Source organism: Gastrolobium bilobum, unplaced genomic scaffold (assembly GCF_033153095.1).
Source record: "Gastrolobium bilobum isolate Gb01-03AN ecotype WA unplaced genomic scaffold, APGP_CSIRO_Gbil_v1 utg2721, whole genome shotgun sequence".
Taxonomy (NCBI): Eukaryota; Viridiplantae; Streptophyta; class Magnoliopsida; order Fabales; family Fabaceae; genus Gastrolobium; species Gastrolobium bilobum.
Window position 1 is genome coordinate 30,987 of NW_026896314.1, and position 72,089 is coordinate 103,075.

General features: G+C 37.7%; 2 protein-coding genes across 2 annotated transcripts; one reads left to right on the forward strand and one right to left on the reverse strand.

The window, feature by feature from the left end:
• Window positions 1–23,552: 23,552 nt before the first annotated feature.
• LOC133298903 (receptor-like protein EIX2) lies at window positions 23,553–27,044 on the forward strand. The gene is made up of 4 exons (XM_061498291.1): window positions 23,553–23,640; window positions 23,903–24,534; window positions 24,598–25,095; window positions 25,327–27,044. The coding sequence occupies exons 1-4, from the start codon at window positions 23,553–23,555 to the stop codon at window positions 27,034–27,036; spliced, it is 2,928 nt and encodes a 975-aa protein (XP_061354275.1). The 3' UTR covers window positions 27,037–27,044.
• A 6,815-nt stretch (window positions 27,045–33,859) lies between these two features.
• On the reverse strand, window positions 33,860–37,844 carry LOC133298901 (oxalate--CoA ligase). The gene is made up of 4 exons (XM_061498289.1): window positions 37,582–37,844; window positions 36,397–37,465; window positions 35,393–35,496; window positions 33,860–34,262 (listed from the first exon to the last, which is right to left on the reverse strand). Exons 1-4 carry the CDS (start codon window positions 37,783–37,785, stop codon window positions 34,074–34,076), a joined length of 1,566 nt encoding a protein of 521 aa, XP_061354273.1. The 5' UTR covers window positions 37,786–37,844; the 3' UTR covers window positions 33,860–34,073.
• Between the last annotated feature and the right edge of the window lie 34,245 nt (window positions 37,845–72,089).

Sequence of the window (72,089 nt, forward strand, 5' to 3'; positions counted from 1 at the left end):
CTGGTCCGTTGTTGTTCGAACCCCTCCCTCCTCCTGAATTAGGATCATATTGATCCACCATATCAAAGTACGCCATAACTATTTCTCGGAGCTGACGCATCTCAGTGGTCATTTCCTCCATTCTTCCTTCAAATTGGGTCGTTCATCGTTCTATAGATTCCATCCTGGCCTCCATTCTGGTTAATACCATTCAATGCTCCAAGGAACGGGAGCTTTGATACCAAATGATGAAACTGAATTATAAGAAAAGGTATAAATCTGGAATTTAAACAACTATTTGTATTCAAACTTTCCCACAAGCTAAGACACTTTAGCTCATGGAAGATTACAGAGACACTACAATTATCACACGTAAATGGCTGCAACAGCCTTGAAATAACAAAGAAGAAAACCCAAAAGGGACTCCCTGAGTACCCTTTTTTCCCACTACTCCACTCACAAATTCAAGCTACCCTTACAACTTGAGTTTCCTTTCTTATAACTAATTCCATCACCACCTCTTTCTCTCTCCTCTAACTAACTTCTCTCTCCCAACCACTATTTTTTCCTTTCACTTTTTGTTACATTATTTTGGAACTGAATCTCCTTCCTTCAATTTGTCCATTAGCCCTCTTCTCATTTGCCTTCCCCTCTGATGAGTTTCTTCCATTTGGACCTCTTTCATGTTCTCCATTTGGGCCTCCTTCATGTCCATTACTTTCCCTTTGCTCAGGTCCACTTCTTCTCCTTCTATTATAAACCTTCAGTAGCCTCCCATCAGCTTGATGGACAAGATTATGCTGATTATCTCATTACTAAGGCTGAGTCCATTTCAGTAGATCAACACCCTAGATGGAAAAAGGTTGATGCTCAGTTATGTAGCATCATCAAGTCTACCATCCACCTGACATTGAAGCAGATCTTCCATGCTCATATCACTTGTAATCTGTTTGGCGTCAGGCCAAGTGACTTTATACTAATGACACTCAGTGACTCTATGGTGTTTGTCAAAATTTCATAACTATTATTGTTGTTCAACACATTGATGTCTCTATGTCTGCCTATTTGGGAAAAATTCAGGGTCTCCATCATGATTTCAATGAACTTTTGCCTCCTGCTGCAAACCCTGCTAAGGAACTTGAGCAACGCAGCATATTCTTCATGCTCATGGCTCTTTATGGCTTGCCCCCGAAGTACTCTGTCAATCGGGATCAGATCTTGGGCTCTACTATTGTTCCATCCCTGGACTCTATTTGGTCTACGTTGCTTCGACTTCCACCTAAGTCTGCTATGGAGCCTGCATTATCTGCTCCCTCTTCAATTGACCCTTCTGCCCTTGTCTCCAAGGGTTATGCACGTGGACGCAAACCCTCTAAGGGTCGCCCTGTCTGCACTCATTGCAATAAGTCGGGCCATACTATTGATCTTTGTTGGGATCTTCATGGTCGGCCTCCTCGCTCCGCTAATTTTGCTCATAGTGTTGTTCCTACCTCGGACTCTGCTTTGATTGCTACACCACAACCACCTCCGTCTATTCTCACTTACTTGTTGCAGTGGTATGAGGAGAAGCATCCTCCTGGTACCACTGCTTCTGGTGCACACACGGGTAATTCCTTTGCTGGTTTTTCTCACTCGCCCTCTCTTGGTCCATGGATTCTTGATTCTGGTGCATCTGACCATATTTCTGGTAATAAGTCTTTATTCACCTCTCTCTGTACGTTGGGTCCCCTGTCCAGTGTCACTATGGCTAATAGGTCACTGGTTCAGTCCCAAGGGATTGGCACTGTTCTTTTTTTTCTTTCTATTCCCATTAACAATGTGCTTTATGTTCCTAATTCTCCTTTCAACCTTATTTCCATTAGTCGTTTGACTCAATCCCTTTACTGTTTTATTTTCTTCACTAAAAAGTCTGTCATTTCGTAGGATCGGAGCTCGGAGAGGACACTTGGCATCGGATCTGAGTCCAACGACCTTTATCAGCTTTCCACTTTTGTCCCAGTGTGCTCTGTTGTGGATTCTCTGCTTTCTATCCACACTCAGTTGGGTAATCTGAGTCTTGCTAAGCTCCAGAAGATGGTCCCATGTTTCTCTACTTTATCTAGTTTGTCTTGTGAGTCATATCAGTTAGGGAAGCACACTCGTAGTTCATTTTCCGATCGTGTCGGTCGTCGGTCTTCGTCTCCTTTTGCTTTAGTTCATTCAGATATTTTGGGTCCTAGTCGTACCATTTCCACTATGGGGTACATATACTTTGTAAATTTTATTGATGATTATTCTCGATGTACTTGGTTATTTTTAATGAAAAATCGGTCTGAATTGTTTTCCATCTTTCGCCAGTTCTTTAATGAAATCCTTAATCAATTTGGTTTTTCCATTCGCAATTTTCGAAGTGATAATGCTCGTGAATATTTGTCTCATCAATTTCAAACCTTCTTTGCATCTCACGACATCCTTCACCAGACATCATGTTCATACACCCCTCAACAAAATGGGGTTGCTGAACACAAGAACCGTCACCTCATTGAAATTACTCGGCCCCTTTTGTTGCATGGCCATGTCCCCTTCCAGTATTGGGGCGATGCTGTCCTTACAGCTTGTTATCCTATTAATCGCATGCCTTCCTCCATACTTGATAACAAGGTACCACATTTTGTATTATTTTCCCATCAACTATTGTATCCACTGACTCCTCATGTCTTTGGTTTTACTTGTTTTCTCCATAATCTCAGTCCTGGTCTTGACAAGTTATCTGCTAAGTCACATAAATGTATTTTCCTTGGTTACCCTAGGTCACAAAAGGGATATCGTTGTTACTCTCCCAGTCTTCATCGTTACTTTGTCTCGACGGATGTTACCTTCTTTGAGTCTATCCCATTCTTTGGCTCATCCTCCTTCCCCAGTGACTCTGTTGCTACTCAGCTACCTTTACCCCCTGTTTCAGTTCAATATATCCCTTCACCACCTCATCCTTTAGATGTCCCTGACCCTATCCCCCACTCCAGGTTTATCATCGTCGGCAACGTCCACCCATTACCCAAGACCTTGCCCCTATTGTTACTGAGGCTCTTGTGGACTCACCTCCGTCGTCACCTCCTCCGGCAGCTCCGGTCCTTCCGTCTGATATTGATCTACCCATTGCATTCCGAAAAGGTACTCGTGATTCTCGTCCCCTTCCCAGTTATTTAATAAATCTGAGTTATCATCGTCTTTCACCATCCCATTTTGCTTGCCTCTCTTCTCTTTCTTCTGTATCTGTTCCTAAGAATACAAGAGAGGAGTTATCTCATTCTGGATGGCGACAGGCCATGATTGATGAGATGTGTGCACTTTAGAGCAGTGGTACCTGGGATCTGGTTCCCCTTCCCTCTGGGAAGTCTGTTGTTGGCTGTCGATGGATATACACGGTCAAAGTTGGTCTTGATGGTCAAGTGAACCGTCTCAAGGCCCGATTGGTGGCTAAAGGTTTTACTTAGGTATTTGGCCTCGATTATGGAGACTCGTTCTCTCTTGTGGCGAAAATGACTTCTGTTCGCCTCTTTCTTACTATGGCATCCATTCATCACTGGCCTATGTATCAGCTGGACATAAAGAATGCTTTCCTCCATGGTGATCTGCGGGAAGAGGTTTATATGGAGCAACCTCCTGGAGCAACCTTTTGTCGTCTCCGCAAATCCTTGCATGGTCTCAAGCAGTCTCCCGGGGCTTGATTTGGAAGGTTTAGCACTGTTGTGCAGCAGTTTGGCATGGCTCGGAGTGAGGCTAATCACTCAGTCTTTTATAGACACTCTGATTCAGGTTCTACTTATTTGGTGGTATATGTTGATGATATTGTCATTACAGGTAATGATCATCATGGCATAACTCAGATAAAACAACATCTCTGCCATCATTTTCAGACAAAGGACCTTGGAAGACTCCTATAATTCTTAGGGATAGAAGTGGCCCAATCCAAAGATGTCATTGTATTATCACAGAGAAAATATGCTATGGATATTCTTGAGGAGACAGCCCTGTTGAATGCTAAGCCCGTCGATACTCCTATGGATCCAAGTGTCAAACTTTTGCCAAATCAGGGGGAGCTATTTTCAGATTCAGAAAGGTATAGAAGATTAGTTGGGAAACTGAACTATCTCACAGTTACTCGACCAGACATTCAATGTAGCAAGTCAGTTCTTGAATTCTCCTTGTGAAGATCACTGCAATGCAGTAATTTGTATCCTCAAGTACATCAAGACTGCTCCAAGCAAAGGTCTCCTCTATGAAAACAAAGGTCATACTAGAGTTGTGGGATACTCAGATGCTGATTAGGCAGGATCTCCCATTGATAGAAGATCCACATCTGGGTATTGTGTATTCGTTGAAGATAACTTGATTTCCTAGAGAAGTAAGAAACAAAGTGTAGTTGCTAGATCAAGTGCTGAAGCAAAATATCGCTCCATGGCCACAACCACCTGTGAACTCATCTGGTTAAAACAACTACTGAAGGAACTCAAGTTTAGAGACACTGGCCCAACATCTCTCATTTGTGATAATCAAGCTGCTTTGCATATTGCTTCAAATCCAGTATTTCATGAAAGGACTAAGAACATTGAGATAGACTGTCATTTCATTAGAGAAAAGGTTCTCTCAGGAGATATAGTCACTCGTTTTGTCAACTTAAATGATCAATTAGACGATGTATTCACTAAGTGCAGATACCGGTTCTGCCTCATGGTATAAATGCGTACCGATGAAGTATACCGAAAAATTATGAAAAGTATGTATATGTCACTAGAATAATATATAGGACTAGCATAAAAGTTTTAAGTCAAAATAATGAGAATTGGTGCCAGAAATGATACTGGCTAAGTAAAAGCGCGTACCGAAAAAGTATTGCGAAAAATAAAATAAAAATATGACAAATCCTAGAAAAATGGCTAGGTTCAGAATACAAAGTTTGGGGTTAAAATGCTAAGCGCAGCTATTAGCGCTAATACAATACGATTAAACATAAACCGACTATAAATATGAAGTTACACACAACCCTAGGCTGATTTGATCAGCTCTATGTTTCTTGTGAGCCTCCATTTCTGACTTTGAGCTCCCTCACTTGCCACCACCCTCTCCACTCATGAAAAACACCAAGAGATCACATTTCTTCAAGTTTCTTCCCTCTAAATCATTGTAAACACTTAGTAGAGCGCATTGGGAGGTTGTGGGTACTTTTTGGGGAGGTGTAGAGTGTTGTCTCTGAGTTGTGTGAAGTGGGAACCTTTTTCCTTGGTGTCTGGAGCTTCAAGAAGCTTTCTTTGAAGAGAAAGGACCCATCTTGAAGTGTATTTTTGTGGTTATGACATATCTGATTTTTGGAGGTGCATTGTGAGCTCCAAGAGCATCCCTCTTTTGGTGTTTTTGAAGCTTTGGGTATAAACCTCAACTTTTCTCTTTGAGTTTCTTTGAAAAGAATGGATTTTTAACTTGCTAAATGAAAGGAATGAGTAACCTTGATGAAAACAAGCATGGATATATATGAAAATGGTAGCTTGGACTTCAGTTGTGGGTAAAAGTTAAATCTTGTAGGAAAAAGTCTCAAAAAATGCATTTTTGGCTTACTGTAGCAAAAATGCATTTTTGGGTATATCCCGATATTGATATTCGGATATTCCTCCAGAAATATCCGGATATTGATATCCCGATATGATATCCGGATATCGATATCCCGATATTCCTTTGACAATATCCCGATATTTTGGTCTGGACAGCAACGAACATGTTTTAGTAAAAACTCGATATCTTGAGCTACAGAGCTCCAAATTGAGTGTCGTTTGGACCTATGCGAAGATAACACATAGGGATACCAATCTGTAAAATGTAGTAGCTATTGGGTAACTGGTTTGATCTCAGTGTCAATTTTAAGTCGCGTTTTGGTTGCTATAATTTCCGTTTGCAGCAGTCACCTTGCGTAAAACATAACCGGAGTTATACAACTCCGATTGAGACATAAAATATATAGTTGGAAACCTTAAGATGTCTAGTTTGACATTGTAAAATATTAGAATATTAAGTGAAGAGATGAAATTGCAGTCTTGAAAATGGTAAAGACAGTTTAGTGCTTGTGGCTTCGGAAAGAGCCCGCAGTAAGTGAAACGAAAAATAAATAATGTTCGTATTAAATTTGAAAAACTATGATATGTTTATTAATAGTATGAATGTTATGAAAACAGATATGTGACCTTGTTGGACACTGTTATTACTTGTGACCTTTTGGACACCGAGTCGTGAAGGAGGGTTTAGCGTGACAGGTAAGCTTTCGTGTCCTCGGATTGATCTGTTTCTTGTTCCATCGACCTCCATGGGAGGGTGGTTTATATGCATGTATGCTTCTATGAAAACGATATATGCATTGATATACGTCTGAGACATGTTGATATAGTTGTTGATGTAATGTATGAATGTCATTTTGGTACTTGTAGAATCAGGCAGCCACCTTGGTGTGCAAGGCATATGTAATGTATGATTGTGATGTTAGTACTTGTACGATCAGGCAGCCACCCATGTGTGCAAGGCATGAGACAGTCTTTCTCATGTGGGTAGGTAACAGACGTGTATAAGCCCTCTCTTGTTCCCTGGCCAGTCGAACCGCACTTGCATACATCACATGATTAATAAGTTGGAGTACTTGGCTCGTTGAGCAGGTGATGATAATGTCATGATATAAATGCTTTAACATGAACATGCATGGAAAATTACTGTTTTTGAACTTATATTATACTTGTAAGTGAGCTTGGGGCGGAAGAGTCCTTGAGGACCCTTTGTCTTACTGAGATTTCTTTTTAGAGATCTCACCCCACGTTTGGGGCATATTTTCAGGTTCAAGTACCTCGGGGGTTGATACCTCTGGCGGTAGGAGGCCGGAGCTGAGTTGAATTATGCATGCTGTTGTGCTGATATTTCTGGATGATTATTATGCTATGATTTTGCTATATTGTTATTTGAGCTGAGACTATGTTGGGCTTTGTTGCCTGATTTGGTGAGCATGGGGATTGTCCATGCCACATTGATTATGCTTTGTTTATTTTAGATTTGAGTTGTATGATGGTATCAGGATATTGTCTGGGCTATGTGTTGTAGTTCCGTGATTAGATACACATCTATAATAATGAGGTTATTCAGTGTAGTTTGTTTTGTTGCGATTACATACAGGCAATGTTTTGAAAAAGGATTTAATAATTAACTTGGTTAATAATAATGACGCCATAATTGAAAAGAAAAAGTTAGCTTCCGCATTTAATTAGCTGCGCTACTGCCATATGTGTGTTTAATACGCCAGGTGCACACGGGGTGTTACATTTTATGGTATTAGAGAACTTTCTAGGGAAAAGCCTGTATGTATTGCATTAACTTATGATGTTTTGCTTTGTGTCTTGTCTTGTGAGTTTTCTCTGTCGAGTTTTGCTATGATGATGCACGTGTGACCACATTGCGTGAGCCTGATCAACTCATTCTTTGTGTAACTTGTGCAGAGTCATGGTAATGGCAAGGAGAAATCGTGAGACGACTGAGGGTCAAACCGACCTGGTCCTGACTGCATTAGCTGAATTGCAGGCGGCTAGACTATCCGATCAGGAGGCCGCTAGATTAGCCAACCTGGCGATGATGGACGCCGTTCGAGAGGCGAGCCGGAAGGCCATTGAAGATGTATTGGAGGCGAATCGACTGGTGTATATGACCATGGTACAGGTCGTATTGGAGGAGATGTGAATTGGTTGTCATGACAGCCAACATCCTCCGCTGCCACCACCTCCATCCCCACATCAGTGTGGGAGTGGAGTTAGGGGGATGTTAGTTGGGAATGAATCATGCCTCCCTAAATGCATCCCGTGTGGAAAGACTCATAAGGGTACTTGCTGGAAAGGACAAAAAGTATGTTTCAGATGTGGCCAGCCAAGTCACCTTATCAAAAGGCGCACTGACAAGGTGGAGCGAGCTGCAGGAATACAAAATGTTTCAGTATGCCGCATGGAGAGGATAGATGGATCCACATCTAAAGACTTCGTTACTTGCATTCAGCAGGGCAGTGATCTCGAGAAGATTCGTGTGAACCACGAGACAGAGAAAGTCAAAGAATCTGAGGCTAAGGGAAACAATGGTTCCACTTCCTGGAGGGACAGGAAGTTTGCTGGTAAGAAAAAGGGAAAGCAGTTAGCTGCTAGGCAGGCGCCTAGTCAGTTCAAGAGGACTTCTTCGTAGGGGAATTCAGTTAGATCTCCTACTCCCAAATGCTCGGGATGTGGGAAATTCCATGTGGGGCCGTGCGCTACCGGCCAGTTGATCTGCTTTCAGTGTGGCCAAGCAGGCTACTACTCCAGGAATTGTTCGTCATCGACTGCGAGAGCTACAGCAGTTCAGGCAGTTCCACTTCAGATGGTTCCCCCTCCACCTACAGCGGCACCTGCAGTGCCACCTGCTACCAGTCGTGTTTACACCTTGGATCGGTAGCAGTCGGACCGAGCTTCGAACCTTGCGATAGGTATAACTCATGTTGGAGATACTTTGGTGATGTATTATTTGGCTTAGGGACGACGCAATTATTTATTGCGAGTCCGATTGTTGTGGGGCTGAACTTGCCCATAATTGAGCTTTCTCCATTTCCGAGGGTTATTACCTCTACGGAAGAGAAATGATACTTCATCTATTTATTTGGATGTGGTATTTTAGTTGGATGGCCGAGACTGTGTAGCAGGTCTTAAGTGTCTACCTATGGTCAATCGTGGGATCATTTGGGTATGGACGAGCTGTTGAAAAATTGTGTGTTAGATTGTTGTGATTGCATAATATGATGTATGAATTATGTTTATACATTGAATGTTGTATTGAAGTGTTTGATAATATAACCTGAGGAACTAGGTTGATTGAGTGGGTTATTGGCCATCAGCGTATTGTGGACTATCCCTGGAGGGGATGTATCTGAAGAGGGTGCCTCTGAGGAGTTTGATTAGACGCTCAGTTGATCTGTAATTCATTGAGTGGTCCTTGTGTACGAGGTACACTGGAGACTGGTATGCCTACTAGTTTCTTGGCCGATAACCTAGGTTATGGGTCTCCCTTTGGGGATTGGATCCTAAGAGTGTTGACTCTTGGAAGTCCCATGAGGGCACCGATTAGAGTTTGACCCATCGGGTGATCCGGGTGCACGAGGTGCACAGATCAATCAATTTTAGTTTACCTCATGGTATAATAATGCAATAAGAGACTTGAAATACGAGTTTAAACTCTACAATCACCAAGTGATGGGATGAGTAAAATATACGAAGAGTGATATTCCAAGTTTGGTATGAAAGGTAAGATGCCTTATGCCATTACATGTCGTGATGGTGCTTTACTTTAAAAACGTAAGAGAAGATATCTTATTGCTGGTGAGTGGGGAACACTCTCTAGTCAGGTTTTTTGAGAATGTGAAATTCTCTTTAAGGAGTTAAGTGTGTAACACTGGGACTTTGTGGCAAGGCCACACGCGATCTGTCATATGCGAGGAAAGTGTATGTACAGTTAGTTTTATGGGTCGAGTGGTCTCCACGACTCTAGGTTAATATGTAAATTAGTGATCTTATATGTAGATTGCATGTGAACACCACAAATAGTACTAAGCATGAAGTAAATGCCATGAATTGTGTTAATACATCGATGTTGTACCATCCTTTATTGACTTTCGATTTGCAGAGGCCATGGAGATTGAGGTATGATGTTGCATAGAGTATTTAGTTATTATGTTATTTGAATTGGAAAATTTTGCAGGTGTACGTGAACTAAGGTACGTTACTATGTGAATTGGTATATAAATTAACATGTATTGACTGAAATGAACATGATTATGATTACGTACTATGAAAGGAATATGATTTTACATTGTGAATAATGATTTATAAAATTGTAAGTCAAGTCGAGGTTAGAGTCATGGAATAGGACCTAAACTCACCCGAGTTATTGTGAGGAGTAGAGTATGTGAGGTCATGTCACCTCTATGGATGAAGTGACTGGCGATCCCTGAGAATCGAATGACGATTTTGAGGTTATTGAAGTTCGAAATCTGTCAGTGACCTCTCTGTTGGGGGTGCACTTCTCGAGATGGAAACCGTCAGGGTTGAGAATGAGCCTATGGAAAAGATCAGAGAGGCGCAGGTGCAAAGTGAGTGCCTTGATTATGTTAAGAACCAAGATGGTATGTCTTGGAACGAAGTTGGTTTGTTTGATATGCCAGAAGGTGGAGTTTGGACACCAGAAGCCGTCTGGTAAGCTTCAACCTCTTGAGATACCGCAGTGAAAATGGGAGAGCATTTCCATGGACTTCGTAGTGGGATTGCCTAAAACTCAGGATGGTTGTGACTCTATCTGGGTCATTATGGACAGATTGACTAAGTCTGCCTATTTTCTATCAGTAAAGGTGAGCTTCACTACAGAGCAGTTGGTCAAGCTATATGTTCGTGAGATCGTGGGGCTTCACGGGGTGCCCGAGAGTATCATCAGTGATAGGGACTCGAAGTTCACATCTCGGTTCTGGGAGGCGCTGCGGGGAGCACTTGGTACTCAATTGAGATTGAGTACAGCCTATCACCCTCAGACTGACGGACAGACTGAGCGGACCATCCAGACCTTGGAGGTCATGTTGAGGGCTTGCACCTTGGAGCAGGGCTCAGCATGGGATAGGTACCTGCTATTGGTTGTGCTTTCATACCACAATAGTTTCCATGCTAGCCTGGGCATGGCACCCTACGAGGCATTGTATGGTAGGAGGTGTTGGACTCTTACCTGTTGGTTTGAGGTTGGAGATAAAGAGCTATTTGACTTGGACTTTGTCCAAGATACCACCCAGCAGATCCAATTGATCAGAGAAAAGCTGAAGCAGGCGTAGAATCGCCAGAAGAGTTACTGTGATGTTAGGAATCGTCCACTAGAGTTCAGCGAGGGTGAGCACGTGTTTATGAGACTTTCACCTGTCACCGGTGTTGGTCGAGCCCTCGGAGTGAGGAAGCTTAGCTCGTAATTCATTGGGTCATACCAGATCCTTGGTAGAGTAGGACCTGTTGCCTACCGACTTGCCTTGCCTCCGAACTTGGCCAACATCCATGACGTGTTTCACGTGTCCCAACTTCGGAAGTATATTGCGGATCCATCGCACGTGGTGCAACCGGATGATGTGGAGGTTCGGGAGAACCTAAAGACTCTCGTCGGACCACTCAAGATTCTCGATCGTGGCGAGAAAAAGCTTAGGAGCAAGATTATTCTGATGGTCACAGTGCAGTGGACAAGAAGAACTCCTGAGAAGTGTACTTGAGAGCGAGAGGACGAGCTTCTCCGGCAATACCCCGAATTTTGGGACATGTATGTTTCTAATTTTGCAGACAAAATTCTTAAAAGGTGGGGTGAATGTAAGAACCTGCACCGTTAAATTAGGAATCTAAATTAATTAAATGTGAAATTAGAAAATAATTCCATAATTGACCCTAATAATTATGAGAAGACTTAAATAATTATAGTAAGTGATTAATAATGTTGAAAGTCGCTTTTCATGACGAAAAGTGCAGATACCGGTTCTGCCTCACGATATAAATGCGTACCGGTGAAGTATCCCGGAAAATTATGAAAAGTATGTATATGTCACTAGAATAATATATAGGACTACCATAATAAGTTTCAGGTCAAAATAATGAGAACTGGTGCCAGAAATGATACTGGCTAAGTAAAAGCGCGTACCGGAAAAGTACTGCGAAAAATAAAATAAAAATATGAAAAATCCTAGAAAAATGGCTTGGTTCAGAATCCAAAGTTTGGGATTAAAATTCTAAGCGTAACTATTAATGCTAATACAGTGCGATTAAACTTAAACCGACTTTAAATATGAAGTTACACACAACCCTAGGCTGATTTGATCAGCTCTACGTGTCTACTTAGCCTCCATTTCTGACTTTGAGCTCCCTCACTTGCCACCTCCCTCTCCTCTCATGAAAACCACCAAGAGATCACCTTTCTCCATGTTTCTTCCCTCTAAATCATTGTAAACACTTAGTAGAGCGCATTGGGAGGTTGAAGGTCAGCTTTTGCTGGTTGTGGGTGCTGTTTGGGGAGGTATAGAGTGTTGTCTCTGAGTTGTGTGAAGTGAGAACCTTTTTCCTTGATGTTTGGAGCTTCAAGAAGCTTTCTTTGAAGAGAAAGGACCCATCTTGAAGTGTATTTTCGTGGTTGTGACATATCTGATTTTTGGAGTTGCATTGTAAGCACCAAGAGCATCCCTTTTTGCTGTTTTTGAAGCTTTGGGGTATAAACCTCAACTTTTCTCTTTGAGTTTCTTTGAAAATAATGGATTTTTAACTTGTTAAATGAAAGGAATAAGTAACCTTGATGAAAACAAGCATGAATATATATGAAAATGGTAGCTTGGAGTTCAGTTGTGGGTAAAAGTTGACTCTTGTAGGAAAAAGTCTCAAAAAATGCATTTTTGGCTTACAATCGCAATATATCCCGATATTGGAAAACCAATATCCGGATATTGATATCCGGATATGATATCCCGATATTGATATCTGGATATTGATATCCGGATATTCCTCCTGATATATCCGGATATTGACATCCCGATATGATATCCGGATATCGATATCCCGATATTCCTTTGACAATATCCCGATATTTTGGTCTGGACAGCAACAAACCTGTTTTAGTAAAAAATCGATATCTTGAGCTACAGAGCTCCAAATTGAATGTCGTTTGGACCTATGCAAAGATAACACATAGGGATACCAATCTGTAAAATGTAGTAGCCATTGGGTAAGTTGTTTGATCTCAGTGTCAATTTTAAGTCGTGTTTTGGTTGCTGTAATTTCCGTTTGCAGCAGTCTCCTTGCGTAAAACATAACCGGAGTTGTACAACTCCGATTGAGACATAAAGTATATCGTTGGAAACCTTAAGATGTCTAGTTTAACATTGTAAAATCTTAGAATATTAAGTAAAGAGATGAAATTGCAGTCTTGAAAATGGTAAAGACAGTTTAGTGCTTGTGGCTTCGAAAAGAGCCCGCAGTAAGCGAAACGAAAAAGAAATAATGTTCGTATTAAATCTGAAAAACTATGATATGTTTATTGATAGTATGAATGTTATGAAAACAGATCTGTGACCTTGTTGGAAACTGTTATTACTTGTGACCCTTTGGACACCGAGTCGTGAGGGAGGGTTTAGCGTGACAGGTAAGCTTCCGTGTCCTCAGATTGATCTGTTGATAGTTCCACCGACCTCCATGGGAGGGTGGTTTATATGCATGTATGCTTTTATGAAAATGATATATGCATTGATATACGTCTGAGACATGTTGATATAGTTGTTGATGTAATGTATGAATGTCATTTTGGTACTTGTACAATCAGACAGCCACCCTGGTGTGCAAGGCATATGTAATGTATGAATGTGATGTTAGTACTTGTACGATCAGGCAGCCACCCTGGTGTGCAAGGCATGAGGCAGTCTCCCTCATGTGGGTAGGTAACAGACGTGTATAAGCCCTATCATTTTCCCTGTCCAGTCGAAATGCACTTGCATACATCACATGATTAATAAGTTGTAGTACTTGGCTCGTTGAGCATGAGATGATAATGTCATGATATAAATGTTTTAACATGAACATGCTTTGAAAATTACTGCTTTTGAACTTATATTATACTTGTAAGTGAGCTTGGGGCGGATGAGTCCTTGAGGACCCCTTGTCTTACTGATATTTCTTTTTAGAGGTCTCACCCCACGTTTGCGGCACATTTTCAGGTTCAGGTACCTCAGGGGTTGATACCTCTGGCGGCAGGAGGCCGAAGCTGAGTTGATTTATGCATGCTATTGTGCTGATATTTTTGGATGATTATTATGCTATGCTTTTGCTATATTGTTATTTGAGCTGAGACTATGTTGGGCTTTGTTGCCTTATTTGGTGAGCATGGGGATTTTCTATGCCACATTAATTATGATTTGTTTATTTTAGATTTGAGTTGTATGATGGTATCAACATATTGTCCGGGCTACGTGTTGTAGTTTCGTGATTAGATACACATCTATAATAATGAGGTTATTCAGTGTAGTTTGTTTTGTTGCGATTACATGTAGGCAATGTTTTGAAAAATGATTTAATAATCAACTCGGTTAATAATAATGATGCCATAATTGAAAAGAAAAAGTTAGCTTCCGCATTTAATTAGCTGTGCTACTGCAATATGTATGTTTAATACGCCGGGTGCACACAGGGTGTTACAAGTTCTGTACTGATTCAATTGTTTTGTTACACAATGGTTGTACTGATTCAATTGTTTTGTTACACAATGGTTGTTAACCAGACACATCATTCTTAGGTGTGTCTGGTTAACTACTTGGCTTTGAACAATTTTATTGATATTTGTATGGATTCCCTATCCTAGGTGCCCCTAAGTGTCTTGTTGAGGATCCTACATCAGAGGAGACTTGGTAACTCAGTTGTTGGGTAGGCCATCTATACAGCTTTGAGAGGTAAGCTCTATGTTTATGGGATTCGCTCCTACTTTGTGTTCCGCCATAGTGTACGGACTGTGGTCAGGTTGTATGATATGTATGAGATATATGATATAGATGCATTCATATAGAACTATATGATGATGTGATGTGATATGATTTAATGTGATTTCTGTAATGATCTCTGGCCATGATTCTATATGCACTGATGTCCACTTGAGGTCCTCCCTTGGGACTGACTGTGTATAAATTTGTTATATGTTGAGTTTCGCTTGGGGTCCTCCTTTGGGAACATGTGCACTGATTTCCGCTTGGGTCCTCCCTTGGGATTGACTGTGTACACCTCTGTTATGTGATGATCTCTGGCCATTGATGCTATGTGCACTTATGTCTGCTTGGGGTCATCCCTCGGGACTGATGGTGTACACCTCTGATATGTTCTGGTTCCGCTTGGGGCCCTCCTTTGGGAACACGTACCTTGATTTTCGCTTGGGGTCATTCCTTGGGAATGAATGCGTACGTCTCTGATAAGATATGTTTTGTTCTGATGTGATTATTGTGATGATTTTGTGTGTGATTTTTGTTACGTACATTGATTTCCGCTTGGGGTCATCCCTTGGGAATGACTGCGTACGTCTCTGATAAGATATGTTTTGTTCTGATGTGATTATTGTGTTGATTTTCGTAAATGAATTTATGTGCGTTGATTTCCGCTTGGGGTTCTCCCTTGGGAAATACTACGTGCATCTCTGATAAGATATGTATATATGCTCAGTTTAGTTATGATATTTGTTACATGCGTTGATTTCCGCTTGGGGTCCTCTCTTGGAAAATACTGCGTGCATCTTTGATAAGATATATGTATAAGCTTGTTCAGCTATGACATTTGCTTATAAGATATTTTGTATATTACGTATCTGACTGTCATACAGGAAGTGAGCCCAGGGTATGGAGAGTTTTCCATAAACCTGGAACTTACTAGAGATTCGTCTCTAACCCCGTTTGGGGATATGATTTCGGGAACACAGTTAATTGAAGAGCCCTCATGGGACAAGGACATTACCTGTGGCTAGAGGTACTAGTATGAGGATATGGAGTTCTGTGTGGCCGGACGCTACTATTTATTATAGATGTTATTTTTAGAGAATATGTACTGTTGTATAGTGTTTGTTCTATTCATTTTGGGATCATGATGTTTGATCCATTATACAATATATGGTCCGTATATGTTTTGTATATGTGTTCATATTTGATGCATGTACATTTGTGTATTCAGATATGTGCACGTGCTGAAATATGTATGTTGTTAGTCATCGTGGCACGGAGTCAAGTTATGCATGCGCCCATGGATGGGTATATGATCCTATATGGATATCTGGTATTTCTGAAAGTATATACTGTATAAAATGTCTATCAGGATACCTTGAGAGTGGGATTTGCAAATCTCAAGTTGTCCGATTTACAGAGGTTACTCTGTCCGATTTTCGTCTCCGTCATTAAGAATTAAATTAGAAAAAGTATGCAAGTAGCATGTCATGTGAAAAAGGAATTAAAGAAAAAGAAAAAGTTAACTCCTATTTTCGTAAGTTAAGTTTTCCTCTGTTTTTGTTTGTATCATATGTATGTTAATTGAACTGGCTCGAAACGGAGATATTACAATAAATATTTATATATATATATATATATATATATATATATATATAATAATAATAATAATAATAATAATAATATGATACCTCCTCTGTTTATGAGCTCCTTGATCCGACCCACAAGATGCAAGTACCCAAGATCGCCAGTGTGAAACCAACCAAACTCAAACGCCGTCGTATTAGCATCCAGGTTGTTCTTGTATCCTTTTGTCACATTGGTTAATAAATGAAAAATGAACAATTTTTACTATTCGAACACAAATTCAATCAGCTGGAACGAACTACGTATCAACATTTTTAGCTATGATGAAATTTTTTTTTCTTAAGGATGTATATAACAACAGTGTTATTTTGTTGAAATAAAAAGAGAATGGAAATTTAATGGATTGGAATAAAAGAGTCTTTAAATTACACTTTGTATTCCATAATTGAGGTCCATTAATTATATTTGTTCTTATTCACTTGACTTGACTTTAGCTAGTTGTCCATAAAAGACTAAAGACTTAAAAAAGGTGGAAGACTAACCCTCCCAAACTTAATGTGGCCAATAATAATATTAGATTTTGCACTCATAATTAATGTCCATATAAAATTTTTCAACATCTCTGGCCCATCATCGAAGACTAAAACAAAAGGTGTATCGCAACTAGGGGTGTCAATATAGGTTTTGACACGACCCGCGACACGACACGAAAATTCGTGTTTGGGTTGACCCGCAAAAAAATTCGTGTCGTGTTCGTGTTGGTGTATTCGTGTTCGTGTCAACTTGTATTTTTTTTTAAATTAATTTTTTTTTTTTTTTTTTTTTTAATATCGATCCATTTTTTTAAAATTTTTGTCAATTACTATTTTGACCTCTATTTTACGTGTTATTCGTGTCGTGTCGTGTCAACTCTCAAAAAATTTGTGTCGTGTCAGTGTTGAAGATTTAGACACGAATAAAAATTTGTGTCGTGTTAGTGTTGATATATTCGTGTCGTGTTGATCCGTTTTAACACCCCTAATCGCAACCGGAGATGTGACATAACTCTGATTCTCACTGAAGATATTTCCCTCATTCAGCTCACATGAAATATCTAATTCGTTGATTTAACCACTTAATTACTCATAATATACAATTACATAATTAATCATATATATATATACACACGAGGAAAGATCTTTTGACATCAGTATCAAATTTAAAATTTGATATTTTATCTGAGAGTCATTAGATTAAAAAAAATCAATGACTCTGATTTGAAAACATGTGACACCAATTATCTTTTTTGATCTAATGGCTCTCAGATGAGGTGTCAAACATATATATATATATATATATATATATATATAGTGAATTAAAAAAAATTGGTTTGAAATTCAAATAAATATTTTCAAAATTCCTTTCCGTAAAATTTAGTTGTTGCTTCCAATTAAAAATATAATTTATTAAGGTAGTGTATGGTTGGAGGATTATTTTGGGATTGATGGGAAAGTGTAAGTGGATATTGGAGAATACCACGTTTGGTTCAGGTTTTTCCAAAAAAATACTAGGCAAATGGGATAGATGGGGAAATGACTTTTGTGTTGATTTTTGGATGAAATTCACTGTTACAGAATACCACTTGAGATGTGGTATTTTGAGATAACTGGGGAAGTGAAAAAACAAATGCGAAGTTTCTCCCGAACATAGATTTTGCAAATTTAAATAAATTTCCCTGGTAATATTTCGGTCAACCAAATAACTTTTTTTACATTTTCCTACCAAACTCACTTTCCAACCATTTCCCTAGTAATTACATTTCCCTAGTATTCAAAAAATTTCTCCTCAACCAAACACCCCCTAAACGAGAAAAGCATGATATTAATTTTAAAATGTAAGAATAAATTTAATAATTATATAGAAATTTTTTAATATTTTACTTTACAAATAAATATAACATTTCTTAAGCATGAATTATAATTTTGTATCTGAGAATAACTTAGGTTTTTAAGATATTAAAAATTAAGATAGGAATGCATTTATATAATTAAAATGAGCGTAAATCTGTCATTTCATATCAATTATCACTTTCTTCCCCTTAGAAATCCTGATTCCTTCACAATGAAACTATTTTATGATATTTCAAAATTTGTTCTTATATAAAAACTATGTTGGATCTACCGAGAAAGACCTTCTCTTTTCACCGAAGAAAACATCAGGATGCAAGAAACCCCAAACCCCTCTTGAACGAGTTCTCACAAAGTACACCGATTAAAATGTTCGCCTTGTTATTCTGATCAACTTCCTCCAAAGCATTGAGTAGAGATTCTCAATGTATCACTCTCAAACAGCCTCACAACCTCTCGATGAGAAACCCTAACTTTTTCCCCTTTCAGAGGACTTACGAACAGAGAGAAGAAAAGCTAGATGAAGAGCATGTGAGGTTTCTTGAAAGTTCTGAATGATATCAATCGAGAAAATAAAATGCAACTTAATAGCCCAAACAAAACAAAACGCTGCGTATCATTTTCCGTGAGGCAAACAAGCATAAGGCATAAAAAGATCAGCATGTGGGCCTTTGGATGAGATAAAGTACTTTTGGCCCACAAACACTAAACTGCAAATGACAGCATGTTTAGTGAATACACAGTAACAAATCTCCACCTATTTACTAAACATACAACAGAATAAAGTGCACACTAGAGGTTTCTGGCATTTAACCCAAGGCCTATGCTATGCATGCAATTTAGGGAGGTTTTATTTTTAGCAAATTTAGAGCCTCCCTAAATTTACTAAGAGGAACAGTCTTAGTCAAAATATCTGCAGGATTAATTTCAGTTGGTATTTTATTCACACTAACCTGACCATTACTAATTATTTCCCTTATGAAATGCAACCTAACATCTATATGCTTAGTCCTTTCATGGTATGCACCATTTTTGGACAAGTGTATGGCAGATTGAGAATCAGAAAATACCTTAGGAGGGTCCTTACCTAGACCCAACTCAGAGACAATTCCATGCAGCCACATTGCCTCCTTGACAGCTTCTGTGAGAGCCACATACTCTGCTTCAGTTGTGGAGAGTGCCACAATGTGTTGCAAGCTTGCTTTCCAGCTCACCACATTTCCTCCCACACAAAAAACAAAATCAGTTAGAGATCTTCTTTTATCAAGATCAGCAGCATAGTCAGAATCACAATAACCAGTAATATCACAATTAACTGAGTTTTGAGCAGTATAATGAATGCAGCAATCAATAGAGCCACTAAGATATCTAAGCAACCATTTCACAGCATTCCAATGTTCCTTAGATGGTTTACTCATGTATCTACTTACTACACTAACACCATAAGCAATATCAAGCCTAGAACCTATCATGGCATACATTAGGCATCCAACAGCATTAGAATATGAAATATTGCACATAAAAGAAGCCTCATCCGAGGCTAACTCACCATCTACAGCCTTTAACCTGAAGTGACCAGCAAGGGGAACACTTACAGGTTTGGCCAGGTACATGTCAAAGGTCTTCAAGACCTTTTTCACATACTCAGATTGAGAGAGAGTCAATATCCTCTCATCTTTTTTCCTTGTAATGTCCATGCCAAGTATCCTCTTGGCTGGACCAAGGAACTTCATCTCAAATTCCTTTTTCAACAATGATTTCAGATTATTAATTTCATTTATGTCCTTAGATGCAATTAACATGTCATCAACATAAATCAACAAGTAGATAAAACAGTCATCATGCAGTTGTTTAAAGTACACACAATGATCAAAACTACTCCTATTAAAGCCTTTGGACAAAACAAAATCATCAAACCTCTTATACCACTGCCTAGGGGCTTGTTTTAACCCATAAAGGGACCTTTTCAAAAGGCACGCTTTGTTCTCAGCCCCCTTTTTTATAAATCCTTCGGGTTGCTCCATGAATATGAGCTCTTCAAGGCTGCCATGCAAGAAGGCAGTCTTGACATCCAATTGTTCCAATTCTAAATCATGAATTGCAACAACTGAAAGTATGAGCCTAATTGAAACATGTTTCACAACAGGGGAGAATATTTCATTGTAATCAACCCCCTCAACTTGTGAAAAACCCTTAGCAACAACTCTTGCCTTAAACTTGGCAACTTCAACACCTGGGATTTCTGGCTTCCTTTTAAAAATCCATTTGCATCCAATCACCTTCTTGTTCTTTGGATGCTCCACCAAAACCCAAGTCTTATTTTTCTCAAGAGACTCCATCTCTTCCTTCATGGCTTTTAGCCAATGAATTTTAGAATCCAGCCTCATAGCCTCTTGGTATGAGCTGGGTTCATTAAACTCCAGCACATCTCCAACTTGGAGTGCAAATGCTATGACATCTGCATGTGCAAAACGACTTGGAGGTCTTATATTCCTCCTAGTCCTATCTCTAGATAGCAAATAATCCTCTAGATTATCTCTATCCAGTTCCACATCATGCTCCTCAATGGGAATGTCATTCCCATCATCTTGAACTTCAGCAACAGTGTGTTGTTGTTCATTTTCAGCCACATCAGGTTGCTGCCCAGTGTTGTTGGGCAGCTCCACCTCCAACTCAACAGTCCTAGGAGGATGCTCTTTGTCACTCAGTTTGGATATGTCTTTATAGAATGTGTTTTCTTCAAAAATCACATCTCTACTTATGACACACTTCCTTTCAGCTATGAGCCATAGCTTATATCCCTTAACACCTGAAGGATAACCAACAAAGACAGATTTAACAGCTCTAGGACTCAACTTATCTTTTTACATGCATGTATGCAAGACAACCGAATGGTTTTAAGTGTCCTAGACTTGGTGGCTTACTAGACCAAAGCTCCATAGGGGTTTTAAGACCTATAACTGTGGATGGGCTCCTATTTATAAGGTAACAGGCTGTGGAAACAGCCTCAGCCCAAAAAGATTTAGGGAGACCAGATTCAGCCAGCATACATCTGACCTTATTCAGGATGGTTCTATTCATCCTTTCAGCCACCCCATTTTGTTGGGGTGTTTCAGCACACGTTCTGTGCCTCTTAATACCATGCTCATTGCAAAAATCAAAAAATTGATTATTGCAAAACTCAAGCCCATTATCAGTCCTTAGGACCTTGACTTTCTTATCAGTTTCATTCTCTACAAGGGTCTTCCAATTCTTGAAGCTATCAAAGGCTTGATCCTTTTGCTTCAAGAACATGGTCCATACTCTTCTAGAATATGAATCCACAATAGAAAGGAAGTAATGGCAACCAGAGAGAGAAGGGGAACATTAGGAGATCCCCACAAATCAGAGTGTATGTAATCAAGGACTGATTTAGAAAAATTTGAAGAGCTAGGAAAGGGTAACTTGTGTGTTTTCCCTAAAATGCAATTTTCACAAAAATCAACACAAGTTACTTTCTTAGGACTTAAAATACCTTGTTTACATAACTCAGACAGACCCTGGTTGCTGATATGACCCATTCTCTTATGCCAGAGAACAGATTCATCATCCTTGGCTGCTGTTATACAGCTTTCAGATGAAACAGCATGGCCCTGTAATATGTACAGGCCATTAATTAACCTTCCTTCCATTAAAATCTCACTACCCTTAAGAACAGTGAGTGAACCTTGCTCACTCTTGAATAACAGCCCACTTGAGTCAAGCATACCTAGAGAAATTAAATTTCTCCTCAAGTCAGGGACATACCTCACTTCTTTGAGGATTTTATGGGTGCCATCAGCCATTAGAAACTTGACAGCCCCAATCCCTTCTATTTGACAGATCTGGTCATTCCTCATAAGGACCTTTCCACCCTTTTGGAACCTTAAACCAGCAAGCCACTCCTTCCTAGGAGTCATGTGAAAAGTGCAACCTGAATCCATAACCCATTCAGCCTCAAAGCCCTTATTAGACACCATAAGGACTTCAGCACCCTCACACCCACTAAGTAAATTTGCATACTCAGTTTTAGTTGCTGCATTTGCAGCTCCCTTATTATTTTCAGGGCAATTCTTCTTGATATGCCCTTCTTTATGACATGACCAGCAGGTAAGTTTACCTTTTGGCTGCTCCTTATTTTTATTACCTTGTGTGTTCTGGTTAGGTTGGGATACATTATTGTTTCCCTTCCATTTATTTTTAAATTTCCCTTTCTTGTTCCCTTTACCCTTCACAACCAGTCCCTCAGCATGAGACTTTTTATGGGAGAGTATTTCAACCTCTCTTGCTTTCAAAGCTTCAGTTATCTCATCTAAGTCCATTCCCTTTTTGCTGTATTTTATAGCATCTTTTACACCCCTATAAGAATCTGGAACAGAATTCAAGAGGATCAAAATTTGATCCTCATTTGAGGCAGTTGCCCCAGCATTATCCAGATCTAAGGTGAGTTTGTTAAACTCATCAAGATTGTCCTCCAGGCACTTAGAAGGATCCATCTTGAAGGAAAAGAATTTCTCCTTCAAAAACATCTTGTTTGGGGCAGATTTAGTTTGATAGAGATCCTTAAGCTTTTCCCAAAGCTCTCTAGGATTAGTTATCTTACAAACACGCCTAAGGATACTATCAGACAGATTTACAACAATTAGACTATGAGCTAAAGCCATTAAGTCTTTTAGTTCCTTAGGTGTCAGGGAATTAGGAAGATCCTTTTCAGCACCAACAGCATCCTCACACTTCTGTTGGACCAAGACAGCCATCATCTTGATCTTCCACATGTTAAAGTCACCCCTCCCATCAAACTTCTCCACCTCAACCTTGGTGATACCCATCCTCTTCAGCTTCCAACAGCAGATAGCACGAGGACCAGAGGGAAAAAGACAGAAAACTCGGAACAGGCACAGATACTGACCAGAAGAAAAAAGGAACCAAGAACCTAAGCTCTGATACCACTTGTTACAATTCTTGGTATAGAGCTACCAAGAATCACCCCAGAAAACTGACTCACAGAAACGGAAAACATAAAGAGCAGCACACAAGATATTTATACTTGGTTCAGAAATTCTTTGTACAAGAATTTCCTACATCCAAGTTGGCCAGAGAGGGTCAAACGCCCTCTAGCATGCAAATTTATTCAGATAACAGTAATAGGTACAGAGTTTACAGTAGCCAACAGACCACAATGCAAGAATCTCAAAGAACAAAATAGCAAAGGAAGAAATACAAATATCACAGCAAATAACCAAATGAATAAGGAACATAAAGAACCGATTGCTATTATACTAAACAGAGAATAACTACAAGAAGAGATATCACCGAGTCAGCTCCTGACACCGCAAGTACAGCAACCTTCTTCACCGAGAAAGACCTTCTCTTTTCACCGAAGAAAACATCAGGATGCAAGAAATCCCAAACCCCTCTTGAACGAGTTCTCACAAAGTACACCGATTAAAATGTTCGCCTTGTTATTCTGATCAACTTCCTCCAAAGCATTGAGTAGAGATTCTCAATGTATCACTCTCAAACAGCCTCACAACCTCTCGATGAGAAACCCTAACTTTTTCCCCTTTCAGAGGACTTACGAACAGAGAGAAGAAAAGCTAGATGAAGAGCATGTGAGGTTTCTTGAAAGTTCTGAATGATATCAATCGAGAAAATAAAATGCAACTTAATAGCCCAAACAAAACAAAACACTGCGTATCATTTTCCGTGAGGCAAACAAGCATAAGGCATAAAAAGATCAGCATGTGGGTCTTTGGATGAGATAAAGTACTTTTGGCCCACAAACACTAAACTGCAAATGACAGCATGTTTAGTGAATACACAGTAACAGTTCTCTTTGTTCACTTTTTTTGCCTTGCCTTGTTAACGTTTCATTTTGGCATTTGCATAGGCTCTTCTGAGATTCTCTGCATTCCAAGTGAACGCGATGCACTTCTGAGGTTCAAACATCATCTCCAAGATCCTTCAAATAGACTCTCTTCTTGGAATGCTTCCAATCCCAATTGCTGCCATTGGGAAGGAGTTGTTTGCAGTAATGTAACTGCCCACATTCTACAGCTTCACCTCAACACTTCACTGCCTCCTTCTGACGATGATGATCTTGATTATTACCCTTATTTGGAATATCCTGAAGCTTCTGAAGCTTATTTGAGGTCGAGGTTTGGTGGTGAGATAAATCATTCTTTGGTTGATTTGAAGCATTTGAGTTACTTGGATTTGAGTGGCAATTATTTTGGAGGTAAGCAAATTCCTAGTTTCCTTGGTGCAATCACCACTTTAACTTACCTTAACCTCTCACGTGCTGGATTCGATGGGAATATTCCTCATGAAATTGGGAATCTCTCCAATTTGCTGTATCTTGATCTCAGCGGTGCTGCCAGTGGAGAAATTCCATATCAAATTGGGAACCTCACGAATTTGCTCTATCTTGACCTTGAAAATGATTACTATGAACCTCTGTTTACCGAAAATCTTCATTGGCTTTCAGGTCTTTCATACCTTCAATATCTTGATTTGAGTTATGCAAATCTATCAAAGTCATTTGATTGGTTACAGACTCTGCAAGCTCTTCCTTCTTTGATGGAGTTACACTTGCAAGAATGTACGCTCAATCATCATAATCAACCATCAACAGTAAACTTTTCATCTCTCATCACTCTTGATCTTTCTAAAATAAATTATCCTGATGGGATTTCTCTTGTCCCAAAGTGGATATTTGGACTGAGGAAACTTGTTTCTCTTCAATTGAGAGGAAATAACATCCAAGGTCCTATTCCTGATGGTATTCAAAACCTCACACTTCTTCAAAATCTCGATTTGTCTTTCAATTTATTCTCATCTTCTATGCCTGATTGGTTATACAGTCTTCAACATCTCAAGATCTTGAACCTAGGATCGAATGCGTACTTGTGTGGGTCTATTTCTGATGACCTGGGAAATTTGACTTCTCTTGTTGGACTCGATTTGTCAGGTAATCAACTTGAAGGAAAAATTCCATCTTCTTTGGGATACTTAACTTCTCTTGTTGGACTTGATTTTTCAGAAAATAAACTTGAAGGAAAAATTCCATTTTCTTTTGGTAATCCTTGCAACTTAAGGGAGATCGATTTCTCATTTGTCAAACTCAACCAACAGGTTAATGAAATTTTAGAAATCCTCTCTCAATGTGTTTCGCAAAGACTCACAAGATTCAAACTGTCCAATTCTCAACTTTCAGGCAATCTGACAGACCAAATTGGAGTGTTTCAAAATATTTTCACAATGGACTTTTCCAACAACTCAATTCATGGTGCACTTCCTACATCATTTGCAAAACTTTCATCATTAAGATTGCTTGATCTGTCAAAAAATCAATTGAATGGAAATCCATTTGAAATGTTTAGATCGTTCTCTAAATTGTCAATCCTTTTAGTTGATGACAATCTATTTCAAGGAGTTGTCAAGGAAGATGACCTTGCAAATCTTACGAGATTAAAAAAGTTTTATGCATCAGGGAACAATTTCACTTTAAAAGTGGGTCCCAATTGGCACCCTAGTTTTCATCTTAGCGAATTGAAAATGAACTCCTGGCAGTTAGGTCCCAGCTTTCCCTCATGGATTCACTCACAAAAGAATCTTATTGATTTGGATATGTCTAACACAGGGATTTCAGGTTCTATCCCCACCTGGTTTTGGGAAATAGTTTCTTATGCAGCTGATTTGAACCTCTCTCACAATCATATCCATGGTGAGCTTGCAAATATATTAAAGAATCTACCATCTATCGAAATAGTTGATCTAAGCTCTAATCATTTGCATGGGAAATTACCTCATCCATCTGTTGATGTGAGTTGGTTAGACCTTTCAAGCAATTCATTCTCTGGATCCATGACTGATTTCTTATGTAGAAAACAAGACCATCCAATGACATTACAATTTCTCAATCTTGCAGCAAATAATTTATCAGGGGAAGTACCTGATTGTTGGATACTGTGGCCAAATCTGGTGGAGGTGATTTTACAGAGTAACCATTTTGTTGGAAACTTACCCCAATCCATGGGTTCTTTAACTGAGCTAGAATCTTTGAACATCCGTAACAACACACTGTCTGGAATATTTCCTCCCATTTTGAAGAACACTAATAAGTTGATTTCCTTGGACCTTGGGGAAAACAGACTTACAGGAATTATTCCAAAATGGGTTGGAAAAAGGCTTTTGAATTTGAAAATTCTTCGCCTTCGGTCAAATAGATTTTTGGGTCATATTCCTAATCAAATATGTGATATGATTTTTCTTCAGGATTTGGACCTTGCACAAAACAATTTGTCCGGAAATATACCAAAATGTTTCAACCACTTGAATGCCATGTTGCTAAGCAACAGGATTATGGATTCATTCATCCATACGCATACATCTCATGGCAGTACAATTAGTACAATCCTATGGGTGAAAGGAAGAGATATAGAGTACAGAAATCTTCTTGGCTTGGTTACAAATGTTGATCTTTCTAATAATAATTTATCTGGAGTGATACCCAGAGAAATTACAAATCTAGATGGATTGATTTATTTGAACTTGTCCAAGAATCAGTTGATTGGCCAAATTCCACCAAGCATTGGCAATATGAGATCATTGGAGTCCATTGATTTCTCAAGGAATCGACTTTCAGGAGAAATCCCTTCAACCATATCAAACTTAAGCTTTCTCAGCAGGCTTGACTTGTCTTATAATCATTTAAGGGGGGAAATTCCAACAGGCACTCAATTGCAAAGCTTTGAAGCATCTAACTTTGTTGGCAACAATCTGTGTGGTCCACCACTGTTCGTCAACTGTAGTTCCAATCGGCAAATTCCTGATGATGATCACAAAGGCAAAAAGAGTGATGGCCATGAGATAAATTGGTTTTTTGTGAGTATGGCATTGGGATTTATTGGGGGATTCTGGGTTGTGGTTGCTCCTTTGTTCATTTATAGATCGTGGAGGTATGCCTATTTTAATTTTCTTGATGACATGTGGTACAGAATGCAATCTTTTTTTAGACTGTAAAATTGTAATGTAGTATTTTACTATTTTATATGTTGTGAGAAATAAAATTATAATTGTATCACTAAGAGTAACCTCTTAGTTTGAGACTTAAGAAATATATCTAATTATTATTATTATCCATGTAATCCTCCCCAAATAATATCACCATATTAAACTTTTGTCATGTAAGTATTTCAGTGAAACTTCCGAAGGTGGAAATTTCTTAATTTCAAGGACGGAATTTTGTGATAACAATGTATTGAAAAGGTTCTACATGGGTATGGAAGTTGGATTCAGTAGTGGCTTTTGGGGAGTTTGTGTAGTACTTTTCTTGAACAAGACATGGAAGCATGCTTATTTCAAATTTATTGATAATATGAAAAACTGACATTTTATGAGGGTGATCTTAAGGTTCAACTTGAATATCATCAAGTGTCCCCTTGAATCTGTCCTTGGGTCTGGCATACACCATTTTTTGTCTCACTTTTGATGTATCCGGAGACCTACATGTCACAAATAAGAAAATAAAGATATGACACAAAACAAACACCTTCCATTTACATTGTTGTATGGTAAAAGTGAAAGCAGAGGAGAATTTGAATATGACAGAAGGGGAAATGACAGAGTGAGAGTAAAATAAGGGGACAAGCTTCTGTGCTACTGGGCATATTTGCTGGAAAATAAGACATTAGAGTCCTTATTTTTGCTGAATAGGGCTATCATCGTGGAAGTTGCCAAGTTCATTTCTTTCATTTTCTATTGTATTTTTGGTTTGTAGCCTTTTATATCTAAGCAAGGAATCATGTATTATGTTTTCTGTATCTTTGAACATAAGCTAAATTTGTATTGGTTTGGGAAATTATGTGAATTGAAAAATGACTTTATTGCTGTCAATATAGTTTCAGTTTGTTACATGTACTATTTTCACCGATCATATTGCTGGTTTACTGATCATTTTCCTGCAATATTTGCGGCTGAGGTTTACTGGAAAGGAATTTGTGTTAGACCTATGCAGAACAATGTGTGAATTGGTTTAAGGAATTAAATCTACTTTACGATTATATGAATGTATTCATCCAACATAACCTGTAGAACTTAAACGAATTCTATATTCGAATGTGAATTAGTGTTAATATTTGCATGATAGTTCGAAAACTATGGAACAGTGACCAAAATGCCATTGTTCACCAACTTTTTTACCTAAATGCCACGCGAACAGTGTTATTTCCCAATCTGCCATGGAGGCAAGTTCGCTACCCGGTGTAGCGAACTCGGTTTGCTAACGTGTCACGTTTCTAGTGGACACCAACTTGATTTTAACCAAGTTCGCCTACATGGTAGGCGACCTTCATTTTTTTTTATTAATTTTTTTTTTAAAATTTGATATTTGTTATTCATTAAAAATGTGACACGTCAGCAAATCAAGTTCGCTACACAGGGTAGCGAACTTGCCCTCGTGGCATATTGAGAAATAACACTATTCGCGTGGCATTTAGGTAAAAAAGTTGGTGAACAGTGGCATTTTGGTCGGTGTTCCAATTTATATTGTTGTATCATTTGCTATAGTATTCAGGTGCACAGTCACTGAAAATAGGAGAACCCTTTATCCAACCTCATTCATACATTGTTCTCGTCATATGCTCTTTCTAATTTGTTTCGTGTTCTTTTTAAGTTACTGGTTTTTAAGTAGTCTTAGTCTAAATCACATTCTCGAATAATTTTTCTTAATTTGAAAATTTCATAAGTGATAATTAGATCCATTAGCACTATAAGGCATGTTGATTTTCTGATCTGACATTCTAACTCTCCAATCTCCACTTACTTGTTGACCACATATACTTGGATATTAAGATATTTTTGCCTTGATAAAAGGTAGAGACATAGTCAGCCAAACAATATTTTATTTTGATACTTTTTCATTACTGTCCAACTTTTTTCTTAAAAGAAAAAAAAAAAATCAAAGTTTTCAACAAGACCAATTGGCAAAACTAAGTCTTTGAAACTTAAGCCCTCTTATGCTCAGATCTGTTTAATGGCTTTCGAGAAGTGTAAATACAATTTTATATGTTCTGCAAAGTGTTTTTATAAAGTTTCCATAGAAAGTTATCAGATGATCTTGGTTTCATCCGATATAGTTGAGAAGAGTAGCCTATGAACCTTTCAACTCTTGTTTTTGGACTATCCCTTCTCAACTCCAAGTCCTTAACCTTAAGAAAAGTTTGACCAAAGATTTGTTTTGTAAAAAAGTTGAATAAACTTGAAAGAAAGTTGTTGGGTCGTGCATAGGGAGAGACCGCCAACTATGGGTCAAGTGAGCAGCAACATTAAGTGGGCTCGGAACACCATAATCAAACCCAAAACCTTAAGGCATTAGGTCAATGGGTCCTTCCACTTATATAGTGTTTAGTTAGTTCATTCTTAACCAATGTGAGACTCCACCCACTCACACTTGGATTCTTCAACATCTCCCCCTAAAGTGAGTCGTAGGCCCACAATTCTTTCCCTCTCAAGCAGAAGTTGCTTCTTCATGGCGGACAGAGACCGCTAATTATGAGTCAAGTGAGCAGCAACATTAAGTGAGCTCGGAACACCACAATCAAACCCAAATATATTAAGGCATTAGGTGCATGAGTCCTTCCACTTATATGGTGCTCACTTAGTCCATTCTTAACCAATGTGGAACTTCACCCACTCACTTGGATTCCTCTACAAAAGTTAAACTCATTTCTTATGTCTTTGCAAACTTCAGTTGTTATCAGAACTCAGCCTTGTGGTTGAGTACGCCTAACAATGTGAGAGGAAAAAGAAGGATGGCAAACCAATATATTAGGTCATTCATTGCTGGAGGATCTTCATCTTGTAGACTTCCTGTGTTTGATGGAAAAGATTACTAATACTAGAAAGATCAAATGATGTTGTTTCTATAGTCCCAATATATAGTTTTGTGGGGGATCATGGACAGTGGACCTTCCAATGCTAATGAATGCACGGTTTTGGATAATGAGACTCTCTACGATATCTACTTCCACACACTTAATCTCACCACTCCCAGATGTATAATAGTTGTATATTGTTTTGCTTCTAAGTGCCGTGATACTGGTGTTAATGTTGTCTTTTTTGTCTTTCTATTTTTGGGGTTTGAATTGTTCTTTGGCTCTATGCCTCCTTGTGGGTATTGCAGTTTTAGGATTTTATTTCTGAGCATATTTACATTGTTCAAATGGTGCCCATATAGATTGAAGTGTAGGTTATATTTGTTGGGAGGAGGATATTTGAGAAAAGGAAAGGTTTAGAAAGATTTGGAGGAAGAGAACACTTTTATTACTACACAACTCTCTTTGTTTTTGGCTTTTTGGCTTGATACAAAATGATGGAGGACACACCTATTTATACTAGTGGCACCTCCTTAACCAATGGCTAGGATTATGCCAACACTATTCTCATCTAATGGCTACAAATCATTCTCTAGAATTCTCCACAATTTTCCTAGCCTAGATATTTCCATGGTAGTTTCTAGGTTGAACTATTCTAGATATTTCCATGGAGTAATCTAGAGTGGATTACTCTAGAATTTGGGCTAAACTACTCCTAAAGATTATTCTAGAAGTTGGGCCAAATAATAACTAAGCCCAATGGACCAAAAACTAATTAAATCAAGTTTATTTATTCAACACCCCCCCCCCCCCCTTAAACTTGATTTTGTAAACCAATCATATTTTGTGGAACACATTTGTCCGGTGGCTTTGGGATTGGTGGAAGATAAACAATCTTTATCAGTGTTTGTGGCATCTCCGATACATACACGATCTCTGCTAAATTTGACCAAGTAATCCATGGTTTTTCCCTTTGCTCATTCTCCAAAATATCTTCTTTCTTTTGCTTTTCCGGCACATCAATGAGAGTTTGTTTTTCTTTTACTAGAATTATTTCTCCTTTGTTTGTCTTCTTTGTTGGTACTCCCCCTGACTTGTTGCTACTGCTCCTTGGCTTCACTTTCTGTTTAATTTCTTTGTTGTTGTTGCTTCTTCTTGTTGATGGTGTAGATGCAAGATTTGTTGGAGTAGGACTTGGTGGAGGAGTTTGATCATTTCCATCTTGAATTGTCTGCCCTTCTGAGTCATTTCTAAAGAATACGCCTTCAACTTTCATTTCTCCATTTGCTATATGCTTTTTCTTGGTTGTCATTGTTTCATCCAATATGAAATTTCTTTGGGGTTCTATCTTTGATCCTGGCAGAGTTAGTACTGCTTCATTCTCCTCTTCTTCCTCATATTCCTCATCATCATGATCGACATCGTCAGGATCACAACTACGCTCGTTGTCACCTTCTCCTCCTCTTTTTTCTTCATGTTCTTTCATCAAATCAGATTTATTTATCCATTCAGCAGCTTCTGTATCTTCTTCCATATCATCAATATTATCAGCTTCAGCTTCAGTTTCTTCTTGATGCTCTTCTTCTTCCATAGTCTCTGATTTCTCTGACTCCAAATCATTTTGGATATTGAATTCTGATTCTGGATTGCTTGATTCTGTGTCTAGATACCATGTATTCTCTTGTTCTCCTACATTGTCATTGCGTACCATCAATAGAGTGCCATCTTCTTGACTCCTTTCCTCCACATAGTTCGCCTTCTCCTCAAATTTTCTTGTAGGAGTTCTACATTCATAGGCATAATGGCCGAACCTTTGACAGTTGTAGCACTTGATTTGTGATTTGTCACGCCTTGGTTGGAAGGCACCTCTTCCACGACCTCTTGTTGAGCTTTCTCCTCGATCTTCATGGGCATAGTTGTTGTTGAAGCCTATACTTCCACGTCCACGACCTCTTCCTCGACCACGATATCCTCCTCGTCCTCTTGTGTTGCCAAAGTCTTCTTCCTTTCCTTTGAAGTTGAGTTGTGTCTTGAGTAATTGTTCACCAACCCCTTGCTTTTTCTTTTGCTTCTCCTCATATGCTTGTAAGGAGCCCAAGAGTTGCTCTATTGTCATAGCTTCCAAATCTTTTGTTTCTTCTATGACAGTGACAATATGATCGAATTTTGAATCTAAAGATTGCAAAATTTTCTCCATAATTTTTACATCATCTATCTTTTCACCATTTCTTTTTAATTGATTAGTCACCGTCAAGACTCTAGAAAAATAATCGGAGATACTTTCGGCATCTTTCATGTGTAAAGTTTCAAACTCACTTCTTAGAGTTTGAAGACGTACCTTCTTGACCGGCTCATCACCCTTGTAAGAGGTTTGTAGCTTCTCCCATGCTTCCTTTGCGGTGGCTGCCTCCGAAATCTTCTCAAAAGCATCTTCATTCAATCCTTGATAGATGAGATAGAGAGCTTTCTTGTCTCTCTTTCTTGAATCCTTCAAGCTATCCTTTTGAGTTTGGGATAGAGTGACTCCTTCTTTTGGCTCATCGTAGCCTTTCTTTATCACTTCCTACACATCTTGTGATCCAAGGAGGGCCTTCATCTTGATGCTCCAATTATCATAGTTGCTCTTGGTGAGCATAGGGACTTGGAAAGGAACCATGTTGCTACTTGCCATTTCTCTAGAAATGATCTTAAGGCTCTGATACCACTTTGTTAGGAGGAGGATATTTGAGGAAAGGAAAGGTTTAGAAAGATTTGGAGGAAGAGAACACTTTTATTACTACACAACTCTCTTTGTTTTTGGCTTTTTGGCTTGATACAAAATGATGGAGGACACACCTATTTATACTAGTGGCACCTCCTTAACCAATGGTTAGGATTATGCCAACACTATTCTCATCTAATGGCTACAAATCATTCTCTAGAATTCTCCACAATTTTCCTAGCCTAGATATTTCCATGGTAGTTTCTAGGTTGAACTATTCTAGATATTTCCATGGAGTAATCTAGAGTGGATTACTCTAGAATTTGGGCTAAACTACTTCTAAAGATTATTCTAGAAGTTGGGCCAAATAATAACTAAGCCCAATGGACCAAAAACTAATTAAATCAAGTTTATTTATTCAAAAATATTCTGGTAATATTGAAAATTTGAAATGCCTGTCTTCCTCCTAAAGGTTTTGAATTCTATCTCACATTTTGTGAATGGTTTTCATTTTAGCGATAGCTGCATTTCTAAACAGAAATTTGGTTTAATCTTTAATATTGCAATTATACTGACAATTGCTAACATGGCCAAAAAAAGTTGTTGACAAATGACAATGGTTGTAGGGATATTGACTGAATGTGGCTAATATTCCCCAATTCATACCACTCACTAGTTTGAAAAATGTTCCTGTAAAGTGAGTTTGTTGGGTTATGATCACAGTATAATTTATGTTAATAATAGATACACTCATACTTTTTACTTTAGAAGAAACTTATCATGTGTACTTGTTTTGCTGATGCGTACAACTTACTCATGGATTGGATTCTTCAGATGAGTTCTGTCCTGATTCAATTGTTTTGTTACACAATGGCTGTAGGTGTTTTTAGTGAATTTTGTATGAATGTACCTCGACAGTTCGGATGGTACGAAACAGGAGGCATTGATGTATAGTTTGTAAAAGCCAAAAAGTGCATCATTTGAAATTATAAAATTTAACTCCTCTTTGTGACAAGAAGATCAAACGTACGAGTTTGAAAAACAATCCGTCTAAAAGTACTATAATAATTATATCTGTTTATCAGCGTTCGCACTGCTACTAGTTGCATATCCATCTAACACGTAAAGTTCCCAACTTCCCCTTCTTTACCTTGCATGTTTTGCCAGTTGTAGTTGCATGGTTTTTGTTTTACACTGTTATCCGGAAGATAAATTTTAAATTTCCCATCTCATGATTGGCAAGTTAGAAACGTAAATAAAAAAGGATCACGAAATTCTGGTAAGTATAAATGTAAAACATTGCATTGTGAACACTTCACAAGAATCATCGAAATTTACAATCTATTGTATCCTGTAGGAAAGACTAGTTGCAGAAATATCTACCTCTTGAATCCCAAGATGCCAACATATTGTAAAAGTATTTTTTATGGTCTGCGAACTCCAACCCTTTATTTGTAAGGTATCTAGGCTTCAAAGTTGGAGATTCAAGTTTGAGAGATGAAGTGTTCTGCCACAAGACGCCTCAAAATCTTGCCAGTGGCGGTCTTGGGCAAAGAATCAGTAAGGAAGACCTTTTTGGGGACTTTAAAAGATGCAAGGTTCTTCTTGCTAAATCTTATAACCTCTGCCTCATCAATGTGTGATCCTTCTCTTGGGATGATTGCACATTGTATCTGTCAAAAGGTAACAAGACATGATCAACTCAATTTTCAACGAACTAATTAATGTATACATCATTTAAGCATATAACACAATTCACAAAATTCTGAGTTCTTTTCATTGCCCTTATGGGCATTTACTCTCTTTTTTCAGCTGTTTGCACTAATTATGAATTTTATTTTTGGATAAACCATCCGTTATTCGGTCGCTAATTTCGAGTTGGATAGAACCACAAAGACGACAAAGCTCTCCCTACCAAATTTTAAACACAACACTACTGCATAGTCGGGACTCGAAATAGTTACGAATCTTGAAAGGCTATAAAAGTCAAAAACAAATTTTGTTATAGCAGAGGATCACATAAGTAGGTAAGAAAATAAGTTGCAGCTAGATAATAAACTGTTTTCCTTCATGAGAAAGGCATCAAAAGGGTTATGAAGAAGCTGAACTGTTTTGAGAAATTAATTAGTCCTAGAGAACCAAGAGAAACGCTTTTTCAGATCTGGATCGTAGAACATTGTTACCTTTCGGTGGAAATTAAGAAGTTAGGAAAATGATCATTTTCATTTCTGCAACATGGTATTAAAAAGTCAATTCCATTTGCCAAAACATGTTCAGATATATTTGGACTCTTGTGAAGCAGAGTTTTCTTGTACGCTACAAAATATTGGTACATGATGAAAGCACAACGTTTTGAAGGCTGAAAATGATAAAAAAAATCAATACCACCAGAATATCCTCAGTTCAGTTTGCCTTTAAGGTAGTTGCTACCCTAATGGTAGGGCCTCACACATGAGTGGTCATTGATTACCACCGAATGCAAAAAATAGGAGTGTCACCTCATATGCAATAAATAATGTGCATGTGAAACCAAGTAGGCCAGTATTTAATTCTTGTGGGTGTGAGTACGACCTTTCCTATAAGTTTATTGAGATTGAGTGGGACAGATATGCTATTTACACGTTAAATTTTACATACATTTTGCTATCAATGATCGGCATATAAATAATGTCTATTATATAGTAATTAAAAATGTTATGATAACATATATTGTGAAATTATTATTTTCTGAGATGCAGGGGAAAAGACAATAAATTAAATTGTACAGGTGTAAGACCCAAAAATACATGAGAATAAGACATACCTCTTCGCCATATTTCTCATCAGGAACTCCGAAAGCAACAGCCTGAGCAATGTCTGGATGTGATAGAAGCACAGCATCCACTTCTATTGGTGATATTTTCTCTCCTAAGAAAAATGAAGATATGCATCAAAGAATTCATTAAAATTTTCTGAAAGTGAAAGATAGATGAGTTCCAAATTATTTTAAATAAGAGTGAATATGAAAAAAAAATTCATTTTTTTAATTAATGTGGTATTAAAAAAATGGAAAAAATAATTCAATTTTTTTATATTTCTACTTTTCACTTAATAAACCAGACGCGCTAGTCCTTGTGTTATGATGTGGATGGTTAAAACTTAATACCAGAATTGTGTCCACTTTCTACCTAATGCTCCTACCAAATCAAAACCAAATTAACATCACTATCACTTCCTACTCAACTCATAACCAGCTTAATAGTTAGTGGGAAAAGTGTGTGTATTTTTAAAAAATACAAATTTAGTTTCTTTTAGAAAGAAATAGACATAAAAAGATGAGTTCCCTCAAAAAATAAAAATAAAATAAAAATATGGGTCTATCTCTTTGTATCGATTTCTCCTAAAAAGACGAAAGTTTAAAAGACACACATTTTTCTCGTATTAATACCAAACAAAAAACCACTCAACCTTGAATACCAGTTTCTTTTATATCCATTTTACAAAAAGCAAAGTTCTCAAACAAAATTATATAATTTATGAATATAAGCCATATTTTATATAAGGAAAAAATATTTCTCAAGTTGCTTGATATAATGTGGCCACTACAAAACTACGTCGTTTTATTTATTTATTTCTTTATATTAATTGATTCACCTATGAATGGTTATGATTCTATTTTTCTCTCTCTTTCTTTAACACCGTTGATTCATCTTGTACGGTTATAATTTAGTAGCCATAGATAACAATCTCTGGCAGCTTGAGAAATGATAAGCTCAAAATATATATATATATATATATATATAATAATAATAAAAATAATATAGATACCTCCTCTGTTTATGAGCTCCTTGATCCGACCCACAAGATGCAAGTACCCATCTGGGTCAAAGTAACCAAGATCGCCAGTGTGAAACCAACCAAACTGAAACGCCGTCGTATTAGCATCCAGGTTGTTCTTGTATGCTTTTGTCACATTGGGTCCCCGAATACAAACCTCACCATTGGATTCAGCTTCTAAGACCCGACCCGTCTCACTCAATATTGCCATTTCTTGACCCACGGGTTTCCCAACCGACCCGGCCTTGTGGGGCCCATCTTCCGGCAACGGGTTCGAAGCCATGAGATGAGACGCCTCAGTCATCGCATAAGCCTCCAAAACCGGGGCTCCGAATGCCTCCTCCAACCGACCCAATATAACCGGTGCAAGCGACGCGCTGCAGCTCCGAATAAACCGGAGCTTCGGGTAAACGGGTTCCGGGTTGTACAGGTGGCGATCCAGTACGATCTGGTGTATGGTAGGAACCGCAGTATACCACGTGGCGTTGTACTTAATCATGTCCTTCCAGAACGTCGAAGCAGAGAACCTCCCCGCCGCCGGCAGCGCCACCGCCGCGCCGGCACCGAGTGAACTCAGTAATCCGGCGATCAAACCGTGAACATGGAACAACGGAAGCACGATGACCGTGGAGTCAGACTCAGTGAGTCGGTACACCGATTGAATGTTCCGTACCGACGAGAACAAGTTGTGCTGAGTCAGCGGAACCCCCTTGGGGCGGCTCGTGGTTCCGGAGGTGTGGAGGAACAGCGCCACGTCGGAAGGGTCGTTACTGAGTCCGGGGAGCGAGTTCACTGAGTCGAGCTCTGACTCGGGCTGGTTCAGCGAGAGACTCAACTCAGCTTCATTGCCTTCGGCTTGAGTAAGTGAAGCCGAGCCGCAGGGTATGTTGAGCTTCGAAGCCGCGGCTTGAGCTGGCTTGTTTCCTTCAAACGACGTCGTTAGTAGAAGCTTCGATTCTGAGTCAGACAAATAAAACTCGAACTCTTCTTCTGTGTAAGCCGCATTCAGTGGCGCCGCCGTTGCTCGTGCTCGAATAACGGCTAAGAACAAAATGACAAACTGAAACAAAAAAAATAAAAACAGAAAAGAAAATAAAAATGAAAATTTTCTTTCGTTTTCCACGTCATTTTCTAAGCAACCAAACAGGGTACAACGATAGGGATTGAGAAGCGAACCTCGACGGTGTTGGGGAAGGTGAGTGCGACGACGTCGCCGGTCTTGATTCCGGCGGAGACAAGGCCAGCGGCGGCTAGGTCGACGAGTTCGTTGAGGCGGGAGTGGGTGAGGTCGAACTTTCCGGCGACGGAGATGGCTCTCCGGGAGGGGAATTTCGCGGCGATGCGGCGGAGCAACCCGGTGAGTGTCGTTGGTGTTTCCATTGTTTCTAAATAATCAACTTTGATGCGATGACCGATGAGTCTCTCTGAATGGTGAAAGCGTCTATGAATTCTCTTATATATATATAAAGGAAAGTGGGTGGCGGTGGCATCTAGGAAGAAAATTTTGATACGTGGATCGAGTACAATGGATGCGCATGGCACCTAGGAAAGGCTTCGTTTTGGTTAAATATTCTCTGTGGCCCAGCTTGTGCAACTTTTTGGTCATTTCCTTGTTTTGACTTGTTTTTATTTTTTGAACCAATTGTTTTGACTTGTTAAATATATTTCGAATTCAATAAAAAAAAAAAAAAAAATTAGATGGTCCCTTATATTTGTGATGATATTTCCCCATCTATTATGATAGAATATTGTTAAGAAAATACTTGATGGAATATTTAATGTCAATATTGACAAGGCGCCGAGATTATTATTGATTTTCCTTTAGTAAATGATCATTCTTTTCTCTTGAAGATTATTTCTCTTTTTGTTAAGATGATATGATTATTGAATTAGTAATAAAACATTATATTCCTTTACTAGGATTTATATGATATAATTACTAAATTAATGTTAAAATATTATAATGTGACAATAGATGAGTCTCGAAAGGTTTAGTATATATATATATATATATATATGAGCTTATCGTTTCTCAAGCTGCTGGAGATAATTTTATCTCCGGTTAATAAATCATAATCGTACAAAGATGGATCAATGGTAATGAAGGAAGAGAGCGAAAATGGAAATCATAATCACTCAAAGGTGAATCAAATAATATAAGAAAATAAATAAACAAAACGACGTAGTTTTAAGGAGGCCGGAGATAAACTTATCTCAAGTTTTCAGAGAAATATTTTTCCCTATATATATATATATATATATATATATATATATATATAGGGTAGGATATTGTAACAACCAATTAGTATTACTACAAAAATTATTATCAATCAATTTCACTGTTAAATCGATTATGTTGATCCAACGGTTATATTTATTTCCATCTTTGTACGGTTATGATTCCTCATATTTAATGTGAAAGAATTAAATATGGAAAATCATAACCATACAAAATTGAAAATAAATATTAAATATGTAGAATCATAATCATACAAAGATGAAAATAAATATAACTGTTAGATCCACATAATCGATCTAACGGTAAGATTGATTGGTAGTAACATTGGTAGTAACACTACTTGGCTGTTACAATATCCTTCCCCTATACATATAGGGAAAAATATTTCTCCGGCAACTTGTGATAAGTTTATCTCCGGCCACCCCAAAACTACGTTGTTTTGTTATTTATTTTCTTATATTAATTGATTCACCCTTGAATGATTATGATTCTATTTTTCTCTCTCTTCCTTTATCACCATTGATCCATCTTTATACGGTTATGATTTAATAAACGGAGATAAAATTATCTCAATTAGATTGAGAAACAATAAGCCCATATATATATATATATATATATATATATATATATATATATATATATATATATATATATATATATATATATATATATATGGGAAAAATATTTCTCAAGCTGCTTAAAACAAATTTATCTCCGGCCACCCCAAAACTACGTCGTTTTAATTATTTATTTCCTTATATGTATTGATTCACCTTTGAATGGTTATGATTCCTCTTTTCTCTCTTCCTTTATCACCATTGATCCATCTTTGTACGGTTATGATATAGTAGTCGGAGATAACTTTATGTCCGGCAGCTTGAGAAATGATAAGCCCTATATATATATATATATATATCAAGCTGCTTGAGATAAGTTTATCTCCGGCCACCCCAAAACTACGTCGTTTTGTTTATTTATTTCCTTATATTAATTGATTCACCTTTGAATGGTTATGATTCCTTTTTTCTCTCTTTCTTTATCACCATTAATTTATCTTTGTACGGTTATGATTTAGTAGTCGGAGATAAGATTATCTCAAGCAGCTTGAGAAACGATAAGCCCATATATATATGTATGTATGTATTTCTACAGCCACTTTAGATAATATTATTTACAACTATCTCTTTTTAACTAAGTCTGACCAGTCATACATAATTATAACAATAAAGTTGTTCTTTTTTCTCTCTCCTAAGACATTGTCGGCTGACGTGGCGGAGAGAGAAAATATAATTTTTATGTATGAGTGGTCAGACTTAGTTAAAAAGAAATAGTTGTAGATAATTTTATCTAAAGTGGCTATAGAAATGTTTACCCCATATATATATATATATATATATATATATATATATATATATATATATATATATGGGATAGGATCCTTTGACACCGGTGTCAAATTTAAAGTTTGACACTTCATCTGAGAGCCGTTAGATCAAAAAAGATCAATGGTATCATATGCTTACAAATCAGAGTAGTTGATTTTTTTTTATCTAACGACTCTCAGATGAGGTGTCAAACTTTAAATTTAACACCGGTATCAAATGATCCTACCCATATATATATATATATATATATATATAAAATCTTTTCTTCTATTGTAGGAGGAAAAAAAACCTCATTCAATTGACCCATCGAAATTCCCCCCATTTATTTTTTTTATAACAAGGTGATCTTTATTTTACTGTTTGTATGTATGTAACCACACACGATCGTAATGTATGAGGTGTTATTAAATGTTTCAACAAGTTAGTGAGTATGTGAGCCAAACATGGAGAAATTTGTGACAAGCAATAGAAGGTGGTTATTTGGAGGGAAGAGAGATATTTTGTGTCATTGGTGTTTATTTTATAGTAAAATTTGGGATTGAGATGTATAAATGCCTAAATCCATATGTCCAAAACAATATTTGTTTAGCTCTAGAGGATCGCAATTGATGTGGAATTTGCAAACTAACAATGTCTATAGAGAAGATTGCATGTGGTGGTATCATTGTACGTAATGAAGAGGCTAAGTGTAACACCCCGTGTACATCGACATATTATCTAATTATTGTATTGAGCGCAGCCAGAATAAATAAATAGTGGATTTTCTTTATTATCATCACCTAGACTCATGGGTTAATCAAATCAATCCTCTTTATTTTAAAAGAGTTAACTTTTTCTTTTAACATCTTAAGCATGTCATTTAACTTTAACTTAACATAATCATAAATCATATGATTCCTACATTTAGCTATTCACAAGCTTAAAATAAAACATCCGTCCATGGATATATCGGCTTTGGCTTCAAGCCTTCACTAGTACGTTACATTCATTCAACTATCCATTGTCATGTTATGTCTTACCCATTCATTAATCCATCAACATGGCATCAAGCCATTATACATAATCTTATAATCTAATACATCAAGTCATATTGAAATATCTCAAACTCCTCATTCACCTATTACTCAAGTTTACATAAATAAGACATGCTGGCCTTTTAAATTACATAGGTGATTGAACAATATAATGAAAGACATAACATACATGTTATCATCAATTAACTCTTAATATCAAGATTACAATACAAAATAGTAATCAATGTACATTTGCTCATATATCATGTTCCTTGGCACACCAGGCCATTGTGCCCTTTTTTTCTTTTGTCTCACAATACCTTTCTCTTTAGGACCTAAAATATCATATTCCCAAACAAGATGAGATAATCATATGAATAAACTCAGGATTCTTGGAGAATTCCTCCACCAATGAGTTCTACTTCTGCATGAAAGATTGGTATACACATGGTATAAAAGAAACATATATCTGAAGGAAAAAATAGTAATGGTTGAACTTGTGCACTCAGTATACTCGTATCACCCCGATGAGTTATTTCTCAAAATGAGCATCCAAGAGACATTGTGCACCAAGTACACTCAAATCACTTTAATGCGATATATCTCAAAAAGAGTATTTGTCTCTGTTGTGCACCAGTACACTCAGGAAGTCCATATATCATTCAAATGGTCAAGAACAAACAATCAAATTATCACATAAGCTTCAATTATATATCAGTCCTTTTACTAATCATACAATCTAGGCCCGAGTGTTTGTCCATTGGTCCTTTCACCAATGATACAATATTTGTATATGAATGAAATCATACCATACCATTAACGTACCAACAATCATCCAATATACAACAATAACTCCCAAAGAAACATAGTGGAACAACAAAAGGGATAAATCCCAAAGATTCAAGAGTTTACCTCTTATAGACTTCCTTTTAAATCTTTCTCTATCTCTAAGATACAAATCCCCAAATTTCACACTAGGATAACCTATTCCAAAAGTGTGAAGGTGGTCATTAATACATATTATATTCTGTAGTGATCTGTAAGCTAATAACTTTTAGATAACCATAGCATTTCATGGCATTCAATATTACATGTTTTAAATATAATAATATTCAGTTATTGTTCACATGCACTGTTCATATATACAATACTATTCATATATATGGTATTGTTCAATGTTCACATATACAATATGTTCACTATTCACTATTTACTGTTCATCATTGTTGGGATTCGAATCCCTCCAGGACAAAACCCAGATTTTTGCCCAAAATTCATCAAATCTCATAAATAATCATATCCTTAGCCCATGTTGCTTCCTAATTAGCATTTCATCATATTATACATATATAATTCAATTTTTAATTTCAAAATTTTGACTAATGAATCACCGAAAATTCATATTTTCTCAAAAATCTAAATTTCATGAATATCCATAAAACTCATAGGAAGTTAAGTTTTCATTACCTTAAACTCCTTAGAGTAACAAGAGGAGGACTTTACAAGCTTTAAGGGGTTATAAACACCCTTTCTACACCAAAATCACAATTTCTCCCCAAACTTTGAAAGGAATCTTCTTCCTCCACAAGGCTTCTAAGTTGAAACTAGTAAGTAGATTTTTCTTCTAATGGAAAACTAAACAAATTTCATAAAGGAAATTATTCATTTCCATGGTTAGCTCTCAAATTGGTTTTCAACTTTTGTAGATGGTGAAGTCGACTAAGGAAGAAAGCTAGGGAATGATGAAGATGAAGATTTTGAGAAATGAATAGTGCATAGTGGATTTTGACTTTTAGTTAAAATATTCAATTAGTAAATGACCATTTTCCCCTTCTTGTTTAATTCTTTTTCATCCAATACTTATAGTACTTAAATGTGATTTTAAGCTCTTAAAAATCATGAAATAGTTTTCCCTAAATCATTTCTAAGTTTTAGGTAACTTTTGCTTAATTGCATTTTTATCCAAAACTTTCAATATTTGCACTTTTGCCCTAAAAAGTGACTTAACTTGAAAAATTAGATTCTTCATCTAATCAATCTCTTTTAACCATTAATTAATTCCTAATTATTTAATTTAATTATTTGAGTTATTATACTAAGAGCCAACAGGGGTGGTGTGTGTGTGTGTATGTGCATGTAACAATTAAGAGACTAGGGTAATTGATGTCGTAGAGTTAGTCATTTTGACCATATGTGCTCGGATGTTGCATAAGTTTAGTAATTCTTAACCTTTTACCATTGATGAGGCCACCTCCACCAGTTGCTTGGGGGTGGGTGGTCATATAGAGAGCCAACTAGACGTGGAGCTGCAATAATAGGCTCAACTTTGTTAGTGATATGAACTTTGATTCAACTCATGTCTCTAAGGAGTTTCGATGGGGTTCCAATTGTTGCCTCTATTTTCGAGTTCATCCAGGTGGGTAGATCCTTAAGGCTGTCCAACTTGATTTGTTCTTAAGGATTTATTCTAAGAGACACCACCGTAAAAGAAACCTTATTGCTACTGACGCAACGACATTAGTGCTTGATCATTTTTTTGTGGTATGTGGAGCTACAATAATGGGCTCAGCTTTGTTGGTGATTTGAACTTTGGTTGAGCTCATGCCCCTAAGGAGTCTTGATGGGGTTCCAACCTATTTCCTATAATTTTGAGTTCATCTAGGTGGGTAAATCCTTGAGGATGTCCTGCTTGATCTACTGTTAAGGATTTCTTCTGGGAGGCACCACCGAAAAGAAAACCTTGTTGCAATAAACGCAATAGTGTTGGTACTCGGCCATTTTTTGGTATTTAGCCATTTGTTTGTGGTCATTCTACTGACGTGTGTTAGCACGTAGGAAGTTCCCTTGGTGTTGGTCTTAACCAAACTCCAATAGTTGATTTGAGAGCCTCTTTGCCAAGTAATGAAGATCCCATCAACTTGTCTGATGAGGATTCGGGGCTAGGCATAGTACCATGTATAAGACCATGTTTTCCCTCACTTCTAATCATAAAGACTCTATTCTCCCTCACTTCTTCTTCATGTATAAGACCTTCTAATATGGACCTTGGAGTTCGGCTTCTGTGTACTGTATTCCAAACTTTCATTCTCAAGTTTCTATTACTTGCTCTTAGGCAATTGCATTTGAACTCTTGAAGGGGGTTGCGTGCTTTCGAGTTGGTGTGTGATCACATTAATCTCACATGCTCCAAGCATGTGTTCCTAAATCTTTTGATGTTGTCGCACCACAGTGCAGGATGGAGCCAAAAAATAAGATTGGCTGGGTATAAGGGGTTTAAGAGGAAGTACTTTAATGTGTCTGCCTTGATGAAGTGGGGAAGACTTTCCTCCTCTTTTTGTGAGTTATGATGATGCCCTTTTTTTAACCTTACTTGACCCAATCCCACTATCATTGTAGACCTAGGAGGTACCATACTTTGGACTCCAACTTGTAGGAGAATGAGATAATGACAAAGGACATCCTGAGGAGCGCGTTAAGGACAATGGCAAGATGGACACCAAGCTCATTTTGTCTTCAAAATGGGACACCTTGACTGAGACCATTGTTAGCTCTTCATACTTTATTGTTTCAGTAAGTATACTTATTTGTGAATAGTCTTGTAACTTTTGTCTTCTTTGAATGCATAGTTAACATGGACCAAGAGCTATCATGTATCATTGGTGAAGATTTAGGCTAATATGGCTACCAAAAACACCAAAACTTTTAAGGAAGAAGTTGATGAAACATCTTCATAAAAATATTTTTTGTTCTCTTTTACAATCCCCATTCTTCCCTCTAAAAGACAAGTTACTTATTTGGAGGGAGTCGAGAGTATGCCTAAAGAGGCCCAAGTTCAGTAGGCTATTGCAACCTCGATTGCTTCTTATTCCCTTCTGCATCCTTTTGAGAAGATCAAGTTTCCCCTTGGTGAGCAAGGTGATGTGCTCACCCTTCTAAGAGGAAGTTTGTGGAGCAAAGGGTGATGCCAAAGCTAAAGGTTGTGATCTAGCCTCCCAATTTCATGGATGAAGAAGAATATTACTCGGTCGAGATTCTGAATAACTTATGTAACCCAGATATTTGACCACATATCTTGATGATCTAGCCTTGAACTTAGACAGTCTGCTAACCCAGGTCTTGTGAAGGGACTTGGGCAACAATCCAATGTGAAAACTGGTGATGTAGAGATTCAAATGCATGCTTTCATCAAAGTTGCAAACTTTATGACCTTCATGTTAAATCTAATCAAGTAGTCACGAAGTGTTTCCTATCCCTTGGCTAGATTCTGAACATGGTTAGTGATGACTTTAGATAAGTCCAGGTGGTAGTAAAATTCAGGAGTAGTTTTAGGGAGAGATCCTTAAATGAATTCATAAGCATGGAGGTAGGGTGTTGAACCAATATAGGGCTAGACTAGTGATCATGGAAGCAAATACCCTAGTAGTGAAAGGGATTTTAGCACCAGCCAGGTACATGGCCATCTTGAAAGCATCTTGGTGCTCCTGCAGATACTTGATTTTGTCATATTGATCCAGATGAGGTTGCTGCCAACCTTTAGGATATGGGACATCCATAACATGGTCCATGAACAAATGGTCATCTTCATCATCTTGATTGTCCTGCCTATTTTTTGGCGCTGCAACAGGTTCATGTGTCTGGGGGCGCCCTTCTTCAATAGGACCTTAGGTGTTGTCAACTTGCACCCCACTATCACCCTGACATCCACCAAGATGATGTTCAATATCATCTAGATGTTTCATCTGCTAGGCCACTACAACTTGGACATGATTTGCTTGATGGTCAATAATGCAGGGACTGGGTTGGGCTGATGAACTAGATAGAGAGGCAGAATTCCCAATGTCAGGTTTTAAGTGATTTGTTTCCATGAGATTAAGCTTGGGAAGCGACAAAGATGGTTGCTGCTACAAGAATGCATTATGTTGTTGCTACTACGAAGGTTGTTGTTGTTGTTGCTATTGTGGTTGGTGGTTGTACACTGCATTATGTGTGTTCACCATGATGGAATGAGAATTAAAGTTTATTGTTTCCAAGATAACTCTATTGTTTGATCCTAGGGGATCATAGTAAAATAACATAGCATATAATACATTGTCTCATCTCGTAGGGAACTTGCAAGAGGGAACTTGAGCCTCGTTGAGTATCTGACCACAAGGAGGTCGCCATCGAGCTGACTGTAAGGGAAGTCCCTACAATATGGTCTTTTCATGAGAAACCTCTGTCTCATAGGCATAAAGTCCATGGAGTTCCTCAAGAGCTCGCTCCAAGGAAAGTCCATTAATTCAGTTACTTTCAAGAGAGAACTTGAGCCTCTTAGATATCTGATCCCAAGGATGTCCCCGTCGGGCTCCAAGGAAAGTAACTACATACATATATCTGTCTACTGGCTAGATATACATCTCAAACATACATACATAACATCATGATCAACATCATCATCAAACTCAATATTATTATAAAACTATAATGCACAAACATCACTCAAACCATTCCGCCCAAAGAAGCATGGTGGTATACATGAGGGGATTAACCCCAAGTTCCAAAAATTTACCAATTGTAGACTTCCGTTTTCTGCTTTCTTTATCTCAAAATGAATACAATCACCACTTCCACACTAGTGCAACCTATGGCAAGGTGGAAATGTGATCAACAATCCACTTAACACATGAATGTCAAGTCAATGGTTAGAAAACTACATATAAAATCATCTACGTAGACTTACCCTTTGTTTTGAACTCAAGGAACTAGGTTTTGACCTAAAGATGCTTCCAATGGAAACTCCTCAATCAATGAGTCACTTTGCTCCATTCTATATCATAAACATAAGGGAAAAACCATCAAAATTCATCAAACTTAATGAATTTTCACAACACTATTAATCCAAAATCCCAAATTTATGAAATCACCATGAAAACATGTGCAAAGTGGAATTTACTCACCATCCAACTCTATATAATGATGAGGGGAAACTCCTTGCAGCCTTCTATGAATTAAAACTCTCTTCTAAGACCAATTTCTCAATATCTCTCTAAACTTTCAATGAAGATATCTCTCTTTACAAGGCTTCTCAAGTGAAGATGTTTGGTTGGTTTTGTTCTCCTTGAAAATGTAAGCAACTTTGATTCAAGAAGCTAAGCTTTTCATTCACTCAATCTCAAACTAGCTTTCTAGTTCATTAAGCTATGGTGGTGGCAGTTTTGGAAGGAAGAAATCGAAGAAGAAGAAGTTTATAACTTAAGAAACTTGATTAAGTGTCTTAACCTGTATTGACTAATGTCAACATTAGTGGCTTGGTTGATTACTCAATTACCCTGCTTTATATTCTAATTTTCCTAGCTATAAATTAACCTCTTACACACGTGATTAACACATAAATCTCATAAATTAGATTCTCACTAATTTATCTCAAAGTTTCAGGTAATTCTGCCTGATTACATTTTTACGGTAAAACTTTCTGTAATTGCAATTTTACACTAAAAAGTGACTTTATTCTCATTAATTAGATTTTTTTATCTAATTCTCATCTTTTAACATGGCGATTTCCTAATTACTCATTACATAGGTTTGAGTTATTATAGTATTCGTAATGTTTAGCCTTTTATTTATAAAGAGGTTTACCTTCCAACGGATAAAACCCATAATTCACTGGAGCCTAGGGGGCTCGTTATGTGGGTCTAGACGAATATTACTAATGAATAAATTGGTAAAAAAATTATTTTAAAAACTAAAGTAATAATGATTAAAATTTTCACACTAAACCATTTGATAGTTTTTGATCATGGATTTAGTGTTTCTTCTCCCATTAAATAAAATTATCTTTTGAAATATAAAGATCATGTTATTTTCGGATTTGGGAAAAAAAATACTAAGCATTTTGAAAAATTCATGTTGTAAAAGAGAAACAAAATACTCAAAACGCATTGTATTATCCCACCCCTCAAATCCCAAAATAATATCATTTATAATTTCACCATATAAATTTAACATAAAAAATGTTTTCCCTTTAAATTATGAAATATTTATTATAAAATCACCACCTAACAAATACTTCTCAATTTCAATAGTTTCTTTGTCGATATTAAACTAAGTCCCACAACCATGGTTGTCAAAATCACGATCCAAATTGTAGGATTGTATGACTATCCGATCTTCTCATCCATAATCGATCTGAAACGGTTACTAGATCAGAAGCTAGTGAGATCACTTAGGATCGTCGGGGAAGATCGCTGAAACAATTGGATCGCGTGTGCATGATCTGGAAAAAAATTCCACTCAAAATGAGGTATGTTGATGAAGAAGATGAAATATTGAAAAAATCCACCTACATGTATAAATCAAGAGCGAAAAAACATAGAAGAAACTTCAAACGATGTTGTCGAAGAAGATGAAATAGATTAAATAACATTGGAGATGATGAAGAGGCGTTGAAGAAGATAGAGTGGCGGCGTTGAAAGTTGAAATGTTAACAAAAGTGACATAGGTTTAGGATGTTAAAGGCCATAAAATGGGCAAGCCCAATTTCGAATTGGGTTCTTTAAAAATTATTTTGGGCCATGGATTTTGGAACTGATTATAATTATTTTGGGCCATTTGCTTCACCTCTATATTTTCTTTTCTCTCTTTCTCTTTGTTTGCTTGAATATTAAATTATTATTCTACATATTTCTATTGACAGTCAGGAATCTCATGGTCTTGTTTGCTTAATTTTTTTGAATAGTATATTTACAAAATACACATATTTCAATGTTTGTGGAGAAACAAAATAAATAGTGTCATTATATTAAATAATATATTTACATATTACTTCTATTTTTTCTTACTCTTAATAGGATTACATTGAAATTGAAATAATCTCATTGGGTTTGAAGCCAATATTGCCTAATACTTATTTTATATGGGTCAGGATCATTTTACACCAGTGTAAGTTACACTCTTAATCTTGTCCGTTGATCTCACTTATATCTAAGGACTTTAATTTTTTAATAATGTGAGCCATTGGAAATAAGTGGATCAATGGTCAAGATTGAGTGTAAGACTTCTAATTCTTACAACTGTGTAAGAATATCATGCCCCATTATATATATATATATATATATATATATATAGGGAAGAGTTTTTTTGACTCTAGAGTAAGATTTTGAAGTCTTACTTCTCATCTCAGCCGTTGATGGACGAAAATTAACGGTTGTTATTTGTAGTGTAATTAATAATTAATTAATTAGTATAACTTCCTAAACTATAACCACCAGAAGAGCAGAAATCAACGATTAAGATGAAGAGTAAGACTTACAAGTCTTTATATATATATATATATATATATATATATATATATATATATATATTACTCTATATATACCTGCACTATTGCCCCTGTGGGCAAGTGCAGACAGTAACTAATTATTATTTTTTGAGTAAAGTCACTTTTAGGTCCCTAACAAAAAATATGGTCTCCACTTTCTTCCTTTACAAAAAAAATACCCATATGAGTCCTTTTTTAGGGACTATATTAGGTCTTCATTGAAATTCTAAGTTACCACATTTTCAAAGAACTGAAATTGTAAAGGGACCAAAAGTTAACTTTTTTTTGTAAGGAACGAAAGTGGGGACTGTGTTTTTTGTTAGGGACTCAAAAGAGGCATTACTCTCTCTCTTTTCTATTAAAAAATTGCAGCTGATTTAGTTTAGATTTACTAAGTTGTCACTTTCTCTTGTCTTAATGGTCGGTGTTGTGGTTATGTACCCAAAAGTCATATTTTTATTTTTATATTTAACTTTTTGCAAATGCAATATAAGGTTATCTACTGTATACCTTTCCATGGATCCTGTGCATGGCGAGAGCTTTTTTAAAAAAAAAAAACGAGGGCAGAACCTCGCCACTAAATATACAAACATAAATAAATTTTTCTGGGTCCGTCACTATATGTATATATATATATTAAAATTAAAAATATGTTGATCTTACAATCTTTGCCAATCTTACGATTTACAAATTTTTTACACCCTCCCAATCGTATTCTCCATCTTAACTACCTTGTACACAACATACTTGTTGTAACATCCCACGTAATTAAGAAATATATATACATTATTATAAGGCATAAGCATGCATGATTGAAAATTCGAATCACATGGAATGTGTGTTTAATTTTGACTCCTATGGTTAGAAGTAGAGAAATTACTTGAATTATTAGAATATATGCGAATGTACCTTAGGCATGTGAAATACTAGTAAAGTATATGAGCATGATGTGTAAAAAAAAATTAAAGGTACTTAGGAGACGTGGAACTTTAGGATGTCTTAGAATAATCTTGGAATGGTAATCCATTGGGCTTGTCATTTTGGTGTTAAGCTTGTAGTAAGGGCTTTGATTGTATTATCAATAATACAAGTAGTTAGTCTTTGATTGGTAGGTGATCACACATGGCAAGTTATCCTTATCTTCCCTCCACATGTGCACGTAGGTATAGGTAGTGTGAGCAGAAATTCTGATTTATGTTATCTAAAAGTGGACAGATTAGCCACTCAAATCCTTTCCTTCTATACGCATGGACTGCACCAAGGAAAAGGCTGAAGTTGCTTGTTGAATTCTCCAAAGGCAGTCAGCCTTAAGGCAATACAACCAATAGATAACAAGTAGCCAGCATTGCATGCAACCTTATTGGATAAACAATGTCAAGCCCTCACTTGTCACGCATTAAAGGAGAGAAAAACAAAATTCTGGTCACATGTCCTTCCACCTTAAACTTGCATGTTCAACATGTGGCAAACACCATCTTCCATCAAGCCTTGCATGCGCATAGAGTGTATGAGAAGCAATCAGAACTTTGATTTAAAACCTCTAAGTCTTGCAACTTTTGGCCAGCCATGCAGCCAATGGAGTTAAAAAGGGAATCTAAATAAATCCTCTTTGTTCAGCCACCATTGCTCTATTTCTCATCACTCTTAAACACCCTAGTCACTAGAGAGCTGAACCTTCAAAAAAAAAAAATAGAAATAAAACCCAAACTTCATCCTCACCCTCTCAATGCCGTAGACTATTAGAAAAAGGGAACCAACCAGAAATTGTATTATTCTCCTCTTCTTCTCTAAACCGTGGAACCCTTAAGGAATCACCAAGTCTCAAATACAAATCCCTCCTTCTCTTACTCGGCTATGCGTGGTAATTCCAAGAGGTAAAGTGTATCCCTGATTCACTACTCATTCTCTTGGTTGATAAAAGACGTTCCATTATATGTGAATGATAATTCGAGCTAACCTTCCCTCCCTTCGTTTTCTTGTACACGGTCATCAACTTGAAGAGTGGAGTTGTGGTTTTAGTGGAACTTAAGGGATTGAGTTGCTGCTCTTTTGATTCAAACCGGTTTTCCTTGTGTATTGTGAAGAGGTAGGCCCAAAATCCCTCTTCTTCTTCCCTTTGTTGAAACCGAGAAGCATGCTTAGGATATAGTCTTAGTTACTTTATGGATTCTGTCATGTTTTGCCCTTGGGTATTAGTTGAAAGCATGAAAGCTTAGAATTAATTTCAGAACTTGGTAATGATCTTAAAGTTAAATGATGGGGTTGTTGATGATGGCCTGGTGTTCCTTTAAAATTTTTTGAAGCAAAATAATTTGGACAGCATGCCTAGGTCCCTTGTAGCGATCCTTGAATGAATTCGTGAGCTTTGGAAGAAATCATCCTTGATGCTTTGTTGAGATGAAACCGATTCTGTCTTGATAAAACTTGTTATAAACTAAGTTTTATTTAACTTATATATATACAGCATGTTGTTTAGTTTCCCTTCACATACTCCATGTGTTGTTAAGCCAAATATTTGAATAAACGTTATGAGCCTTGTATGATGAAACCGGTTCTGTTTTGGACCAGCCTTATTGTGTGCTAAACTCCATCTAGAATTATGTAGACAGCAGAATAATAAGCTCCTTTTTTTCGCATCTCTGAGTATAGAAATAGGAAATTGTATGAATAAAAATCTTGAGTAACTTCTATGTCAAAAATCGATTCTGCCATGCTTAGGAACCTTGAGAAACCCTCACTGTTAAACGTTGGGAAGACTGTTTTGAAAGTCAGAATATTTTAGGAAAATAACATTGTTGGCCGAATGGATACATGAACCTTTAGGTTTGGAGAATTGTTGGTAATTAATAGAGAAGGCTGAAACATATTCTAATTTTGTTGCAATGTATATTAGGTGCGCAAAAGCCGTAAATTTTGGATTATACGCTGCTGTCTGGTACATTTAATTGTGACGTACGAGGTATGTGTAGGCGGTATTACCTAATGTGACTATTGGCTAGTGTATGGAATTGTGATGTGTTGCTCACATTTGTTCTATGTATGTTATGATGATGATGAGCCAATGGTAAGAATATGAAAGGATGATATGATATATGCATGCATTTTACATCATAATACATTTTTCTGTTGGGTGCGATTGCATAACATGGCATGTATACTTGATTCATGACATCTTGATATATATATATATTTGTATTGAGGACATGTGACTGAGCATGCATCATATAGGCATGCCTGGTACCAGGAGAGGGGACACTTGGCTTCAGTCCGCATAGGTTCCACAGTGGGATTCACCTTCATGGGAGCCATTAGGAATACCCACTGTGATGCTACGCGCACGACGGTGCTATGAGCGTAAAGGAAAAAGGGCGTTATATACGCGTTATGATATATGATGAAAAGGATTAAATGTTTGAAGTGACTATTTATGATTTTGTGCCTTGTTAATACTGTTGCATTTGGTTTTGTTGCCACACTACTGGGTTTATTCTCACCCCTTTGGGGCTGCAATTTTTAAATTGCAGGAGGACGTAAAAGCATTTGAGGACTTGGATGTTGAACTCTGTTATATTTTTGTTGCTGTCTGGATTTATTCACTGTTGACTGTTTTAAGCTTGGGATGACTGTATTATGTGGTACTTGATGATTTTTGGATGATTTTCAAGATTTTGCCAAAGAGGGTGTGTGTGTGCGCACAAAGTAGAAAAAGATAGCGAATAACGATTAGCAAACGAGAGCATAAGGGCGTTACACTTGTTCTGTCCAGAGATGTCCAGCCCAATGGACTGGTGATTTACCTCTAAGGTATCTATTAAGGAGATACCTTTGAGTCAAGTAGATCACTATGCACAGTAAAAAACAACGATTTTGCCAAAGAGGGTGTGTGTGTGCGCACAGTGATAGCATAACATGTGTACCTTTAGGACCTTATTTATAGGAGTTACCTGGGTAGTATGAGGGTACCTCTGATGAGGGCCTAGGCCTGTCTGCCATGCTGTCGTATTAGGATTAATATCCTTGATGGATATCTATACATAATTATACTTGATTTAAATCTTGGATTTCCCCTAGCTGGGCCTGTCATTCAATGGTCCCCTTATATTGATCCATGACAGTTGCCCCTCAACCAGACTACCTGGGTGTCCGGGTTGCCGGGGTGAATTTTTTTGTATTTTGCTTCAGGCTTTCTGCTGAGCTGAGAGCGTTTGAGTTTTTGTAAACTCTTTGCACACATGCTCCTTGTATTAGGATTTTTCAATCGGGGTCCTCATTGCCCCTTATCTCGGTGGGTTAAGCATAAACCCGGGGAGATATCTCACGTATTCCCCATACCGAGTCAGGAATGAGCTTGAGTAGTTGGGATCCGACTGGTGAGTTTCCCCCAAGAATCATCCCTGACACTCATGTTTTGAGCTTATAGCTCTCTTCCGGAGCCAAGAATGACCTTTCACAGCCCCCTACATGGGTGGGATATGCATGAACCCGACAAGATGCTGCTATGTGTAGCCAGTTAACGAATAAGCTCGAGTTGTTGGGATCCGCTTAGCGAGTTGCCCCCAAGCACATTACCCAAGCGCAATGTCATTACAACCCAGCTTTGCTTTGCTGCGCCTAATTGTCCACTTTATGGATCTTGGCTATGGGTTCTTACTTTCATTTGTCGACTTCTTTGCCAGCAATCATTTTCTTTTGACACGTGGTGCTTGTCACTTTCGTTAGCGTGCTGTAGCCATTTTATGCCGCCTTCGCATTTCATGCACATTTATTGGATGTTTCGTTTCAGGCGTCTAATCATTGCTTTTTGGGTGCAATGACATTGGTGCCCCTGACTACTGCCATCCGTAAGCGCTGAGGTTAACACTCACGAGTGCAATGACATTGGTGCCCCTGACTCTTGCCATTCGTAACCGCTACGGTTACCACTCACGAATATATAAACCTTCATCTTTATTCCTTGTCTTCATTTCCATTTTGAGCATTTTGCAGAAACCTCTCCTTGTGTGAACTTTCTTGAGCTCCAACATCTTCGAGCATATTTCTCGTTTAACCTTGCAAGTTTGTCCATCTATTCAGGTACTTTACTTGCCTTTGCATTTCTCTTGCTTCTTTCTTGGGTTATTTGCATTTGGCCATCTGATTTTAAACATGTTTCTTTTTTGAACTTTTCGTTCTTCACATGTCATCCTGGCAAATTGTTTGTTGATTTCTTTTTCTTCTTATTGCATCAACGCTCTGTGTTTCTAGAGTGTTGCATATTGCTTCACTTTTGGCATTTTAGCGTGTGTCACCCTCTCTTTGTCATTTTTCCTTTGTTTCTTTAAAACTTAGTGTCATTTGGAACTTTAACAAAATGAGGGGGAAAAAACCTCCTTCTTCAGTTCTGCATTGTGAGGGCAAGAATGAGGAAGATTCTGACTTTTTGAAAAAGATTCACCCTCGTGTTCGTTTCTGGCTGTGGGGGATTCCAAGGACTGAAGAAGAAGAAGAATGTGAAGACATGCTGCGTGGTTACCGCAGTGGTTAGATCCAAGAGGAGATCCGGGTTGTCCAGTAGAGAATTAGGGCAGAGCCGGGGTAGTGGGTCGTCCACACGGGATAGGAGTCGTCTTTCTGTGAGCAGACGTATTCCCCAGCATTTTCCCCAAACCGGTTCTAAACCCTCCAGTAGTTCACATATAACAAACCCTGGTCTTCCATCAATCAACCGGGGTATCCCGCAGTCTTCCCATATCCAGACTGTCGGTCCTTGTTATTCTTGTGTCTTTCTGAGTTCCAAACTTATTGAACAAGGATGTGACTCTTTAGCCAAGTCTACTTTGGCTAGCTGCCGGCATAGAGATGTTGCGGGATCTACCTCTGCATCTGGTGAGGCAGATGACCCAATCACCATCTCGTATAAAACCGACCTCTTCGTCTTCTAGTTATTCTTCATTTAGTAGCATTTTTGATTCAGGTATGCCCATTATGTCCTTCTAATTAAGTTCTTTTATTGTTTAGGTATTTATGGCATCTTTCTCTCAGAGATTGTAGAGGAGTCAGGTTCTGCCGAGTCGTATTCTGAGTCTCTTCCAGCCTCCTTAGTATCCCAGTTTTCCTGGGTAACTTATGATGTTTTAAATACCACGTCCGAGATGAGTGCGGACGATGTGGCTGGTCTCCCCGTTGGGAAGTTAGAAAACTTTGACATAGCTCCCCCACGTGAGGATGAACCAGTTTGCTCTGGGGGAAGTTCAAAAGAGCCTTGCTTCTTTTTCTTCTACCGGGATATTGTGACACAACTCGGAATTAAGTTTCCTTTTACCGAGTTCCAGATTGACTCTTAAATCACCTTCATATTCATATAACTCTCAGTCAACTTCATCCCAACGATTGCGGTTTGTCAAGGCATTCGAGCGCTTTTGTGCATACCTCGCTCTTCCGCCTTCTTTCTTTCTTTTCTTCTTCTTTTTTCAAGCTGTTACTCCACGAACTAGACGTGAACCTCCAGAACGTAAAGGTTGGGTCACCTTCCGGGGTGTCCCTAGTCGTAAACTTTTCCATGTCTTCACTGATTCTTTCAAGAACTTCAAAGATAAATTCTTTAAGGTTTTTGCGCATCCCGAAAAAGAGGTGTGGTTTCTCAATGGTTGTGACTCGGAGGATGTAGAAGGAAAATTTCCCTTGTATTGGTCATCTGACCTTTATCACTTTCTTTCCTCAAGTTACCGTTTCAAGGAATCCCAACTGAATCCCACTGATGTCAATAGCGTGATCGCCATGCGTGTATATATCAAGTCGCGGGGTCATGCTAGTGTTGCCTCCCTCATTTACAAGTCTCAAGAAGAACTTGCTGCTGAAATAAGTATGGCTTGTTGTTACACTTATATGCATATTTGTGATATTGCATCTTATAACTATCTTTTATTAGTTTTGATTTGCAGTTCCCGGTATGGAAAACCAACAGCAAGACCAACAAGATGATCAGCCGAGCTTCCTGGAGGCTCTAAGCCAGGGTAGAAAGGATGTTGTTGTCAATTTGACAACCAAAAAGAGGAAGGCCTCCGAAATTAAGGCCAAAAAACCCCTTCTGGTGCTGCCGAGAAAGCTAAAGGGATCCCGGCTGATAGGGCAAAAGGGGCCCTTGATGATAAAGGTGCCCCTACCTCCTCCCAAGCTGCGATGAATTCCTCTATGCCTCCACCACCCTCTGGTATTGCTAAGCGTGCTTTATGGCAATCCGGGATCACTAGGGCTCTCCGGGACACAGTTTGTCCTCCTGAACTATTCTTCAACTCTTCTCCTTTTACTGTAATTCAAACAAAGGAGTTGGAGGAGATGGATCTTAACTGCATGAAGATGTCCACCATGGTGAGGCCTCTTCTATCTTTGAAGAATAAGTATCTTCGTACTATGAATGAGGTAAACGCATCACGGGAGGAGAAGGCCAAGATTGTCGCTGAGTTGGTCAAAGTGAAGGAAGAAAAGGACCAGGCAGTTCTGGATTTAGCCAAGGTGAAAGAAAATTTCACCAACCTTCAAAGAGAGCACAATGAACTTCAATCTTTGCATGCCTTCAACTGCAAGTCCTTGTTGGACTTATTCATGAGAGGGTTGAGGCAAAGCTGAAGGAAGCCAAACATAATGCCCTATTTTACCGGGGTGAACTTGAAAAGTCAGTGGTAGGCTCCTTCAATAATGCTTTGAGTCAATTGAAGGTACTTAATTCAGAACTGCAATTTAATTCGACCGGGTTGCATCCAAGGCCTACGTCAGCAAGGGTAAAATTATTGCTCCTCCTCCGGAATCTCCAGCAGGTGACTCTGTTACTCAAGTTGAAGGAGACGAGGAGGTCATGGTTGAAGTAGGTGAAGAGGCCACCAATCAACCTACTGAAACCCTAGCTGCACAAATGGAGACTCTTGCCACCCCTGCTGAGTGAAGAGCCGAGATGCCGGTCAATTGTGTAATCTTTCTTTGTTTGGGGCTTTTAAGCCCCTTTTTAATTTGTAATGAATATTGTCGGTTATATCCTGGTGTGTTTTCTTGAGATCGTTGACATTCTTTGTTTACTTCACGTCTTCATATTCTGCTTTATACTTTGTCGTTTTGCATTTCATACCCTTCGAACAACCCTAGATGCATTTATTTAGGTATTTGATTTCATAAACTTTCGGGGTTGCCTGAAGCATTCATTGAATACTTTTAATGACTTAGCATTTTCTCGATCTTGATAAACAGGTTTGTACCTTTGTTATCTAAATTTGTAACTTAGTCAATTTTTTAAGTATTTCAAGTCTTATTCTAGTTGTTCCTCATCCGAGATGGGTTATCTTTAGTCCTCGAATAAGTTCTTATTCTCGCAACTCGTGCATCTTACGAATTTGGGTATATTAACCTAGCCGAGGTCAAAGCATTTTACGGATTCCGCTTTTTGTCATTCTCTATGATGCATGTTTATTTTGACTCAACCGTTTTGGTGAGCAAGCATTGATGATGGTAATTGTCTCTGTTGACTTAACTGTTTCATCATAACCTGGACTTTGTAACCCGGCTTTCTCCAAGGTAAAGACAGTATTGTCACATGTCCCCCTTGGGTCTTTGACTGAAGTAATGAGCATTTCGACTTGATCAGAGTGAGTATGACAAACTGCACTTGCATCTTAGAATTTGTATTGATGCAAAATTGAATAAGGATAAATCTTAAGAAGAAAAATTCCCCATTTATTGATATCAAATTTGTCGATTACTTGAATTTGTTGGCATATTAGACTTTAGTCAAGTCCCTAAAAAAGGAAAAATTTCGCCTAGGAAATACTTCAAAGAAATTGAAAATACTTTAAACATTTAGAAGGTGGATCCCGGATTTAACTGTAATATTTTTTCAGTTTATCCGCATTCCAGATTCTCTTGATTCCTTTGCCTTTCGTGGTTTCCAAGACATAGGCTCCTCTTCCAAGCTTTTCTTTAACTCGGTAAGGGCCTTCCCAGTTTGCAGCTAACTTTTCATCTCTGGCATTCTTATTGCCAATGTCTTCTCTTCTTAGTACCAAGTCATTTTTCTCAAACACCTGTGGTCTTACTTTATTGTTGTATCTAGCTGCTATCAATTGTTTCGCCATCATATCCAGACAATGGGCTGTGACCTTGGCTTCATCAACGAGATCTAACTCAGCAGTGAGCAGTTTACAATTTTCTTTTTATTCTGCTCGATAGCATTCATTCTTCTCCAAGAGGATTCTCCTATCTCCACCGGGATCATGGCTTCACATTAATAGGTCAATCTGAAAGGGGTTTCCCCTGTTTCTGTCTGGGTACTCATTCGGTTTCCCCACAAAACAAAGTATAATTGATGAACCAGCTTTCTTTGGCATCCATCATTCGTTTCTTTAGCCTGTCAACAATTACCTTGTTTGCAGCTTCAGCTTGCCCATTTGACTGCATGTGTTCCATAGATGCAAAGCGGTGTTTGACCTTTAAGTCTTTCATCAACTCCTAGAATCTTTTATCACCAAACTGTGTTCCATTATCAGTCACCACCTCAGCTGGTATTCTGAACCTGGAAATAATGTTCCTTTCAAAGAACCTTTGTACCCTGGCAGAGGTTATTGTGGTAACCGGTTCTGCTTCTATCCATTTGGTGAAGTAATCAACAGCCACAATTAGCCACTTCAGCAGCTTTGAAGGGTCCTGATGGGACATAAATTCGTTTCCATCTAAGCCCATTTTGATGGCAAAATACCATACGTTCCCTCATCTGATGAGCAACTTCAGCATGAAAATAACTTGTTTTACACATTTGTGACAAAAACACAGTGGGGGAACGGATGGTAACGTATTTCTTTAAAATATATTAAAAGAGGAACGGACTGAGACGCATTTAATGCACCTGCTCTATTCATTTAATGCTTCTGTACACTTTGCAGGTAACGTAGAGTTAAAGACTTCTATAAAGCAAGGCGGTTCACCAACTGAGCAGCTGGAAACATGAAGAGCAGAGAATAAAGAGTTCTCATTGGATGAAACAGAAGAAAAACATGGGAAGGTCTGCAAACAACGGCTAATCATCACCAAAACTTGTTCCATTCAGCAATTCACGCAAGCTTCACGCTCTGCTGCCACAGTCTCGTCCCCTCATTCAAGCAACTAGCTCCAAAGGAATTACAGTCTTGCCACTCCTCTTCCAGCTATAAATTGGACCACCCTCACACAAAAACATCATCGAATCCTGGAGGGTTTGCAGTCCGAAAAGAAGAGATCACTTAGTAGTAGTTAGTAACTTAGTTTAATTTTAAGTTGTAACTGTAATTAAGTGACAACCCCTTTTCTTTTCTCTGTAAACAACCAACAAGACTCATCACGAGCAAATACCCATCTTTCTCCATTTTCTATTTCTTTTTGTAAACTGTCTTTTAAATTAATATAAGTGTTTTTCTCTTCGTTCCAATCGTTATCTATTGACTGAATCTCGGGTCTATGTGATCTCAGTTGAAAATAATTATGTTTAAACTATCAGCCATGAGCTGAACTATCTGTGGAACGGGTAAACTGTGAAACTCTTAAAGATCTGTTTTCAAAACTCTTGACCGAAGCTTTTTGTATTTCTTTGGCTAAGTAAGCTATATTCACTGTGCGCCAATGGAAATTGGGTACATACTGAGAAAGGAACTTCCATAAGGAAGGGATTTCAGACAGCTTAGTCATTGGGGGAAGGTAAATGTCATGGCAAAAACGTTACTGATCACCTTAGGAATAAGGGGCCAACTCGTCCATTTTAAGGTTCTGAACTAAGTACCTGTTGGAGTCAAGGGAGCCGTAGGAATATGGAAACTTGTGAGCCATCTAGACCATGAGCTGAGGAATCAGAGTTGGCAGGAAAAGAAACTGGGACAAAGCCAAAAGGTGCTAAGTCTTGAGCAGAGAAAGCAGCCCCTTTAAGAGTGAAGCAGTGAATCTGTTCCTTCTGTTAAACCGTTTTAACCACCACCCTGTTTGTCTCTTGATTATAGTTATTTCTGTTTAGTAGTTTTATTTCATTTTATTTAGTACTTATAAAAACTCCAATGATTATTATCTCACCTTCTTTTAAACTGGAAGGATCACATACATAACGCAGCGAGCAACTGTTTGCCATCAGATTGAACCTACTGTTCCTGAGGAACGTTGTCAAGACAGTAGGGAACGTTTGACCAGGCAGTTCATTTACTAACTTTTCTTCTCGTTTTCACTCTTTATAAACAGTGATAAAAAAATAATTAGCACTTTATCCTCATGCGAACGATAATTTGGGCATTAATACTCCATTTATTACTTGATGCGTGCACTTGCGCACTTGGGTTGGAACTAAGGGACGAATCTGTGTTCTGCAAGAACAGAGGAACGCCCTCTATCAGAACTTATATTTTTCCATCATCAGGAAACCACCCAACAGGTCCCAGCAAATCCATTCCCTATTTGAAAAAGGGCCATGGAGCCGAGATATATTTCAACTCTTCTGGTGGTGAAAGAATTAGTCTGGCATGCTTCTGGCAGCTGTCGCATCTTTTGACATGCTCTTCAGAGTCAGGTTCCATAGTTGGCCAGTAATAGCCAGCTCGGAGAGCCTTTATAGCCAAAGCTCTACCCCCATGTGTTGGCCATTAATTCCTTCGAGTATTTCGGCCAAAACATATTCTGCTTCTTTCGAGTTCAAGCATTTTAGCATAGGGATATGCAACCCCTTTCTATATAGTTGATCCTCAACTATTGCATATTGTGTTGCATCTCGGAACAACTTTTTTGATTCCGGTGGATCTTCAGGCAATGTTCCTTTTTCGAGGTATGCCATTATGGGTTGCCTCCAATCATTCGTCGAGGTGATTATCATCACATCACACAACTCGGCCCAGTTCTGCTTTGCTGGACCACGGTTCTATGGTTTCCTGGATTCTTTGTACTTGCCAATTTAGACAAGATGTCAGCTCGGCTATTTTTCCCTAGAGGAATATGAGTAATTTTCACCTCTTCAAACTCGACCATCATTTCTCAGACCTTGTTTAAGTATTTCATTAACAGAGGGCCCTTGACCTGATATTTTCCTTCTATCTGAGAAGTCACCAATTGGGAGTCACTAAGTGGGCGTTTGGTTGAGGAGAAATTTTTTGAATACTAGGAAAATGTAATTGATAGGGAAATGGCTGGAAAGTGATTCGGTAGAAAAATGTAAAAAAGTTGTTTGGTTGGAAAAAATTTAATCGGGAAAATTAGGTAGGATTTATAAAGTCTATGTTTGATTTGAGGTAAAATATAGATGGGGAAATAAGTGGCAATTACGAAAATGTCCCTGTTTACATAAATCTACAACGTCACAATTAGTTTTCCAATACAAAATAGAGGGTCACTTTGGTTACAATTTTCACTCTCAGTTTTCTACTGCCCTAGTTTTCCATAAATACCATATCTCAAGAGGTATTCTTAAACAGTGAATTTGAGCACAAAATCAACTGAAATATGGTTTCCTATGCAAACTTCTTTCCTAGACTTTTTTTCATAAACATGTACCAAACATAGCATTTTGGGATACCTACCCACACTTCCCCATCTATCCCAACAGAAAACCTCAACCAAACACACCCTAAAGATTTTAACCTTTTTGGCATCAACCCGGCTATTAGGGCTTCATATTCTGCTTGATTGTTTGAAGTTGAGAAACCCAGGTTCAAGGAGTGTTCTATTGTCACCACTTCTGGACTTTCAAGTATGATCTCAGCTCCACTTCCTTTATCATTGGAGGATCTATCTACATATACCCTCTAAGTATCTTCAGCTTCTCCCATTTCCGGGCTAACCAGGATGAGTTCCATTATGAAGTCGGCCAAAGCTTGTGATTTTATGGCCTTTCGACTTTCATATGTTATGTCGTATTTAGAGAGTTCAATTGCTCAGTTAGTCATTCTCCCTGCCAGATCCGGCTTATGCAATACCTGCCGTATAGGTTGATTAGTTCGGACTACTATCTAGTGTCCCTGAAAGTATGGTCGCAATCTCCTCGCGATAATCAGCAAGGCAAAGGCCATTTTTTCCAGTCTCTGGTATCTTAATTCAGGACCTTGTAAGGCCCTACTGACAAAGTAGATTGGCTCCTGACCTTTACTTGTTTCCTTGATCAGAACAACATTTATTGCCTCTTCCCCAACAGCCAAGTACAGGATCAGAATATCTTCTGGTTCTGGCTTAGATAGTACTGGTGGGGTTGCCAGGAATTTCTTAATTTTGTCGAACGCGGATTAACATTCCGGATTCCAGCCTTGCACATCTTCTTTTTTCAACAATTTGAAGAATGGGAGGGCATTTTCAGCTGACTTAGGTAAGAACTGGGTTAGTGCAGCCAGTCTACCAGTCAATTGCTGAACCACTTTCTTGCTTTCAGGAAATTTCATATTAAGCACTGCTTTGCACTTGTCAGGGTTTGCTTCAATTCCCCTATAGGTTAACATGAAATCCAAAATCTTTCCTGCCAGGACTCCAAACGCACATTTCACCAGGTTTAGTCGAATGCGGTATTTTCTAAGCTTTTGGAATGTTTGCTCCAGATCCCGGACATGATTCACCATATCAAATGACTTAACAATCATATCATTAATGTATACTTCTACGTTTTTGCCTAGTTGATCCTCAAACACCTTGTTCATCATTCTCTGGTATGTAGCCCCAGAGTTTTTGAGCCCAAAAGCATCACGTTGTAGCAGTAATTGGCCCTTTCAGCAATAAAGACAGCTTTCTCTTGATCTTCTGGATACATCGAAATCTGGTTATAACCAGAATAAGCATCCATAAAGGATAGCAGTTGAAATCCAGCCAAGTTATCCACTAGCTGGTCTATGTTGGGCATAGGGTAAGAATCCTTCGGGCATACTTTATTCAGATCTGTGTAATCAGTGCAGACTCTCCATTTTCTATTGGGTTTTTTTCACTATAACAACATTGGCAAGCCAGGTTGTATATTGTACTTCACGAATGAACCCGACATCTAACAACTCCAATTTATGGCAGCAAAAGTTAGATCTATGTCGGGAATCTCTGATGACTTCCATGCAAAGATATTTGTGTTGTTTTTGAGAAACTCGACTAATTCTTCCTTGATGCAGGGATCTATGATCTTATCAATTCGGATAAATTGACCTGGTTCTTTTCCCAGCACAAGGTCTTCCAATTCCCCATCTGGTTCTGGCCTGGGGATCACTTCTTCCCTCATATCAAATTCAACAACATTGATGGGTTTACCTGAATGATGAGGGGTTATTTTCTTGTCGGCTTTATCTCCCAGACGAATCCAGGGTGAACTCAAATGTCCACCTTCATTTCCTTTGACAGTCTCAAAGTAGCTTTCTCTGGATTCCTTTTGATCTCCATTGATGGTAATGACTTCATTTTTGCTGCTTACCATCTTTATCTTCTGATGATTCGTGGAGACCAGCATGTCCCATTTATGTATGGTTGGTCTCCCCAGGATGATATTGTATTCAAACGGGAAGTCAACCACTATGAATCTCACTCGTTCTGACTTGAACGCTTCCTTCATTCCTAGGGTTAACCTGAGATCTATATAGCCTTTAGGAGGTGTGTTTTCTCCATTAAAAGCTATCAAAGTTGTCTTGCAAGGTTTGAGATCTTCTTCATCTAGGTTCATCTTTTTGAAGGCGTCTCATAGTATAATGTCGGCACTGCTTCCAGCATCTATGAAGATCTTCTTAACCCGGTAATTTTCCAGGGTTCTAGTGATGACCAACTCATTCACAGCCCTGGTAAAACACCTTGCATATCCTCCTTTGTGAAATAAAGCAGGGGAGGGTCTGGTTTACTGGGGTCCTGCTTAAATTTAGGACGATCCCTAATCGAAAGAACTTCTTTTAGATACCTTCTTCTGCCACTTACTGTATCTCCCCCTCCTCGAAGGGTTCTACTGATCACATTGCAATCGAACTCAGCTTCTGGGAATTCGTCATTGTTGGAGTCATCTTTTTGATTTCTATCCTCCTTCTTCTTTTTATCAGGCACTGGACTCTTGCTTCTTTTTCGGTTTCCAAACTTTCTTTTGTTGTTTTTGGAACCTTGAGTCTTAATCACATACTGGCATAGTTTTTTTTCTCTGAAAAATTTCTCCACAGCATCTCGGAGATCCCAGTACTGATCATTGTTGTGCCCCGATACATCATGGAAGGGGCAGTATTTGGATTTATTCAAACCTCCTTTATCAAATATGGGTCGGGGTCTATCTATTTTTTTCATCTCCGTCATCGCCACCTCCCTCCAAATTTGAGAGCGTGAGGCATTGAGCGGTGTGTATTTCTCATACCTTCCAACCCGGTCTCTATCATCCGAGATTCTGCTTCGAGGGTCTTTCTTTTTATTACCGGTTCGCTTCTTTTCTCTCGGGGTCGGGCTCCTCCTTCTCAGACGTGCTCTTTTACCTTCCTCTGATAGCGCATTTGCTATCTCCATTTGTTCGAGGTCCAAGTACTTCTTCGAACGAGTCCTGAATTCCTCCAATGTACTCACTGGATCTTTGTATACCGACTTGGCTAGTCTAGATGCTCCATCCAGGACAGCCACAATGAGGTGGACATGGACATTTTCTTGTAAACCCGGCACCTACAAGGCAGCATCTTTGAACCTATTGAGATACCTCTTGAGGGTTTCTCCGAGTTGCTGTCGTATCTTCCCAAGTGCGAACTTAGATTTTGGATGTTTTTTGCTTGTTGCAAAATTTAGAAGAAACTCTCTCCAAATTCCTCGAAAGATCCAATGGAGTTGACAGGTAGGGTTGAGAACCATGCCTGCACAACCCCAGTCAAAGTTATGGAAAATATCCGAGATATGAGGGGCTCATCAATTCCTCGGATATACATGTCCATGTCAAATATATCTATATCAACATGTGGATCCTGACTTCCATCATATTTCGGCAAGCGTGCCAAATCAAAATCCTCCGGGAAAGAAGCATTCAGTATCTCACCAGTGAAGGGACTGTTATTGTACTGCCCCCTACTGTACTTTCTCCTATAACCACCGGGTTCCACGCGTCCTATGGCGATTTGGGCATCTTGGTTAAGATGTATTCCCTCCTCATTCCTCTGCGCATTTGCTTGTACTGAAGCGTTCTGGACCGAGGTTGCATGTTCATATTCTGGTTATTCATTTCCTCGGCTTCAGGGTTTTGGCCTCCAACGGTTCTCACATTGGATGTTCCTCGGTTCTTAGTGACCACAACCCGAGCCTGCCTGTCCGGGTTGTGATTCCCATCTCGACCATTTGCATCTCGGCCTTGGACCTTTTCTGATTCAGGCCTTCTCATTGCCAACAAACGTTGTTCGAGCTCCCGCATCCTCCTCGCATTGTCCTGCTGAATTCTCCTTAAATCTTCCTGGCGTTGGAGATTGTTGTGATTCTCCATATCTTCCACCCTTCCCCAAATTGCATCAAAGGTATTCTGAGCCAAGCTAGAATCAGGGTCTGCAGGTTGTGCTCCACGAACATCAATACCGGCAGGATGCTGGGGAGAAGGATTATTTAATGTAGGATCTGGAACTCGATTTCGTGGGGCTGGGGTAGAGGTTGCGTCTGACACATCTTCACTAACATGGACTGCATTGTAGTCCACCTCGTTATCTGGTTCATGATCAGGCTGATTAACCTCTTCCAGAACGGGACCCAGCGGTTGGTTTGGAGATTGTGGCTGTTGGCTATTGCTCCTTGTACGAATTGCCATCTTCAATCAGGATTGTGGGAATATCAAATTTGTCGAATCCCCACAGTCGGCGCCAATGTTCTATCTTGGAGACAGAGATGTCCAGCCCAATGGACTGGTGTATTGATCTTGGATCTAGTGCCCTCTCCAAGGTATCTATTAAGGAGATACCTTTGAGTCAAGTAGATCACTATGCACAGTAAACAAACAATGGCTTTGCCAAATGGGGTGTGTGTGCGCGCACATTGACACCATAATACTCAGAGAGAGCGTAACGTACCTTTAGGGTTTACCTCTTATTTATAGGAGTTACCTGTGGATAGTATGATGTGGACCTTTAGTACCTCTGATGAGGGCCCAGGCCTGTCTGCCATGTTGTCGTATTAGGATTAGTATCCTTGATGGATATGTATCCATAATTATACTTGATTTAAATCTTGGATTTCCCCTAGCTGGGCCTGTCATTCAATGCGCCCCTTATACGGGTCCATAACAATACTAAAATACATAACAACCGAGAATCAACAAAAGGGTAGCATGGTAAGGATAGTGTGGTCTCCGTTAAGATTCGCAATGTGAAGTGTATAGTTAAGATAGGAAGATAGGTACCATGCATCCGCTTGTTACACTGTCGTTTTTTTGTTTAAAACATGTTTGACGTTAATATGCTCTTTATGGGCGCTGACAATTTTGGGCATAACGAAAAAAAGAGAGTCTCATTTTCATAAACAAAGGACAAAGAATTATTAGGCTCGTCAATCAAGAAGGTAAGCTATGTTGTACCGTATCGATATGAGATATGATATGACATGATATATCGACACGTTAATTCTAAGAAATGTTAGATTTGGACACGTTAAGATACGTTTTGATATCAAATAATATTTTTAATATATATATAATATAGTTTACATTTAATACATATAGTAGCTCATAATAAGTCATATAATCAATCAAATATTCAAATTCTATAATATAAATATAAAGAAAAAATAATTTTTCATGCCTTGTTAATTTTTAGGTCAAATTTCATAACAGAAAATATTTGATTTATAAATTAAATTTTCATACTTAGTTAAAAAGATAAAATAAAATAAAATCTGGATATAAAAAAAAGTGTCGAAAAACGTTGATCGCGTGTCCGAGTGTTGATCGTTTGTCAAAAATTGTTGATGGCATGACGGACACGTGTCCTACACGCATTTTTTTTTTCAAAGAGCATGTCTGTGCATCAGAAAACGTAAGTACAATGATAAGTTAGTTATTAATTATAAAAAAAAACTAAAATTAAATTTCATTTTTGGAAACCAAAAATTAAAATTTTGATCCTAATGGAAATATTCCAATTAAACATAGATTTTTTTTTTATCTTATGATGGGAGGAATACCTCTTCAGACTTCAAGTACAAGAAATAATTTCATTTAAAAAACATAAGAATAAGATGGCGTGTAATTAACCTTATCTCTTATTCTCGCAAGTTGATATATTTTATGCATCGAAATTATCTTTAGTCATATTGTCAGGATCTCGATCCTCTCATGTGAAAATTCACATAATCATGTCATATGAGAAATCATAACTATACAAAGGTGGATCGATGGTAATAAAGGTGGAGAGAGAAAAAAATGTTAAAACAGATAGTTATGAAATCATAACCGTTGATTTACCTTTGTATGCTTATGATCTTCCCACATGACCATATTATGTTTTTTTTCCACATGAGAGGATCCATTTCCAGTCATATTAGAGCAAAAAATACTGTTTTGAAAATATTATCTATTGAATAGAATTAGTTGTTAGCATAATTATAGGATTAGAATTTGTTGTCAGCCTCATTAGTATGTTAATATCTTGCAACTAATCCTATAATTATGCTGACAACTAATTCTAATCCTATAATTATATTGACAATTAATTCTATTCAATGCAAAATATTTTCAAAATAGTGTTTGTTCCTCTAATAGGTCATTAGTTTAAAAATGCTTCCTTGTTCTCCGTTGGAAACATTTTATTTTTGTGAATTATGTTATTTAATTTTCATTCTTATTTTCACTTTTTAATAGTAACAAATAATCTTGACTCATTATTTTAATAGACAAGAGAGATTATGTAAAACTTATTCAACTCATCAAAAAATAGGTACCTGTATTTGAATATTTTGCACAATGTCAGCATCTCTGCATTATATGTAGGATTTGTGGATTAGGCATGACTTGTCTAATTTCTTTACTAAGTTGTGGGATTACTTAATGGAAAAAAGTATCTAATGTTACTTTAGACAATTTCTTCCAATGTTCATCGAAACGACGCAGTTTTGAGGTTGAAAAATTAAAAAATTAGAATAATAAAGACTATTATAATCCTGAAATAAATTAAAATTATAAAAACACCATAATTTCTGTCCCAAAATGATGTCGTTTTGATGAACATTAGATAAAGTTATCTAAAGTAACTTTAGAAAAAAACAAACCCTTACTTAATTATATCAATTTGTCGGCACATAGATATAGAAAAATTACGTGGAATAAAAAAAAATCTCCCAATTCAGACACTCAACCAAAAGTTGACATTCTAAAATCTTATGTCACATGTTATCCTTTGGTGAGTCAGATTCAAATTTGGGCACGACTACATACCTATTGTGCTTGAATTTGGGCACAATCGATCTTGTTAAAAATTGTGTCTCGTGTCATCACCATAGCATAACTCGAGTTTTATGCCACTTATTATTACCATATGGGTGGTGCCTAAATTTTGTAATATGTATCATCACTGTAAGAGCCACGATTGGTTGACTAATTGATATATATTTGTAAATATGTTTCAAATGAGTATAATTTTGTAATTATTTATTTAAATTATAATATTTTTAATTTTTTTTGGTTTTTTTTGCCGTAGTTGGCATTTTTGGAATCGAAATGAAAGAAAGACGGAGACAATCCAAACTTTCAGTTATTGATGTGGCCCTTGGAGCCTTGGCGAGTCTTGGAAAAGACACCTGAGGATGACTCACGACTCTGAAGTATTTTATTTGCTAACATCTTCTTTTCTTGGCCCCACTCGGACATCCATTTGGCTTTCCTCACTGATATTTTATCTGGGGAAGGTACTTTTAAAATGAAAATTATATTCAGAGTAAGTATTGGAGTTTTTGTTTAATTAAAACTAATGCTCAAGCAGGTCAAAAGAGGCAATTATGAATAAGAGAAAATACTAACATCTAGTAAAGAATAAAAGTACATGATAAAATTGTAAAGTAAATATCTTTTTTATCCTCAATAAATTTTATGATACCCGCTTTAACCTCTAGCAAATAAAAAGATTATTTATGGTCCTTAAGAAATTTAAAATGGACCAATTTAGTTGAAATTGTGGTCCCTCACAAATTCAAAAAAGACTCATATTAGTTCTCAAAAAGACTAAAATGGATTCACAATGAATTTCTTAGGGACCACAAATAGTCTTTTTATTTGCTAAGGACTAAACTGGGCATCGTAAAATTTGTTGAGGACCGAAAATAGTATTAAAGAGTAGTATAACACTGAAGTTGGAATCGTCGCACTCTACATTTGGGGAGAGGGACCATTTTGCCACACCTGGCAAAAAAATTTACCAGACTGCCACGCCAACAGAAAATGTTGTCAAAATGCCACGTGGCATATTTCGCTACACTGTGTAGCTAAATATGTTTGCATATAATTCGCTACAATGTGTAGCGAAATATGCCATGTCAGGCTGCACAGTCAGCAAAAATGACACGTGTCAAGCAGGTAGAAATTCGCTACACTGTGTAGCGAATTATGCTTGAATTCTGCCTGCTTGACACGTGTCATTTTTGTTGACTGTGCAGCCTGACATGGTATATTTTGCTACACTGTGTAGCGAATTATATGCAAACATATTTCGCTACATAGTGTGGCGAAATATGCCGTGTGGCATTTTGGCAAAATTTACTGTTGGCGTGGCAGTCCGGTAAATCTTTTTGCCAGGCGTGACAAAATGGTCACTGTTCCCTACATTTGTTTCCAAAACGACGTCGTTTTGGATTAAAAAATTATAATGAAAAAGACTATTATAACTCTGAAATAAATTATAATTACAAAATTACCATGATTTTCGCCTAAAAATAACATTATTTTGGGCTCAATATAAATAAGTTATCTACATTTACTATATAAAAAACGAATCCTTTATTTTATTATAAAAAGTGTATTGCAAAATATATAACGATATTGTATTAATTAAATAATGACAAAAAAAGACAGTTGTCGTCAAAACAGTCTTATAGAGCGGAGATTATTTATTGTGGTCCGGGACTACCATTTTTTAGGTGGTCCCTTAGTGTAAATGAAGGGATAAAATTGAAAAAGAGAAAAAATAGTAAGAGTAAAAAAGGAAAGAGAAAATTGATGATATGAGAAGGAGCACCAAATCATTGGGTGGTTCTGGACCATAATAAATATTTCCAATAGAGTGCTCAAGTCTTTCGCGTTTCTAATTTTTTTTTTCTGGTTCTTTCGGATCCTTTTGTATTATGTTAAACACGGGTTCAACAAAGCATATCAAAAAAATGTTTATAACTTTAAATGATACAATTTATATTTTTTTATTCTCATAAAAAAGTGAGATCTATATTTTTATTTTTTTTGTCAATTCTCTTTCTTTTATCTATTTCTTTCTCTCTCTTAAAATGACATAATTTTACATCTTTTAAAATGACACATATTTTTCACACACACACACACACACATATATATATATATATATATATATATATATATATATATATACACATGAAACTCTGTTTTTATGTTTTGTGAAAAAAAATTAAAAAGTTTCTAATTTTTATTTTTTAAAACAGAACTCTTTCTTTAATGGAACCCTTGGAACTCTTTCTTTATCTCCTTCTTCGTCTCACTTTTTCACTTTAATAATTCCTCTTTCATTATTTTACTTATATTTTTAGATTTTGATTATTATGTACTCTAGGGAGTCTAGGCAACGTCTAACTTCTACATATGTTTTTGCGATTACCGATCAAATTGCATTTTTTTTTTGGTTAAATTTTTACAATTGAGCATTTGATCCTAATGCCCTTGAGGTTCTTCCAAGTCCGAAAAGGTTTTCCATCTCTTTCCAAAAAGAAAAAGATTGATGTTATAGACTCGTTTCATATCTTAACAACTTATTCAATAAAAGATAAAACTTATCCAAATAATATCTTTGATAACAAAGGATTAAGGAATCATCTTCCTATTAGGAAGCAAAACCTATAAGTAACCCCTTCTATAAGTAAAGGTTAAAGCCTCTCAGGTATGGACTTTTGAACATAATTATTCTTGCTGTCAACACTAAGCACAGACACCCACAGCTCGGTTATAAACTTATTGATTGTGCGCAATAATTGAAATATTTCCCTGAGCCAATTGGATATCTCTCCTATATATTTCTGAGCGCTTACCTTTACTGTAATACTCACGGTCTACTTATGACCAACAATAGGAAATTTATGGTGGCAAACAAGTTACAAAATAGAAAGGGGAGAGAGAGAGAGAAATTATTGCAAAGAGGAGTTGAGGACAAGGCACCAAAGTAGCAAGTTGCAAATACCAGCTTCATCTGTAAAGAATTAATTCAACCCAAAATCTTAAGGCATTAGATGATGTTATATTAATGCTTTTTATATTTCTTTAACATACACTATCATGCAAGAGCCCTTTGGGTTTGAAGCGTAGATAATGCACATGCCTATTTTTTATTTACCTTGAGCTTACTTAATTCCATCATAAAGTGGGGCAGTGATGATCGAACTCGTAATCACTTGGTCACTCAAGCTCTAATACCATATAAAGAACCCTTTGGACTTGTAGCATCTATATTGCACAGGCTCATATCGGGTTTATCTTGTGCTTATTTAATTCCATCACAAAGAACCACTTGTTCATTGTAACTCTGATACCATATAAAGAACCAATTTAACCCAAAACATGTAAAGAACCAATTTGAATGTCTTTTTCATGGTTTATACTATTCTCTAACATATCTCCT

Bases quoted from the DNA above. Each gene is read 5' to 3' on its own strand.
- LOC133298903 (XM_061498291.1), top strand. From the start codon at position 23,553: ATGAGAAACCCTAACTTTTTCCCCTTTCAGAGGACTTACGAACAGAGA. The intron at 23,641-23,902 runs GTTCTGAATGAT...GCATTTGCATAG, and splicing joins GCATGTGAGGTTTCTTGAAA to GCTCTTCTGAGATTCTCTGC. The intron at 25,096-25,326 runs CCTTGCAACTTA...TCATTTGCAAAA, and splicing joins TTCCATTTTCTTTTGGTAAT to CTTTCATCATTAAGATTGCT.
- LOC133298901 (XM_061498289.1), bottom strand. From the start codon at position 37,785: ATGGAAACACCAACGACACTCACCGGGTTGCTCCGCCGCATCGCCGCG. The intron at 37,466-37,581 runs GTTCGCTTCTCA...TTTTTGTTTCAG, and splicing joins CCTTCCCCAACACCGTCGAG to TTTGTCATTTTGTTCTTAGC. The intron at 34,263-35,392 runs GTATGTCTTATT...ACCTTTTGACAG, and splicing joins ATGAGAAATATGGCGAAGAG to ATACAATGTGCAATCATCCC.